At 39.1% G+C, this 72,089-nt stretch overlaps 2 protein-coding genes and 1 non-coding gene across 3 annotated transcripts; all 3 read right to left on the reverse strand.

The window, feature by feature from the left end:
• Window positions 1-40,653: 40,653 nt before the first annotated feature.
• LOC147493318 (uncharacterized) lies at window positions 40,654-44,176 on the reverse strand. Its single transcript, XM_086567823.1, has 3 exons — window positions 43,925-44,176; window positions 41,561-42,344; window positions 40,654-41,462 (listed from the first exon to the last, which is right to left on the reverse strand). The coding sequence occupies exons 1-3, from the start codon at window positions 44,174-44,176 to the stop codon at window positions 40,654-40,656; spliced, it is 1,845 nt and encodes a 614-aa protein (XP_086423949.1).
• A 216-nt stretch (window positions 44,177-44,392) lies between these two features.
• On the reverse strand, window positions 44,393-44,965 carry LOC147493319 (uncharacterized). The gene has a single exon (XM_086567824.1). It carries the CDS (start codon window positions 44,963-44,965, stop codon window positions 44,393-44,395), a length of 573 nt encoding a protein of 190 aa, XP_086423950.1.
• A 10,261-nt stretch (window positions 44,966-55,226) lies between these two features.
• Window positions 55,227-55,330, reverse strand: LOC147493320 (small nucleolar RNA R71). Its single transcript, XR_015200464.1, has one exon. It is a non-coding gene; the product is annotated as a small nucleolar RNA R71 (small nucleolar RNA).
• Window positions 55,331-72,089: the final 16,759 nt, after the last annotated feature.

A 72,089-nucleotide genomic window follows, 5' to 3' on the forward strand; every position in this document is an offset into this window, starting at 1 on the left:
GAATCTAACTTTAAAAGACCCAAGTTTTTGTAAGATACCACCTTTCTGGAGTATATGCCACAAAAATTTTCAAACTTAAAAAGAGTTTTCAAATTTTGTTTGGGGGTGGCATGTTTTGGTATTTCATTTCAAATATTTTTTCCACCCTTTTCCTGTCATGTTTACTCTAGTAGAGTCCATGTTAGTTAGTACATAACAATTTAATTGTGTTTCATGTTATCATATCTTCTTTATAATATTTATGTTACAGGTACTGCCAATTTTTGCCACATTTTTATGGTAAATTCTTTCCTTATCTCTTTAGACTTTGAGGACAAAGCATTCGATTGTTTGGGGGTGTGATAGAAACATTTGCAAAAATTAGGCACGTTTAAGATGTAAATTATTTCATGAACACCATTCCCCCAAATTGTTTGGGGGTGGTATATTTAATTTTAGCACATTATACGTTCACGTATTAAAATTGCATGTATAAATATCGTAATATAAAATACATAGGCCTTGTTGATTTTATTGGGATTCATAATGTAATTATGTGCCTTAATTTTGTGAAAATCACTATTTCACGAAATTTCGGAAGCTAATCCTATAGGAGCCATGATAAGCGCATGCTTGATTTGTGAACATATGATATTATTTTATTTCGGTTAGAGTCCGCTTATGTCCCAAGCGCTATTTATTATTTCATGTTATCCCCATAACGGGTGGAACTCATATAGGAGTTGTGTATATTGTTATTTCTTTATATTAGTATAAATTAACATTTTTTTCAGGTGCTCCCATTTACAAGTATGTTTCTATGGTACTCTTTATCTTCTATTTTTATTCCATACTTTGGGGACAAAGCACGATTCTATTTGACGGTGGTATATGACACTCGCTCCTTTTTTTTGTGTTTGAGATGGTATATGGATGATGTAGATAGATGATGGTCGTTGAACAAAATAGAAGCGTATCAAAACCTAATTATCCCTCAATAAATAAAGGATGAGTAGAGTATCGTTCCACTTTTAAGTGTATGTTTATATAAAGGACAAGACTGGAGAGGGGGTTTGAGGGATTAAAAGCTATGATTATAGATATTGTAGATTCTAATGCTAAACTAAACTAAACTAACAAAACTATTAAGAATTTATAAGAGAGGGAATTCAAGAGATTAGAATCCACCAATACTTTTGATTCAATGACTTTTTGCTTCATGGTTGTTCTCACAAGTAGACTACAATTAGGCAGTCGAGCGAGTGTGATGCCTTCTTGGATGAAACATCGTTAACAATTAACTCTACTTAAGATTGTTCCTATGTTCATTTTACTACTATCTTCTTTCCTTTTATGTGAGCTTGGGCAACTATTCAATGAATCACCATCTAAGGCAAACACAAGGAATATTTCCCATACTTTAAAACACTACACAACTAGAAGAAAAGTAGAGAATAATAGTATAATATTCAATTACAATAAATAAACCCCTATTCTAGCATTATATTCAATTGCAATAAATAAAAGCATGTCACTAGCAAATATTCAATTGCAATAAATAAAACCCTAAACTAGCATGATATTCGATTGCAATAAATAAAAACCTTAATCTATACTTCCATCCCCTGGTCTGGGCAATGGAACTAATAACTAAAAACATAAAGAACTAACCTGATTGGAGAATACCATGAACTAGATGAATCATTACACCCTAAGCACCGACTTCATCTTCTCCCTTGAAGGAGAAGATTAGCCTTCCATAAAGAAGGAAGAACACGAAGAACGAGAAAAAGATGAGTCGAAGAACATAAGACTAGAAAGACTAACTTATTAAGACTCGGCTAGTTAAAACCGAATCTTTTATTATTAATCTCTCTCTGCCTCAAGTTCTGGAGACAAGAGTATAAGTGAATTGGCAAATTACATGAGGCACTTAGGTCCTATATTTATATGGGTTACAATGAGTTCTAAAAGCATTCCAAATCGCCATTTGTTTCCTAATACAAATCAACTTCTTTCAGACTCCAACTTCATCTCTAAAATTGAGAAGTAATTGGCTACAGTGTCGTTTCATGCGTCTAGACGCACGATCCATGCGTCCCAGACGCGAGCAATGGGTCTGGATGCGCGATCCATGCGTCCCAGAGGCGGAAGTCTATTTTGTCTCTTCTGCTCTATCCTCTTTTGTGGGCTTTGGTCCAAGCAATGAATCTTTTGGCCTTGGGCTTCCAAATAGTCTTTAAAATAGGTCCAAGTCGCATCTTTAATAGTTTTAATTCCTTGGCCTTCTCCATGATTCTCCACGGGCTTCCCATGTGATCTTTAATGCTCCGAATTGCTCCGTTTTACCCTTTTTTCTCTAATATTCCACAAAACTCTCTCTTTCACCTGTAGAATCATAAAACATGATAAGCACCCAAAACTGTAATATTAAACCCCGAGAGACATAACATTTTGATCGATTATGTGTTTAATAATCATATAATAATTATATTTTCGTACTTTTACAGGTTTTTGTAGATAACATGAATATAATGATAAACATGCATCGAAGTACGGGAATACTGGAATATTTAAAGTTCCCCACTCAACCCCAGTGAAGCCCAACAAAGCCTGACTAGAGCCAAAGTTTCCAAAAGAACAAAACCAGTGCAGAACGGGTCCACATATAAACAAGCAACAAACTTCCGGAGCTCACATCTGATAAATATGGATGCTGACGTTGGCTAGTGAACTGCCAGAGCGACTAGGGTGATGAACTCTATGCAAAGACAAAAAATTGTAAAAATACCAAAATCAGCCAATTAATGGGACTAAGTGGACTAAGTGGACTCCACTGGGCCCAAAAGGCATGACTAGTCAACATAGGCAGGTGGCAAGTGATGGTCACAATTTTGTGCCACCTCGCAATATGGAAGACATGTACCAATTCAAAGCAGGTGGTTTGAATTGAAATTAGCTAAAAGACAAAACCTTAATACGGAAAAGACAAGGCAAATTAAACAAGGCAAAGACAAAACTTTGATTTTCAAAGTTTTGAATGTCTAAATTTACTAAAAGACAAAACCAAATAAAATCCCTTCACGATGGTCTCCAGCCTATATATATGAGGAGGGGGTCTTCAGATATTCTCCTTCAGCATTTTATACTTTAGCTTATGCATTAGTTAGTTTTCATTCAAGCACTTACATTCCGTCCTTTTCATTTCAGCAGCTTAAATACTGTAAGTCATTTCTTCTTAATAAAAGTCATTTCTTTTCAAGTTTAGTTCTGTCTTGCATTTATTTATTTAATGTATACATCAAGTTTAATTATTCCTTCAATGACCATGAGCTAATCCCCCCCCCCTCAGGGGGAGGGTTATGCTGCTCGTGAGAATCCGGATTGACTCTTTAATATTCTAGAATCACTGCTTAGGAATTAGGTGTAGATTAGACATCCGGTCCCAAAATGACTGAGACTATACAAATTTGGAGTGCTGATGCTCCAGAACAGTCTCGCGTGCGGCTCTCTGGTGTCAGACAACTCTTCAATTTGTCCAGCTGATGTGGAATCGAGCCAGGAGCTGAAATGATATTCCAGAGATGAAATATTAGTTCAACTTCTTATGCTAGTGCGATACGACTCAGAGATGTGCGCGTTTCGCTAGGGATCAATACTCGACGTCGTCTTAGGTTTATCTATGAACTCGAGACAAATTAGAGCTATAGTGATGTGGTAATATAAACTGTTAAAAAATAATTCTTGCATGACTATGATTAACCCTCTCTCTGTTTCTCTATCTTTGTTTATTCACACCGAAATCATCGATAGTAATTTACATTATTTATATTACCGTTAATTTAATTAAACCAACTAAAAAACCTAAAATCCTACTCACTAAAAGTTGTAATTCCAGTTGTGAACCTTGCCAAGCCCAAAGGTTTGGACGATCCCTTACTCGACCTATCCTACCAAACCCACGTGAGTAAGGTAACTTGACTAAACGAACGACTATATGGACTTTGGACTTTGGTCTTCGGACTTCGGACTACGGACTGTGGACTTCGGACTTAAGTAAAAGAATAAAAACCAATAAACGTATAAATTAACGTTTTATCAAATGGCGCCACTGCCGGGGAAGGACTCTGGACATTTAACGTAATAACTGGAATACATCAAACATAAACCCCCTCCCCTACCCCATCATCTTTTTGATTTCCATTTCTTTTGCAATACTAACATTGATACGCACTGTTTGCCCCAACTTTTTCTACTAAAAGATATCGTGGAACCAAATCTTGTTTATTTTTATTAGCACATGTAAGTATTCAGTAGGAACTTGAAGTCTTGAATCGACAAAAGAGTCTCTCGACGAGACTAAATTAGTAGAAGCCATGAGACTAACCTGGAGTATCAACACTCCGGTTTTCAGGTACAGACCACTTTCCTTTTAGTACTCTTTTGGACTCTCTAGTCCAGTTTATCCAGTAAGTTCACGAGCTCGGGAGGTAGTTCGATCGTTGTACGAGGAATCGCGGGACGCCAGGTTTCAAATTCTTAAACACCTCAAACATTGTCGAGCATATTATTTGGTTGTTTGCTATATCCTATTTTACCTTGCATATTTGTGTGTTGTCATGAAAACTCTTTGCATGTAAATGTGGTTCATCATTACATCTTCACGTTAACGCGATTAATATGATTCGAATATATTTAGATGTATGCATAAGTTCAAACCACCTGCTTAGAATATTTTTGTATGTGTATGTTACATCAATTCACGTATGCGGTATTCATTTGCATGAGTTCGTTCTCGACATTCCCTTAGCTCACATATAGTTGCAATCATCGATAGCTATAGATGATTGCATGCGTAGGACACATTTCTATTCATATATAAGTAATATAGATTTGCATGTGTAGATTTCCTGTGTAAAACTAGTATATGTTAATTAGTTTCTATTTTGGCATCTATCGTTTTTAATTGCATGTTTCGTAATCACGTCTCCAAAATACATTAATTACGTAAACACAAAATAAAAATAAATAAATAACAATAAAAAAAATAAAAAATCTTAATAATTAAAACTTCATCATAATCATCTTAATAATACCCCGCATAATACACCATCATAAATCATTATCCTATTCCATCAGTGTCTAGGAAAACTCGAAAGATTAAGGTTGCCTAATTAAGGAACGTGTTAGCATGAACAACCTCCCTCAATTCTCTCAGGTGACCTGGCTGTTGGAATATTCACAAGTCATCCTAGCTTACTTGCTCAAGTCAGCAACAGCTCAAGAAGACGTGCTTCACCTCCCTCCTTTTTTAATTCTAAAACCTCCAGTCATAATTCGTTCCTTATGAGCCTTGAATTAAAATTTGTATTTTTATGAGATTACGGTCTGGTAAACATAAGGAATTAGAACTTACATATCGTTGTTGGAAATACAATAAATAACTGCTTATGCTATCTCCTAGATATAGTTCCTCCTCCATAAACCAACCTTGTCAAACATCTTTGTTGCCATTATCTCCCTTAATTATGGCCCAGGAAAATCCCACAGTTGAGAAACCCCTTTCTGATTTCTATACTGCCTTACAAGAAGGACCTGCTTCCTGTATTAAACTCTATTCGATTGTAGGTGATTTTCGTAATCCGCCAAACATATTCGGTTTGTTACCTGTTTACCATGGTTTCGACCATGAAAAACCGTACAATCATCTTCGTCGGATGCAACAAGTAGTTACCACTTTCCGCCATCCGACCGTTACCAATGAACAAGTCTTGGTTCGGTTGTTCCCCTTCACCTTAGCTGATAAAGCTTCAGTTTGGCTCGCCGGGCAAGCGCCGCAATCCATTGACACATGGGCCAAACTCGTACAAGCATTCATGATAAAGTTCTATACTCAGAAGAAAACTACAGAAATGCTCCAGAAGATTCAATTCTTTCGCCAACACGCCCAGGAATCCTTTTCGGAAGCATGGAGCAGATTTACTGATCTGTTTCTCGAATGTCCCCATCATCAACTCGACAGCATTATATTAGTCCATTCAGTCTTTAATGGTCTCTCTGACCATCAAAAGGAAACACTCTTGAAGCATACACTTTCCTTGAGAAACAGACTTCACGAAGCACCCATTGGGGAAACACTGATTCTTCCAGATCTTCTAAAGACACTCCTACCAAAGTTACATCTATGTTCGAGGTTAAACTCGATCTAGAATTAAAAACTCTGATCGAGTCCCAAAACAAAAAGGTCGATGCTCTTTCGGTTCAAGTAAATGATCAGAAACCCAAACAGGTCATGGCTGCCAACGCTTCCCTATGTCCTCTTTGCTTAAGTCCTGAGCACGCCGATTCTTATTGTCCTTTGGTATACGAGTGCCATCCCTAATCTTCTAAAGAGGCTTGTGCTTTTAACATCCCTAATGCACCTTGGCGACAACATCCGAATTTGGCTTGGGCACCCCCTGCCCAATAACAAGCTCCTCTGGGTGTCAATAACGCTTCTGTACGACCACCCGCGAACTACAATTCATACCATCAAAGAAATCCTCTACAATTCCAGCAAGGGCAAAATAATTTTCCCAACAACGCAAATATAGGGTACCAAAACAACAGCAATCTTGTTCCCGCTAATCAAGGATATGACTACCAAAATCAACATGTAAACAATAACCGTGAACTTGTTCCTACTGCTCCACTGGTACAATCCGCTACCGATAAAACAGCTGAAACTTTTCTGACTTACATGAATCAACAGAATAAAATCTTAGCATCTATCCAATAGTCTCTTCAGCTGTTAGCACAAGATAAAAGTCAAAATGGCGTGTTCCCTGGCCAAGCAGTTCCAAACCCTAAGCCTACAAACACTGCCTTTGAACTCAACAATGCACCAGGATCTAGTAATCCAAGCCAGGGTGAGGAAAATGCCATTACCACTCTTCATTCTAGCCGAACCATCGACAATAACATCATTATGCGGGAAGAAGAATCGACGGGCTTCGGTGGCGTCCTTCTAACTCCAACCTCAAGAACCTATAGCGGACGAAGTTGTTCCTTCTAAATCTACACCCCGCCCCTAGGGAAAGAGCGCCAGCGATCCTTATGCTCAATTCGCCCAAAAGCTCACATTTCCTACCCGTTTGGCAAAGAACAAACGTGACGAACATTTCGATGAGATCCGTGAAACCTTCAAAAATTTGACCATAAACTTACCCTTTCTAGATGCGCTTAAGCATTTGCCCAAATGATAGCCGTAAAAAAGATAGCCTTACTCACAAATAAAGCGATGAATCTTTAAACGCAAGTAAAACTATAAACTGGATTGTTACTAGACTTATCAAAGATATTTGTTTTCTACTCTCGAATCTATTGACGTAGAGTTGGAATAGAAGATTCGTTCCACTCCTAGTCTTTTAGCATTCAAGTTTTCTATAATTGATGGTCTATCCAAAGTCAATGAGAGATTTACGAGGGAATTTATACTATGATGTGAATTAAAATAACAAGATACGAATAACGAAATGACAGGATGCTAAGGGTTTAAATCTAGATAAAGAATTAAAAGGAATTGAATCCACCTCAACTCTACTTAATCAACTTACAAAGACTCGTCGTGATCCAAATTGCAATGCTTTGCATCTCAAAATGGTAATTCTAATCTCTAATTATGCATGACATCTCTACCAATTAATAACTAGCATGTGAGGTCGTCCACCCATTCTCATGGCGAATCAACGACCTTCTAGAGTGGAATAAACTCTAACGACGATTTCTAAGTTAACAAAGATCAAGTTTCATCAAGGCTTCTTCAACCCCTCTAATGGAGGTTTAGCCTTGATTCATCAAGCTATCATTTCCCATTGAATTAACACTAGACATCATATAAATATTTGAACTTTACTAATTTTGATTAAACAATACTTCAAATCTAATTAATAACTAAGAATTGAATAACAACAAGAATTGAAATTAGATCTACAAATTTAAATGACAAATTCGAAATGAACAAAAATAAACTATTTTATTTATCTAATCAATGAAGAACAATGATTCAAAGAATAATCTAAAACAAGGAATGAAACTAATTAATTTAACTAATTGAATTCAAAAACTAGATCTACAAGCTATTTTAATGGCTACTTTCTATTCTAAGCTATCTAACTATCTCTTTCTTTAGAGCTAAGTCTTGTTTTATGTAAAGAAGGAGACCAGATCCACAATTTCGTGCATGGGCTGAGGTCTCATGTTTTGGGCCGGAAAATCGAGCCCAAAGCCCAATTTCTTCAGTCCACAGAGCCCGTTTCAGCTGACTTTGACTTCAGTAAACTTTTCGTCCACTTCTACTCCTATTATTGGGTCAAGGCTTGGACAATTGGAAAGCTCTTTCCGTGACGATCGTTTCAACATAAGGTAGGCCCAATTCTGAGGCCTGAGTCCAAAAATATGGTCTTCGGAGTTCTGCTGACTTGTGCACTGTTTTTGCCAGTGTTGACTTTTCAGCTTTTGACTGGGCTTCATAAAGGTTTTGTCTCCTTGAATCTTGGCCTTTATCACAGAACTTCTTAGCAACCAACCATTTGCTCCTTTATATCGCTAAAGTGGCACATTTCTACACATAATTGAGTTCCATGCCTGAAATACATAAAAGCACGTAATTAGCATTAACTCTTCTTTATTACTCACATAATTGGTCTAAAAGTAGTATTATTAAGGGGTTAAAACTACATTTTTGGGCTCTTATCAAACCACCCCCAAACAGCATTTTGCTTGTCCTCAAGCAAATATGAGAAATTAGCATAAGTGACCAAAAATGGAGTTCTAACTAATCTCGTTTCGCCGAGTGCGATTGCATTGACCATATGCAACAAGACCTTAAGCCGCTAGGATTTCCCTAGTGGATGAGCTATAGCCTCGTGAGAGTTTTCCAGTGAAGGTACTCACAAACTTCATCTATACTACAACGACTCAGAAATAAAACTATTATTTCCTTATCTATGTCTCAATTATCTATACATCTCACTTAGCAAATGAATACAGAATAATCAAGTCAAAACCTACGCTAATATATGCATAATAATCTATCATCTATGAATAAACATATTTACAATGAGTAATACTATGAGATGAACTAGCAGGTCCGTTTCTGAAAACTCAGAACAACGTCCTTAAGTAGGTCCTCACATAAATGTCCAGAAAAAAACCACTCTGATTTTTCCGCTCAAGTTTCGCTACTCCAGTGTGTAGTGGGCACACTTTACCTTACAAACTCAATGACACACAAAGGAAGCCAGAGTCGATCAAACACATGCTACTTACTATCACACTAACCTATTCCTAATTGAGCTAGAGGTCTTTATTAGGTGTTGCGGGGATTAGGAGATAGTTTAAGAAGGAAGAATGGATATTCAAAGAGAATAAGTCTGAGATAATAGAGTCTTCATATTATGTAACTAGAGAAAACGTTATTCTTTACTTTTGCTTCTACACTTTGTTTTCATCCTTAGCCATATTTTTTTTCTTTTTCTTTGGCTTTTGACTCCTTGATTATATTTTTGGAGTTCTAACTCTTTATTTCCTTTTATATATATTTTTTTTTATTTTATTTTTTTATTTGGATGGACACTTAGTTTTCTCTTCTGAAGGGACTAACGAATTCTTGATTTCAAAGGTTTTTCTTTTCCCTATTCTTCATCTCTATTCTCAAACTTATTCAAAGAATTGGGTAGGTTGATTTTTTTTTTGTTTTGTTTTGTTTTCAAATAGGGTAAAGGATTTGTGGTTTGTGAAAGGCTGAAGAAAGGCTCAGAGGGGCGCCTAGAGGAAAATAATTCATAGGTTTGAATTTCTGGCTATATCCATCCAAAGAGGGCCTAAATTCTCGCTTAGGATATGGTATAGTAATCAAGCAAGTGGACGTGTGATTTCTCTATCCGGAATTTACTTCTCCCTTGTGTCATTTCTCAAATGTTCACTCATATAAGGCTTTAGGCTACATTCTCACAGGATTTGTAGAATATGTACTCTAGCCTAGATTTCAGAAACTTACTGCCAACAATCATAGATACTCATGTAACATATTTATAGATAGATGCAAGGATTATTACCTACATATTAGCCTAAGTTTCTAAAAACTATTCTAATGCAAAAGCTATATGAGACTTCTAGATTATTGAGAGCATAGAGAAAGAAAATAATACCAATATTCCTAAATGTATAACATAACTTTTATTTATTTATTTTTTTAAAATTTTTGAATTTTTAAGTAGACAACAAGTGCACATTATACATATCTATATCCTAACAGATGTCTTAATTACACGTGTTTCTATGCCCCCCAAACAAGAAGCATGCTTTGTCCTCAAAGTATTTAAATAAATAGGGTAGAGAAATACCATTAAAATGTGTGAAATTCTAGAATATCTACAAAACAAGGTTATAACATACTAATATAGCAAATAAAACTGACGCAACTCGATATGAGTTCCACCCGTTATGGGGTTAACAAGAATCAAATTGCTTAGGACATAAGCAGACACTAACTAAAATAAAAACTAACCTTAACTCCAGTGTTTAAGCATTTTCAACCTCTTCTATAAAGAAATGAGGTTCCTTCGCATCCTGCCTCTCCAAAGAGATGAGGTTCCCTCGCATCCTAACTGCAAGATCCTTTCGCGGAACCAATGTCCATAAGTCTCGCTTCCCAACAAGTGTTCGAAAGACTACTCCAGTATCACTATAGGAGAAGTCATCACAAAAGTACTCTCTAGAACAGTTGCAACGATCCTGGAACAACCCACAAAATTTTGGAATTTTTAGGTTTAACGGGGTCGTCAGGCCGCGGGGGTGCGCTCAACCTATGCAGGTAGAGGGGGGGGTGCTTTGGGTGAATTTCTAGTTCCAAGCACTTGGGAGCAGGGCGCGCTCACTTTTTGCCTGGGATGGGCGCGGGTTGCGTTCAGGTTCAATTTTGACAGACAATGCCTAGGGCGCAGGCGCCTCCCAGCATGTAATGCGCTCAGAGGTCTTGAAAATCTGAGAAGTGAAAAGGAAAAAGAAAGAAAATTTGGGAGTGAAAAGTGAGAGTTGAATGTGAGAGATGTGAGTTTTGTGTGGAGAATGAATGAAGTTTATATAGTTTTGAGTTTCCAAAACGAATTAGGAAGTTTCCAAAATGTTTTAAGGCAATTGTCGGAAACAGAATTTTCCAAAATCGGAAATGAAAACTACCCATATTCTTGATTCTAATACAAACCTAATATCTCTTAGACTGAATTTAGAATAGTAACTTCTAAACTCTTATAGATTTCATCCTACCACCACATCTAATCCTAGGCATGCCCATATCGGCAATATTCTCAACCATCACTCCAAAACAACTTCTAAAATAGAGGATCATATAACAAATCATGCTAGAGTAAATAATACCACCCCCAAACAATTCGGGAATGTGGGATTAACAATTAAAACAATACACAATTTGAAAAGAATCATATTATATTAAAATTGAAATTCAAACAACATTTAACAACCAAATTCAAATTTAACTACGGAATTCAAAATTAACATCCGAACTAATAAAAACAATAATGCAATACATGCATAATTCACACCATAGAGAAACATGACTCAAAAACTGAGAAAACATACAAGAGTGGAAGACGTGAATTATGTTAACCGTAGACTTAGGATCCGGTACTTACAGCCGCACACTACCTAGGGAGGGTCCGGTTACCTGAATGGTGCACTTATTAATATATAGAAGTGAAAGGAAGTACACCGAAGAATAAAATGAGTCTTTTATATTCAAATACTCAAGACTTTATCTAACACATATGTATATAATGAATATGTAGTTTACCATATATCAAAACAACTTATCCGAAATAGTTGTGGATCGTTCCATAAATAATTACCTTGGAATGCACCCCCATTAAACAGAATTAAGCACCAAGATTTCCTATGGTATGTCTTCGTATAATGGGAGTGAATTCTAATGGATCTAGAACCTAATCGAGCATAAAATTTCTTCTTTTTCTTTGAACGAAAAGATGTCCAAGTGAATGATCGTGAGAAAATGGATGGTTATAGAAGATACTTGGAATGTGGATAAGTGTTAGAAGAAATGGGTGGGAAGAATGATTGGATTCTATGAGGGATTAGTTCAGGTAGTTGGTGGTAGGGTGGTGCTCTAGGCAGTGCTTGAGAGGGTGGATCATCACAGGCTCTTAGAAACTCGTCGAATTCCTCATCTAGGTTGTTCGCATCCATATAATTATGGTATTCATCTCCATCTTTGAGGAATTCATCTATCTCGTCTATTGTGAGGTTTACTCCATCTCTTGTAGTGTCGGAAGGCATGGTGGAAAATTCTTTCGCTAGTTCAGTTATGTTCAAGGAGTCAAAATTATGATCTTTGTCTTCTTCCATAAGAGGGGTATTTACTAGTGTAGGGACGAGACTATCGGAAGCACTAATGTGATATATAAAACTCTCAATAGACTTACCTTCCCCTTCTACAGTAAAACCTAGTTATCTCTGCTTTTGTCTAAACATGTTAACTTCCATAGAAAGATTTCCAAAAGAAAAAGTCATTGAGCCATCCTGGCAATTGATTTGGGCATTAGCAGTTGCCGAGAAAGGACGCCCTAAGATGATGGGAATAGAATCATGAGCAACTTCTGTGTCAAGAATAACAAAGTCGTCTGGATAGTAAAAATTATGCACTTTAACGAGAATGTTTTCAACTACACCTTTGGGATACTTAATAGAACGATCGGCTAACTGTAAAGTCATTTTGGTTGGTTGAAGTTTTGTTAGACCCAGTTGTTTATATAAATAAAAAGGGAGTAAGTTAACACTCGCTCCCAGGTCTAATAAAGCAGTTGTTATGAAGGTATCACCTACGGTGCATTGTATAGTAGGACGACCAGGGTCCTTGTACTTCACAATTCCATTATGTTCAGATAAAGAGGGATATTGTTTAGTTAAGAAGGCTTCATTGGGTATGTTGGTTTTTCTATTATTGGTGCACAAGTCTTTTAGAAACTTAGCGTGTCCAGGTAAACTTTTTATAACATCTAGAAAAGGTAGGTTTATAGTCAGATTTTTAAACACTTCCCTAATCTCATCAAAATTTTCATCCGTTTTAGACATAACTAGTCTCTGGGGATATGGTGGTTTATCTCTATATTTAGCAATATTATTAGTCTCTGCTTTATCTCTATCCATTTTCCATCTAGGTGTCCATATTGGAACCTCTACAGGTGTAGGGTCTTCAATTTCTATTATTGGGTCTTGTAAGGTTTTCCCTTTTAGTTGTGGTTTAACTAGTACTTCTACAGTTATAGGGTCTTCAGTTTCTATTATAGTATTTGGTATGGTTTCATTTTCAGCTTCTGTTTGCCGGTGGTCTTCAGGCATAGTTACTTTGTTATCAACTACTCTCCCTGAACGAAGGGTAATGATTGCCTGTAGGTCCCCTTGGTTTATATTACCATTAGAGTGAATACTGTTTATTTAAAAGGCGGTGTTTGTTGACTTAGGATTAGGCACTGCTTGACCTGGAAACACGCCTGTTTGGTTATTATTTTGGTTAGGAGACATGTCAATAACCTTTTGGCACAAAGACTGTATCATTTGCATCATTTGTTTCATCATATTAGAGTTTTGATCATGCTGATCTTTCATCAAGTTGGAGTTTTGTTGCATAATTTGATTTTGTTTTTCCAACAAGGTCACTACTAATTTGTCTGTAGATGGTTGAACTGGAATTAAGGCTTGTTGAACGTTCATGTCTTGTTGTTGATAGTTCTGGGTCATGGGCACTAAACCTTTATTATGGTCAACTAAGTTTCCTTGTCCTTGAGGTTGAGTTAACTGGTGGAAGTTTGATGGTTGTGGTGGTGGTTGTGCATAGACAAGAAGACAATAGAAGTCAGAATGCTCAAGACTAAAACAGACATTACAACGAGTAGATTTAATGTTCATGACAAGAGTGGGTTGTTGTTTAATAGAGATGGCATCTACCTTTTAGTGAGGGCATCAATAAGAGTTTTAAGCTTCGAATCGGGTTTAACCTCAAAAGAAGAAGGAGGAGCGGGAAGATTCATTACCTCCCCCAATTGTTGTTCCTCTTAGATTGATCCTCTAAGAATTAATAAGCCCTCTAAGGCTCCTTTACTAAGAAAACTACTACCAGTCATGATATATAGAACCTCCTTATGATGATGTAAAAGCCTATTGAAGAAGGCACGAACAAGCGTGTCTTTCACAAGATTATGATGCGTGCATTCAATTAGAAGATCAGTGAAATGATTCCAGGCCTCTTAAAAGGATTCATGAGGATTCTGGTGGAAGAAATGAATCTTTTGAAGCATTTCATCTGTCTTCAGTGGTTGGTAAAACTGTTCCATGATTAATTGAACAATATTAGCCCATGAGTCCCACGAGTTTGGCTTTTGGGCGGAGTTAACCAAAAGCGCCTTTGTCGGCTAGGGTGAAACACCCACCCTAAGTTTAACTTGATCCGGACTTACCCTAGGATGATGGAATGTAGTGAGAACTTGGTCTATCCTACAGCGTATCTTTGGTATGGCTTCTCGTGGTCTAAATCATGAAAAATTGGTAACAAGTTAAATATATTAGGGGAATTTGAAAAATCCCCACTAGGTCTGCAAGAACGATGCGACTTAGGGCCATCGTTTAGGGCTTTATAAAACCAAAAGAGGAGCCTCTTGTTCTTTAGCCATTGATTCAGGTGTAGTGTGTGAAATTCTAGATAGGAGTGTGATATTTATGTCTACGAAAAACAAGCCTGATTATACTATAATTAAAACTCCTCTAACAGAAGAGGCGAGGAGTGGAAAAAGGAGTACCTGAATGCCTCTTTTCTACTTGTTTGAATAGCGTCTTGTATACGCGATCTCAGTGTATGTATGATGTTAGAAACACTTAATTACTTGAAGAAATGAAAATTTGGACTGACCTGTGAAAATCGGGCTGCTCCAAAAAAGGGCGCCGGTCGCGCTCCTGTCTTACTCAAGTTCCAGCTGGTTGAGCTGGGGAGCGCTTGGAAATAGGCTACCTAGGGTATGGGTCGCGCTCTTGCTTGACACAATGTCCAGGCGGTTGAGCACAGGGCGCGCTTGGAAATAGGCTATCTAGGGCGCGGGTCGCGCTCAGGTGAAATTTGGAATTCCAGTGTTTTGGGCGGGGTCGCGCTCAGGTTTGGCCTTGTATAGGCGCAGGTAGTGCTCTCCAAAAAATTTGAAATTTTTACAGTATATTGCTAAGACGTCTATCAAGTAGCCTGTAAAATTTCAGATCAATCGGAGCTACGAAAGTCCTTCTATTGCCCTTCAAAGTTTGTGAAATAGTTTTCGGACAGAATACAAACAACCGAATGGTTAACCAATCAAAACAGAGATAAAAATCGCCAAAATTTTAGTGGAGACTCCTGACAGATTATGGGTATTCCTGTAAACATTTTAGAGTAATTGGAGTTCTACAAACCTTCTTTATCGGCTGTTGTTCCAAATATTAAGTGTTTGTAAAACTGCAGAGACACACTCAAAACACTCCACTAGTTAGGAGGTCAAAACAAATCAAAAAATCGTCAAATATTTAGTGAAAGCTCCTGACTTAGGATAAATACGCCTGTAAAAAATTTAGAATTTTTAAAACTTCCTAAGTAACCTTACTTGTCTGTTTTTCAAAAACTTACAGTTTGAAAAATGAAATTCAGCACTGTAAAGATCGCATTAGTTCACTAGGTAAAACAACTAGGAAAAATCTGAAAATATTACAGTAAATCAATAACACATTAAGGATTACGTCTGTAAATTTTTAGAATTTTTCGAAATTTAAAAACACCTTTACTGCAGTGTTTTCCTCTATGAATCCGTAGCCCCTATGCCTAAAACAGTGAACAGTTCCGAAAATTCAAGAAAGAAGAATGAAAAATTAAAAGGGTAGGTGGGTAGAGAATGGGGGATTGCCCCTTGAATTTAAGCAATTGAATTCTTGTCTTGAATGAGATTAAGATGGCAGCGGCGCCATTTGACAACCCGTACAAACTCAACTAGATTACTCTAACCTCATTCTTACGGTATCAATCATTTTATTTCCTACTCTCACATATAGAATCATGCAATATATATATATATATATATATAGAGTACGGATTCGTTCCACTCTAAACTCTCAAGACTTAAAGAAATTCAATTAAACAAACACAAGGAACAATGGTGAGAGTAATGAGATGTGAAATTTCTATTCTGAATAACAACTATTCTAACAAGCAATCATCCTCACATGGCTTCCTTAACCTCCTCTAATAGAGGTTTTAGCCTAATATCATTATACTATCATTCCTAACACAAGAACAATAAAACAAGTCATAATTTAATAACTAATTTAAACTTTATAAATCTAATTTTAACAATAGTCTAAGAATCAAAATGAAGACAACCTAATTTATGAATTTAAAACAACTAAAACTAAATAAGAATTTAATCAATAACTAAATTGAAATGAAAACAAATACTTTATTATAAAACTAATAGTGATTCTAAATAATAATCTACTTTGTTCTAACACTAATTAATTGAAGGTAAAAACTAGATCTAAAACAAGCTATTCTAACTAATTAATGGAGTCTAACCTAATTTTCTAATCTAGATCTAAGTAATCTTAAGAGTTAAGTCTTCTCCATACAAATGGAGGAGACCAGATCCACTTTTTCATGCATGGGTTGAGGAGCCATGTTTTAGGCCGGAAAATCGAGCCCAAAACCCAATCTCTTTAGTCCACAGGGCCCTTTTCAGCTGGATCTGACTTCAATAGGCTTTTTGTCCACTTTTGCTCCTCTGATTGGGTCAAGGCTTGAACCATTGGAAAGCTCTTTCCGATCCGGTTGTTTTGACAAAAGGTAAGCCCAATTCCGAGGCTTGAGTGCAAAAATACAGTCTTTGAAATTTCTGCTAACTTTTATGTGTTGTTTCTGCCCGCATTGACTCTGACTTCTCAGCTTCTAACCGGGCTTTACAAAGGCTTTTTCTCCTTGAATCTTGGCATTTATTCACAAAACTTCTTAGCAACCAACCCTTACTCCTTTATATCACCAAAGTGGCACATTTCTGTACAAAATAGACTTCAATGCCTGAAATACATAGAAACACATAATCAACATTAACTTTTATTTGTTACTCGCATAATTGGTCTAAAAGTATTATTGTTAAGGGGTTAAAACTACAGTTTTGGGCTCTTATCACCAAGCATGCCAAGTTTTTGAAGGACATGTGCGCAACCAAACAACGTACGAATGTTCCTCAACAAGTGTTCATGGCGGTTTCCCTCAATTACTACTACCAATGGTGTGGTTAAATACAAAGACCAATTCGACCAATTTGTACCACCATGCGTTGGGCGACAAATTATCTTGCTACCGCGACTCTTAGACCTAGGAGCCGGTGTTAACCTACTTCCCTACTATTTATTTAAGCAATTAGGTCTTCATGAATTAAAACCTAGGCAATATAACTCTACAACTCGCGGATCGCTCCATCAAGTACTCAAAGGGCATAGTAGAAAATGTTATAGTCAAGGTCCAAGATTTTTACTACCCCGTTGATTTTGTCATTCTAGATACCAAAGTAGCCTGTGATTCCATTCATATCATCTTGGGACGTCCATTTCTTGCAACTGCTAACGTTCTCATAAATTGTCGGGACGGTTTAATGACATTGTCTTTCTGGAACCTTTCTGTCGAACTCAACGTATTCAAATTAATGAAACAATTTCCCGACCCTATAATGGAGGGTGAGATTAGCTTGGTTGATAGTCTGGCACACGATTATTTCACAAACTCTTTTCCCAAAGATGAGGTACACCAATTTCTTTCTTTTGATAATCCTGAGTTTGATGATGACTCATACATTAAGGATGTCCACGCATTATTAGAGTCAGTACCACTATTTGATCCTACTACAGCGGTGCAAACTGATTCAGAAGAACTGGACTCGATCTTTTCCATTAAAGAGACGGTCGCTCATGAATCCTTAATCCCCAATCCTCCAACTCCATATTTAAAACCTCTACCCTCTGATTTGAAATACGTGCATCTCGATCCCGATGGTAGTCACCCGATAATAATTTCTGCTCACTTAACTACCAACGAAGAAGCACGTTTGATTCGTGTCATTCGTGAACACCGCTCTGCTATCGGTTGGTCCTTAGATGATATCAAGGGAATAGACCCTAGCGTATGCACGCATCATATACATCTCGATGATGGCTTAAAGACATCGCGAGAACCGCAACGTCGCCTTAACCCCGCCATGAAAGAGGTGGTGAGAGAGGAAGTTTTACATTTACTTGATTGCGGGTATCATATACCCTATCTCGATAGATTTGGGTTAGTCCTGTCCATGTTGTTCCTAAAAAGTCGGCATTCAAGTTGTACAAAATGAAAATGGTGAATGCATCTCCACTAGCATTCCTATGAAATGGAGAATTTGCATTGACTATCGCCAAACTTAATGCGAACACGTAAAGATCACTTCCTTCTCCCATTGATTGACCAAATGCTTGAATGTTTAGCGGTCATGTTTACTACTATTTTCTTGATGGCTATTCTGGCTATTTCCAAATTGTCATCAATCCCGCGATCAAGAAAAGACAACTTTCACATGCCCCTTTGGAACCTTTGCATACAAGCGGATGGCTTTTGGTCTTTGCAATTCCACGAGGGCACCTTCAATTGCTGCATGCTTCACATTTTCAGTGATATGGTGGAACGTTATATGGAAGTCTTCATGGACGACTTTTTCATTTGAGGAAATTCCTTTGACGACTGCCTATCCAACCTTTCTAAAGTGTTAACGCGTTGTAAAGAGAAAAATCTGGTACTTAATTGGGAGAAGTACCATTTCATGGTCACCAAAGGACTTGTTCTAGGTCATATTGTTTCGGAAGACAGGATAGAGGTTGATAAAGCTAAAATTGTTAAAATTGCTTTGCTACCTTTCCCACGTACAGTTCGTGATATCCGTGCCTTTTTAGGCCACGTTGGGTTTTACAGACGATTCATTCAGGATTTTTCTAAAGTTGACCAATCTCCTGCTTAAGGATTTGGTATTCGACTTCAATTTCAATTGCAAACAAGCTTTTGAAACTCTAAAAACCGCCCTAACTACCGCTCCTATCATTCAACCCCTTGATTGGTCTCAACCATTCGAATTGATGTGTGACGCTAACGACTTTGCTATAAGTGCCATACTAGGCCAACGACGTGATGACAAACCCATTGTCATTTACTACGCTAGTAAAACTCTTAATGATGCTCAACGTAATTACACAACAACTGAGAAAGAGTTTCTAGCTGTTGTCTATACTTTGGATAAGTTTCGCCCTTACCTAGTTGGATTATCCACCATCATATATTACGACCATGCCTCGCCCGGTACTTACTACCGCTAAAAAGGGCGAAAGCGGTGATTGTTCCATTGGATCCTTCTCTTGCAAGAATTCACCCTGGAAATCAAAGACAAGAAAGGAACCGAAAATGTCGTGGCCGACCATTTATCAAGGCTAGTTGGTGACATTGAAAGTGATTCTGAAGCCATCTGTGATTCCTTCCTAGACGAATATTTGTACTCTATTTTCTCGTTTCCATGGTACAGGGATATCGTTAACTACCTAGTTATTGAGGACGTTCCTTCCTCTTGGTCACGTCCCGATCATAAAAAGTTCTTATCCATTGTAAAATATTATTTATGGGATGACCCCTACCTCTTCAAGTATTGTTCCGACCAACTCATTCGTCGCTGCATTCCCGACTGGGAGCATACCGACATATTATCCTTTTGCCATGAACAATCTTGCGGAGGTCATTTCAGTGGAAAGAAAATTACGGCCAAAGTGTTATAATATGGTTTTTACTGGCCTACTCTTTTTCGCGATGCACATGAACATTGCATAGCTTGCATTCGTTGTCAACACCTAGGTCGAATTACAAAATGCAATATGATGCCCCTAAATCCTATTTTGATTGTGGAAATTTTTTATGTTTGGGGCATTGATTTTATGGAACCCTTTCCTAATTTGTAAGGTTTTCTCTACATTCTAGTCGTTGTGGACTATGTGTCCAAATGGATTGAGGCACTCGCATGTCGCTCAAATGACCATAAAACTGTAGTGAAATTTATAAAAGAAAACATTTTCTCTCATTTTGGTGTCCCCAAGGCTATCATCAGTGATGGGGGTACATATTTTTGTTATAAAATTTTTGGGTTTTTAATGAAGAAATATGAAGTTACTCACAAAGTTGCTACTCCATATCACCCACAAACGAGTGGCCAAGTGGAAGTCTCCAACAGAGAGATAAAGTCCATTCTGAAGAAAACTGTCAATCCATCAAGAAAAGACTGGTCTCTCCACTTATCGGATACCTTGTGGGCATACCAAACAGCATTTAAGACACCTATATGGATGTCTCCTTACCGCATTATTTTTGGAAAACCTTGTCATCTGCTAGTTGAACTTGAGCATCGTGCCCTTTGGGCCATCAAAAGCCTCAATTACAATATCAACGAGGCAGGCAAGAAGCGAAAACTACAATTAAATGAGCTGGAGGAGATTCGGAGTGATGCTTATGATCTTTCGAAATCCTACAAAGCTAATATGAAAAGAGTCCACGACAAGCACATTTTGTGTAAGGATTTTAAAATTGGCCAAAAGGTTTTCTTTGTCTGACTCAGTTACACATTTTTTCCTAGTAAATTGAAAACACGATGGTGCGGTCCTTTCATTGTGTGGGTTGTGACACATTATGGGGCAATCTCTTTGCTTAATCCACAAGATAACAGCGAATTTCAAGTCAATGGACAACACCTAAAACATTACCATGAATTATGCTTCCCAGATGTTGAACAGACTCTTCTTCAGGATCCGGTCTACATAGACTAGATGTTTCATTTGGTGTACTCAATCTTGTTTCTATAGAGGGTACGCCATTTTGGTAGCCAGGCCCTCTTCTATTTTATGATCTCAAAAGTTCTTTGAAGTGTGTGGTTGCAAGCGCCAGAACCTTAGTCCACGAAAACTCTATTTCATAACTGAGTATAAATATCTTCTGCAACACGAGCAAACGTGCCTATCGGAAAATGATGGGTACCTAAAATTTCACTTCCTTCTTTCCCCTTCCCTTTCTACTCTCTGCGCAACTTGAACTTCAGCTAATCATTTGGTGTAAGTCTCACTCATCACGAATAAGGAATGGTCGTAGTACGTTTGCTCGTAAACGACGCGCGTGAAGAAAAGGGTGGTGTTTGCATTGCCAAACACCCTTCTGTCAAGATCATGACTTCCTATCTGATACTAGCCAGTTTAAGGTATACTTTTGTCTGACACCAGCTGCGCAGGATAATCTTCATCGCCACACCGTTCCTCCCACGGGTTGGGAATCATCTTGAGAATCTGACGTTGAAAGACTCACAAACGTCTTGAGAATCTGACAATAAAAGACTCGATTCGTCTTGAGGATCTAACGTTAAAAGACTCACCTTGTAGATATGTATATATTGTTGACAAATTCCCCATGCTTTAAGTTGTACACATAGAGATTTGTGTTTAACCTCGGATGTTGCATACTTGGAACACAAATGGGAAATGGATTCCAGCAGACCAACCCCTAGAATTGGCTTTGAGTTCCCTTTGGGGCGGTTTGAGGATAGCCGTATGTAATAAGGGAAATATTATTAGACCGTAGCGCGCACGGTCCAGGATGGTTCTGTCCTACCCCTAACCCCATAATACATAAAGGTAAATCCACAGTCTGGCTGGATTGGGTTCACTCGAGCCGACATGCAACAGTTGCCTATGAATTTCGATGTTGACTCTTCTGGACATCCAATGTGTTTCACGAAATCTCCCTTATATATAAATAAAATATTTGATTATAAATAAAACAACCCTCCTTTCTTTTCAAAAACTCTTGTGACCTTTGAGAATGACTCATATAATTGGATGACATTTTTCATGCCGATCATTTTGATATCTCATTCATCCAATTCGGAGTCCGAACGAGTCGTGGGTGAGCGTTTAGATTTTTTAGGCTTAAATCGAGCTTTAGGCTTGATTGGGCTTGGGAAATTTTTTTGGCCCAACCAAATCTTGAATTCTCGAGCCATTTAAACCCAACCACATGCGTCACCATCACACACTTCGTCTTCCCCAATATCCGGATCTTGTCCCCTCTCGATTCAGTCTCGCACGAGATAGGCCCATATCCAGGTCTCGCGCGCGACTCTTACAACTCCGATTCCAATTCCCTTGCATCAGCAAGTCCCATTTCTCCCCCTCATCATAAATCAATAGCCAGCCTCTCCCTAAAAGTAGTAATGCCCGAAAACAGGCGAATTTGTGTGGTGAATTTTTTTGGAAATTTATTCGAAAATGGGATGTTTGCTCCATTCTTTGATAATGAAATTCACTCTAGAGGATGGGAGTACTTGTTATATGCTAATGGCGGGCTTTATTCTAAGGATTTGGTGATGAAATTTTACGACAATGGGAGCTTTTATGGAGACTATTTTTGGATTACCGTCGAGGGTGTGCGCCACGAAGTCACACCCATTTTGATCTCCGGGATCACGGGCATTCCTCTGGTCGACCACGTGCTGACTCAGCAGCAGTCCATGTACCCACAGACTTACGACCTAATTCTCGACACGCTAATCGAATGCGAGTACAATATAGATGGGAAATGCGTGTATCAGCGCTTGGTGCGACGGAACCAGCTGGCTGTGACTCAATGGATGGGACTGAACGTCATTGGCACCTCGAAGCCCTCGGACAGCAACAAGACCTTCCTCCACCTTCTCCGGATTCTCCAGGAGTGCAAGGGTAACTTTTGCATAGTTACCTTTCTTTTTGATATTATTACACATGCCACTCTTAGGTCAGCCCCTCTTGTCGTTCTTGTAACGCAAGTTATGATTAATTTGGGTTTTCTATTTGCCACCCCGCTACTCCCTATACCACTATATGAGAATATGCTTGTCTTCAAGAAATGCATACTGACCCCTTGGGAACCCACAGCACCAATGGCTGCTGAGCACGCTAACGTAGGCTCATCTCACCCACCCTACTTTGATGAGACTGCTGAGTAAGATGAGTCACCCTATGGATGCCATACATGCTATGAACAATGGCATGAAAGACATGTACACTTGCTAGGTATCGATGAAACATGCCTTGGGCGAGTTAAGGACGGATATGACCACTCGCCACGGGGCACTGACAGACAACATGGGCGAATTTCAGCAGGAAATGCGAGCTTCCATGGATACATTTCAGGACCAAATGAATACTTACCAGAACAAGTTCCAGCGAATGTTCATGGCAAACCAGCATCAGTTTCAGGCCCAGGTGTTGGATACTCTGGGAGATATCTAGGAGCAGTTAGCCTCCACAGGAGCTCGTCATGCACGACGTCGCAGGACTCCTGGTTCTTCTTCTGCAGCCCCTGAGGATTCTCCTATAGCCCCAGAGGATTCTCAGTCCTTTCATCTTCTCACTTCTCATAAACAAGTTCAACACATTATTCACATTTCACTCCTTTCATCTTCTCCCCTCTCCACTTCTTATTTTAAAAATCATTTTTTGATCGCTCCAAGTTTCAAGTTTTATGGATGCACTAGAAAAGTTTGAGCAGCAGTAGATTGAATATACTACTCAAGTCTTCATGCTCGGTTGTTTTATTATAGTAATATTGTTAATGTGGCATATAGTTATATCTAATATTTAGGTTTGTATTTTATTTCATGTATCATGATAAGAGCCCAAAACTGTAGTTTTAACCCCTTAATAATACTACTTTTAGACCAATTATGCGAGTAATAAATAAGAATTAATGCTAATTACGTGCTTTTATGTATTTCAGGCATAGGACTCAATTATGTGCCACTTTGGCGATATAAAGGAGCAAAAGGTTGGTTGCTAAGAAGTTCTGTGATAAAAGCCAAGATTCAAGGAGACAAAGCCTTTATGAAGCCCGGTCAAAAGCTGAAAAAACAAGACGGGCAGAAATAGTGTACAAGTTAGCAGAACTTCTGAAGACCATATCTTTGGACTCATGCCTCGGATTTGGGTCTACCTTACGTCAAAATGATCGGCTCAGAAAGAGCTTTCCAATAGTCCAAGCTTTGACCCAATCAGAGGAGCAAAAGTAGACAAAAAGTCTACTGAAGTCAAAGCCAACTGAAACGGGCTCGTGGATTTGAATAAATTGGGCTTTAGGCTCGATTTTCCGACCCAAAACATGAGACCTCAGCCCATGCACGAAATTGTGGATCTGGTCCCCTCCTTTACATAAAAGAAGACTTAGCTCTTAAGAAAGATACAGTTAGATAGCTTAGAATAGAAAGTAGCCATTAAAATAGCTTGTAGATCTAGTTTTTGAATTCAATTAGTTAAATTAATTAGTTTCATACATTGTTTTAGATTAATTCTTTGAATCATAGTTCTTCATTGATTAGATAAATAAAATAGTTATTTTTTGTTCATTTCGATTTTGTCATTTAAAATTGTTAGATCTAATTTCAGTTGTTGTTATTCAATTCTTAGTTATTAATTTAGAATTCAATTATTGTTTAGTTAAATTTAATAAAGTTATAATCTTTATATTATGTTTAGTTTTAATTCACATCGTAGTATAATTCCCACCATTGCTCTCATTAGACTTTGAATAGATTAGTCAATCTAGGAAACTTGAATGCTAAAGAACTAAGAGTGGAACGAACTTTTTACTCCACTCTATTTCGATAGAATTGAGAGTATAGAAATCATTGATATCAATGAGTAATTAAGTTTAGTTTCACTTGCATTTTGAGTTTCATCGTTCATTTTGTAATTAAATTAAAACAATTTTACATTTATCAAATGGCATCGCTTCCATCTTAGTACTCTTTAGTATTGTTTTCTGTAGACTTGATAGTTTTCAAAGTCCCATAACCCACCCACCCTTGTTGGGATTCTCACCGTGGGTTTCATTCGTTTCAGACTTTGCAAGTTTCCACGAAAAATTACTTCGGGGCGCTTTTGCACCCTAGGCAAGCCAAAGTGGAGTGCACCCTGCGCCCACACGCCTGGAATCCCACCCTTTAGTTGAGCACCACCTGCACCCTACCAAGGCCAACTTGGAGCGCCACCTACGTCCACATGCGGCATCTACCTTTTGCTCGGCGGGACTGCGCCTACCCTAGGCATATTCGAAAGCACCAGCGCCTGCTGAAACTGCCCGATTTCCACAGGTTTATTTCAAACTTCCATTTCTTCAAAGTTTTCAGTGTTCAAACTTGTTATATACACTGAGCACGCGTAAACAAGACGCTATTCATAAGCGAAGCAAGGAGGCTTTCATGTACTCTTCTCTTCTACACCTCGCATCTTCTGTTAGAGGTTCATACTAGCATATCAGGATTTTTTGGAGTGTTGTTGTGTTTCATTAATATTGGTCTTAGCCTTGCATGAGATTAAGGTCGGGCCGAAGAAAAACACCTAACGTAATTAACCCACACGGCAACAAACAAGTCTTTCTAGTATACCACTCACTACACCTCTAGCTAGCATACCACACACACCACTCGAAGTAATGGCTGAAGAAAGAGAGTCTCCTATCTCTGACTTTTACAAAGCCTTGAACGATAGCCTTAAATCTTGCATCGTTCTATCAGACCCAGTGGGGTATTTCCGAATCCCCTCAAATATATTTAATTTGTTACCCATTTTTCATGGGTTAGACCATGAAAAGCCCTATCAGCGCATGCGTAGGATGGACCAAGTCCTTACTACATTCCACCATCTTACGGTAGGTGCTGAACAAATTAAACTAAGGGTATTTCCCTTCACCTTAGCCGATAAGGCGACGTCTTGGTTAACTGCCCAAGCGCCTAATTCTGTGGACTCGTAGGCTAAACTTGTTTAACTATTCATGAAACATTTTTACCCACCACTGAAGACCGATGAAATGCTTTCCTAGATTCATTTCTTTCAACAAAATCCTCATGAATTATTTTCAGAGGCTTGGAATCACTTCACCGATCTACTTATAGAGTGTCCACATCATAACCTCGCGAAAGACATGTTAGTTCGTGCCTTTTTCAAGGGACTTCTACACCACCATAAAGAAGTCCTTGACATAATGAATGGGGGTAGTTTCTTAAGTAAAGGAGCCTCAGAAGCTTATAAATTTTTAGAAGATCAGACTAAATGTAATAATAACTGGGAGGGGGGGAGGGGTAGTGACGATATCTCCCGCAACGCTAGTTCTTCTACAACAGTAAAGGCCGCCGGTATGTTTGAGATGAAACCCGATCCGGAACTTAAAAATGTAATTGAATCTCTAACTAAAAAGGTAGAGGCTATTTCTGTTCAACAAACGCCTATCCCCATCATGAATGTCAACTCCAATCCATGTAATTTCTGTTTAAGTCTAGAGCATCCCGACTCTTCTATTGTCCTTTCGCTTATGAGCAACAACAATCAGAACAAGATAACGTTTGTTCCATTAATAGTGAACCTAACGTAGTTTAGCGACAAAACCCCAACTTCGGTTGGCGGAATAATCAACAACCTCCAAGGTTGTTTAACCCAAATGTTAGGCAAACAAACAATTATAACCAAGCTCAACCACGACAAGGTCAAGCACAAGGTCACGATAATTATAATAATTATAACAATAATAATTATAATGTTAATAGAGGTATCGTTCCGATAAATAATAACTACCAAAATCCATTCATTAATAATCAACGTGACATAGTTCCTGTCACACAACCTGTAACAAATACTACTCCACAACCGGATCGTTTCGATACCTTTATGCAATCTCAACAATAGATTTTGCAAGCCATCCAACTTTCCTTACAGTAGCTAGCTCAAGAGAAAGTACAACCGAAAGGTGTGTTTCCAGGACAAGCAATACCTAATCCTAAAACACCAAACATAGCCTTTGAAGTAAATGGTAATACTAGTAACGAAATTGCAAACGTAGGAGAGATAAATTCCATCACCGCTCTCCGTTCAGGCAGAGGGGTGGATAACAAAGTTACTATGTCTATAGTTACCCCACAAGGAGTTCCTACACCAGATATTATACTAGATACCGAAACAGAAACTAAATATCCACAACCTAAGAAGCAAAAGCAAAGGTTAGATATCCAATAGAACCATACGCTAAATATAGTAAGAAACCACCATTTCCCCAGAAATTAGCTCTGTTAAAAAGAGATACAAACTTTGACGAGATTAGAGACGTTTTCAAAAATCTAACGATTAACCTACCCTTTTTCGTTGAATTAAAAAATTACCTCACCACGCTAAGTTTCTTAAGGAGTTGTGCATTACTAGGAGTAGGACAAATATTCCAAAAGACTTTTTCTTAACGGGTTCCAACTTTATCGAACATAATGGAATAGTTAAGTACAAGGACCCCGGTTAGATCCTCTTGTACAATACACCTTAGGAGATACTTACGACCTAGCTGCTTTATTAGACACGGGGCGAAGTGTTAACTTACTCCCTTATTATTTATATAAACAAATAGGTCTACAAGAAATGCAACCTACAAGAATGACGTTGCAATTAGCTGATATGTCTATCAAGTATCCTAAGGGTGTAGTGGAAAACGCGCTGGTTAAGGTTCAAGATTTCTACTATCCTACAGATTTTGTTATCCTCGATACGGAAATTAAGCTAATGACGATTTGTCCGATCATTTTAGGGCGCCCCTTCTTGGCAACTGCCAACGCGCTTATAAATTGCCGTAATGGTTCGATGTCCTTATCTTTTGGCCATCTTTCCGCTGAGGTCAATCTATTTAAACCAATCACATAGATTTCTGATACCAATATCGTTCGAGAGTTTAGCTCATGATTATGTCAAAACCACGTTTCCAAATAATCAGATGCACAAATTCTTTTCCGTTGGACGTTCCAACTTTAATAAGGACTCCTTGGACGTGGAAGGAATTGAGGAAGATTTCCTTCAATTCTTTTGCAACTCTTCTCCGCCACCTCGAGAGTCCTCTCCTATTGATAACCATTCACCAACCTCACATCATTCCTCTTCCATCAATATACCCCATCCTACACCTTTTCAAAAAAACCTGGAGTTTGCACTTGACCTTCTTATTTCTTCTGTGCTTAATGATTTTCTAAATCCGCCTAATACGGATATAATTCCTGAAGAAAATGCACATGACACCTACATTTTTAGAATGGAAACAGTTCCTACCTACACCATGAATGAGTTTTGTGCTAAACCCACATTCTCATTCTTTCCATTCTTTCCTTCTAATACTTATCCTTATCCACCATATCTTCCCAAACCACCCATTTTTTCACACTCATTCACTTGGACAACCTCTCGTTCAAAGATGAATAAGAAGGTGCATGCTCGATTACGTTCTAGGTCTATCAGACTTCGTTTTCATTCTACTAGGTTACCGTAGGAAATCTTGGTGCCTGATTATGTTTGGGGGTGCATTCCATGTTATTTATTTTTGGAAAGACCCACAACTCTTTAGGTTGTTGATATATGGAAACTGCAGGGTATTAATATATATATTTAGTTATTTATTAAAGTCTCGCGTATCTGACTATAAATGACTCATTTGGTTGTCTGATGTACTTCCTATCACTTATGTATACTGATAAGTGCACCATTCAGGTAACCAGGCCCTCCCTATGGAGTGTGTGGCTGTAAGTACCGGATCCTAAGTCCACGGTCAACATAATTCACATTTTCCACTCTTGCATGTTTTCTCAGTTTTTGAGTCATGTTCTTCTATGGTGTGAATTATGCATTTATTGCTTTCTTGTTTTTCTTATATTAACTTTTATTCATAAACAATTAAAAATCGTTAAAATTCACAACCATAGTAAGTTGAGAAGTCTCAAGAATCTGACTTTAAAGACCCACTTAAAAAAAATAAAAAAACAAATTTTCTCAACTCTGTGTCTAAAATTTGTTTGGGGGTGGGGTGTTCGTTCCATCCTGGATTGTTCAACTCTCCAGTTGTGTTGGTTAGACCGTTTAATGGTATTACGATTCGGATTGACATTTTCTATTAAGTTAGATTTCATTCATTCGCATAACTTACATCATGCACAAACTTTGAGGCATTTTTCATCTTCTTATATGGTCGGAATAGAGTGTTTTATGGATCATTAGATTGGAAATTCTCTCCTGATCATTTTCATATCTCATTTGCATAAATCGGACCGGTAATGAAGCGGAAATTTTAGTTTAAAGTTGTGCGAAAAATCAACAAAAATCAGAAAATCAATTTGGGCTTGGGCCCAACGCACGCGCGTGTGTCTCCTTCCTCCAAAACAAACTAAATCATGATTTTTTCCAATTTTGCCATTTCCAAATTTAAAAACCTAACAAAAAATAACAATAAAAATAAATTTCAATACACCCATGCCCACAATACAATTCTAACTTCAATTCTTCTCTAAAACACTCTTCCACCAATCCCAAAAATTTCCACCACCGAAAATCACCCAAAACCAAACGAAATTTGAACTACCGCGCCACCACTACTATTTTGTTAGTAAGGGAGCTTCAAACTCCATTCCCACAGTCCTTTTAAACCCCAAATCGTTCTAAGATATCAATGGCTCAAAGACGAAGGTTGTTGCTGGAACAAGCGTTTACGGCCGACCGCTTCGCACCGTTTTACGGTGATGAGATGATTAGCAGGGGTTGGAATTGGTTGTGGTACTCGACAGATGATTTCTATCACTCCGATTTGGTCGAATAGTTCTATAAGAAGAGAGAGTTGGCCGGTCACAAAATTTTCATGAAAGTGGCTGGGACTCGGAGAGAATTATCGAAAGAGAAGTTGGCTGATATTTTAAGCATTACGCCTGGACGCCACATAGAAGCCACCGTGCAGGAATCCTAGTATACTGGTGTTCCTGCATTAATGAACGACACCCTTATGGAGGGTCAATATAATACGACTTCTCATTGTGCTCGACAGTCATCTCTGCGCACCAACCAACTGGTTGTAGCTCAATGGATTGGTAAGAACGTCATTAGGAATGAGAAAGTGAGCGACATCGGGTTCACATGTCTGCACGTTCTTTGGATATTGCAAGAAAGGAGGTATGAATTCTGTATCCTCGAGTTTTTGTTAAATATGATTAGAGGAGTTGGGAAGAGTATCACACCATTTCCTGTTTTAATTACGAAGATAATGTTGTCTTGGGGGAATAAACCAAGAACTGAGTGGATAATGTTGAAATTGCATGCAAATGAAAGTAGTTATAAGGAGTGTATCCAAAAGACTTGGATGTTGCCGGAGGATAGGGTAGTGGATTCGGCTGAGGAAGGGGAGGGGAGGACATGACATGGTTGGATGAAGATGCTTTGGAGAGGTGTACGTTTGATTTAGAACGCATGTCAGTGTTGCATACTAGCGTGCATTGCATTTACGCTATTTGTGAAGATATACGAGATATACAGATTATAATTTGAAATAAACAAACGAACCTTAACACGAGTTTTGGAATACTCAAAAAGGGCCAAGAAGATATCTTGATTAACATGGAGAATATCCACCAGCATCACCAGATTCTACGACGCATGCCACCCTTGGAGGGTTCTGTTTCAGATGAGTTTGAGAGGCATGAGCGTCGTCGCCAAAGAACGAATGGATCGGGCCCTTCTTCATCACATGGCTAGGTGTTCAAATAATTTTGTGTTTCGTTGCTATTTAGTTGTTTTTATTGTTTTATTAATCGGATATTAGTTAGGTAATTAAATTTGAATTTGGTTGTTTTATGTTGTTTGAATTAAAATTTAATATAATTTGGCTATTTTCGAATTGTGCGTGGTTGTTATCATTAATCCCACCTTCCCAAATTGTTTGGGGGTGGTATTAAATAGCTTAGCATAATTCGTTTATATGTTCGTCTATTTTAGAATTTGTTTTCGATTGAGGGTTGAGAATATGACCTATATGGCCATCGCTATGAATAGATATTATGGTAGGACACAATCTCGTTGAGTTAGGCAGTTTCTATCCTCAATTCAACCTAAAAGATATTAGGGTTGTCTTAGAATCAAGAATATGAGTTATTTTCGTTTTCGGGTTTGGAAATTTTATTATTTCCGGCAATTGCCTTAAAGCCTTTTGGAAACTTTCCGATTCGTTCTAGCAATTTAAAACCTATAAAAACTGCATTCATTCTACACTCACAACCCCAACTACATCTCACATTCATCTTTTACGTTTTGCTCCCACTTTACCTTATTTTTCCTTCGCGACTTCAAAAGCCTATCGGCTCCCGGCGACACTTTTCTGAGAGGAGTTTCACCTGCGCCTCTAAGCCTGTCGAGAAATCCTACCCCCGAGCGACACTGCCTTACTTTCTCACCAAACAGAAGCGCTTACCTGCGCCCACAACATTGGAATTCCAGTTTTCATCTGGAGTGCCACCCGCGCCCATCCCAGGCTAACAGTGAGCGCACCCTGTGCCCAAGTGCCTGGACCTCAAATATCACCAGAGCACCACCCGCGCCCATCCCAGGCATAACTTGAGCGCACCCTGCGCCCTTACCCCTGTGGGCACCAAAAATTTCCAATTTTCTGAGGGTTGTTTCAGGATCCTTCGCATCTTTTCCTGCAAGTTTATTGGGGATGACATTCCCTTGTATCATACCAGAACAGTCATTTGAAGATTTATTCCAAAGTGACACCTATGGTGTGTGGTTTCGCGAAGTGATCATTCTAGCAGGATGGGAGCCACTATTGGTAAATCCTGATGAACTTTATTCTCCCGCACTTACATCTTATTTTTATGATAATTGTAAGTTCTTTGATAGACCAGATGGAGAACAAGTGTGTTCTCCATCCCCATCGGGGATGAACCAATGGAAATTTCCAGGTTCTTGATAGCCTTTGTGCTTGGACTTGCTATGCCGGCCGAAATACAAGACTCATAGGCCTATTTGGTAGATAATATGTACATGTATAACTATGATGATTTGCATGAGTATTACGGGGCAAGAATCTTTAGGATAGAGGACCAAGGGGATTATAACGTCGCCCTTGGTAGCCTGTCTATGAACGTCGGCACTATTTTGTTTTGGATTATGCTCAACATTAGAGGGGAATGGCGTTATTCTTCTATGAATGACGAAACTTGTGATATTTTCCTTGCTTTAGTTGGGGGACGTACACTCTATGATATTCCCCAGACCTTAATGTCTAGTTTAGCCCGAGCCCATGGCAAGAGGCATGAATACCTTTTTATGCCTGTTTTAATTTGCCGTATAATGCTATATTTCTTCCCTATTTTCTGTGACCGTTTCACGTTGGGGTCGACATTGTGTGACCCACCAATTGTATTATTTAATCGTTCCGTATAATGACTTGGCAAGGGTGGAGGATACAACCTTATCAGGTTGCGCCTTACACCCCATCCGACCAAGTGGCGCTTGACAGGTTAGCCATAGTAGATGATAAGTGACATGAAGCCTAGCAAATTATAATGGCATGGCAGGATGCGAAGGAACCTCATTTCTTTATTAAGGATGAAGAGGGAAATGAGGAGGAAAATGTTTAAACGGGAGTGCTGGTAAGTTTTTATTTCAGTTAGTGTCTGCTTATGTCCCAAGCAATCTATTTCTTATTAACCCCATAACGGGTGGAACTCTTATAGAGTTGCGTCAGTTTTCTTTTCTATATTAGTATGTTATAACCTTGTTTTGCAGATGTTCTGGAATTTCACGCGTCTCAATGGTATTTTCCTACCCTCTTTATTTAAAATACTTTGAGGACAAAGCATGCTTCTTGTTTGGGGGGGGCATAGAAACACGTGTAATTAAGACATCTGTTAGGATGTAGATATGTATAATATACATTTGTTTTCTAGCTAAAAATTTCAAAAATTTTAAAAATAAATAAAAAGTATGCTATAATAGGAACATTGGTATTGTTGCTCAATAATCTAGAACCTAATATTAGGTAATAATCCTTACATCTATCTATAAATGTTACACATTTGAGAATATAGCCTAAAGCCTTATATGAGTGACACATTTGAGAAATGACACAAGGGAGAAGTAAAATCCGGATAGAGAAATCACACGTCCACTTGGTAGATCACAATACCATATCCTAAGCGAGAATTTAGGCCCTCTTTGGATCTATATAGCCAGAAATTCCAACCTATGAATTATTTTCCGCTAGTCGCCCCTCTGAGCCTTTCTTTAGCCTTTCATAAACCAGAAATCCTTTACCCTGTTACAAAACAAAACAAAATAAAAAATTAACCTACCCAATTCTTTGAATAAGTTTGAGAATAGAGATGAAGAATAGAAAAGAGAATAACCTTTGAAATCAAGAATTCGTTAGTCACTTCAGAAGAGAAAAGTAAGTTTCCATCCAAATAAAAGAAAAATAAAATAAAATAAAGGGTTAGAACTCCAAAAATAGAATCAAGGAGTCAAAAGCCAAAGAAAAAGGAAAAAAAATATATATGGCTAAGGATGGAAACAAAGTGTAGAAGCAAAAGTAAAGAATAAGGTTTTCTCTAGTTACATAATATGAAGACTCTATTATCTCATACTTGTTCTTTTGAATATCCATTTCCTTCCTTCTTAAAACCATCTCCTAATCCCCGCAACACCTAATAAAGACCTTTAGCTCAATTAGGAATAGGTCAGTGTGATAGTAAGTGGCAGATGTGTTTGATCGACTCCAACTTCTTTGTGTGTCATTGAGTTTATAAGGTAAAGTATGCCCACTGCACACTGGAGTAGCAAAACTTGAGCGGAAAAATCAGAGTGGTTTTTGTCTTGACATTTATGTGAGGACCTACTTAAGGACGCTATTCCAAGTTTTCAGAAACGGACCTGCTAGTTCATCTCATAGTATTACTCATTGCAAATATGTTTATTCGTAGATCATAGATTATTATGCATATATTAGCTTAGGTTTCGACTTGATTATTCTGTATTCATTGCTAGTGAGATGTACAGATAATTGAAACATAGATAAGGAAACAATAGTTTTATTTCTGAGTCGTTGTAGTATAGATGAAGTTTGTGAGTACCTTCACTGGAAAACTCTCACGAGCTTATAACTCGCCCACTAGGAAATTTCTAGTGGTTTAAGGCCTTGTTGCATATGGTAAATGCAATCGCACTTGGCGAAACGAGATTAGTTAGAACTCCATTTTGGTTCACTTATGCTAATTTCTCATATTTGCTTGAGGACAAGCAAAATATTGTTTGAGGGTGGTTTGATAAGAGCCCAAAACTGTAGTTTTAACAACTTAATAATACTACTTTTAGACCAATTATACGAGGAATAAATAATAGTTAATGCTAATTACGTGTTTTTATGTATTTCAGGCATGGAACTCAATTATGTGCATAAATGTGCCACTTTGGCGATATAAAGGAGCAAAGGGTTGGTTGCTAAGAAGTTCTATGATAAAGGCCAAGATTCAAGGAGACAAAGCCTTTATGAAGCTCGGTCAAAAGCTGAAAAGTCAACACGGGCAGAAATAATGCACAAGTCAGTAGAACTTCCGAAGACCATATCTTTCGACTTAGGCATTGGATTTGGGCCTGCCTTACTTCAAAACGACCGGCTCAAAAGGAGCTTTCCAATGGTCTAAGCCTTGACCCAATCAGAAGAGCAGAAGTGGATGAAAAGTCTGCTGAAGACAAAACCAGTTGAAACAGGCTCTGTGGACTGAAGAAATTAGGCTTTGGGCTTGATTTTCCGGCCCAAAATATGAGACCTCAGCCCATGCACGAAATTGTGGATCTGGTGTCCTCCTTTACATAAAAGAAGACTTAGCTCTTAAGAAAGATATAGTTAGATAGCTTAGAATTGAAAGTAGCCATTAAAATAGTTTGTAGATCTAGTTTTTGAATCCAATTAGTTAAATTAGTTAGTTTCACACATTGTTTTAGATTAATTCTTTGAATCATAGTTCTACATTGATTAGATAAATAAAATAATTATTTCTTGTTCATTTCGATTTTGTCATTAAAAATTGTTAGATCTAATTTCAGTTGTTGTTATTCAATTCTTAGTTATTAATTTAGAATTCAATTATTATTTAGTTAAATTTAATAAAGTTATAATCTTTATATTACGTCTAGTTTTAATTCACATCATAATATAATTCCCACCATTGCTCTCATTAAACTTTGAATAGATTAGTCAATCTAGGAAACTTGAATGTTAAAGAACTAAGAGTGGAACGGACTTTTTACTCTATTCTATTTCGATAGAATTGAGAGTATAGAAATCTTTGATAGAAACACGTAATTAAGTTTAGTTTCACTTGCGTTTTGAGTTTTATCGTTTATTTCGTAGGTAAATTAAAACAATTTTACGTTTATCATATCATTATGATGTGTTTCCACTCCTCTGTACGTTCATACATCTTATTGTAATATTATATTTACATCTTTCTTTGCCTTCTACTTACGCTATTTGTTTAAAAAAAAAAAAAATGGGCACTCCTTGTTGTCACATGGCCCATTCTTCTCATCCACACTACAACTTTTGCGCCATATTTTAGAAACAAGGATTGGTGCCTATTTATAACAAGGATAGACACCCCTAAATACCAACTTCCCTTTTTCCACTAAAAATTTTCTTTACCACTCCATCTTTAATGGCCCTCACTAGAATTTTAGTGCCTGAGCAAAATTTTATGGAAAATTTCCAAAACGGTCTTTTTCATCCATTTTTTTACACAGAAATTTTACGTCGAGGATGGTACCCTCTTTTACATCTTAAGCAGGCATTTTTTCCAGAGAATTGGTCCTGTTGTTCTATAAACATGGTTATTTCCAAAACGGGCAATTCTTTGTCCGTGCAAACGGATGCGAGCGTGAATTGACTATGGAAATTATCTCTGAGGTACTTGTATGCTCCACTATTACAACCTATGTGATTACTTGTCCTGTTCCTTACTCTTCTCTCTGTATTTTTTCTTTTCTTTTCTCCTCCTCATTCTCTCTCCTGGACCCTTTTATATCTCTTCTCTTCTCCCCCCTTTTTCTCTGTGGTCCCTCGATCCTCTTTCATCCATTCTCCCTTCTCTCTCCACGTATCACGGCAGTTATCTTGCAATTATGATTCCGCTCTCCCTCTTTCCAAGTCTCGCAACAATTCCGGAGCAGTTAGGATACCGCGGATCTGATCCCATGCAACCTATTTCCCCATACTATACTGCATCCCATTTTCACCACTAACCTCCTAGGTCATGAATACGACCCATACAGATGCCCTCTCTCGGTCTTATTGATGGTCTGTGAACAACTATGGGGCCGAGAACTAACATTTCTCATCTCATACACCTTTCACGGTATACTTCTCTTTCCTGACACTGCCACTTTGTCCCCCTATCTTTTTTCTCCCAGCACGTGTTCCACATGCTTCCTCTGTATTGCCACCTGGAAATACGGTGCACGCACCTCGTACTTTGCCTCTTCGAAAATCGAGACTCCACTTGTCACCCTTTCCTTGGTTCCTTTGTCGGTTAATACCTTTTTGCCCCTGCCCATTCAAATCCAGCTCAAACCTCTCTCTTCTCTCAAAACCCCCAAAACCCCAAACCCTCACCATCTTTTCAACTTCCTTCCCTTCAACCCTTTCCCCTTTCTTCCCACTGTTCTTCCCTCCGGTAGCTCTCCAAAGATCGTTAGGTGTTCTCGACCTCCATCGCCTTGGCTCCCTCTCGTCGCAGGTTTGTCTTTCCCTTTTTTATTTGTTTTCCTTTCCTTTCATTATTTGTTTTATTCATTTTTGGGGGTGTTGCTTCTTCGCTTTCTTCCTTTCTGGAATTGCATACCTCTCTTTTTGTAAACTCCACTCTTAGTACTGGTTCCATCATGTCTGTATCGGAATCGGAGGCTACCTCCGCCACCCAATTCTCTGCCACCAAATCCGCTAGATCTGAATCCTCTACCCCTAGATCTAGCCATCACTCCACCGGACGATCCAATCCCCAATCCGACGATTCTATCGAGCCCATTTGTTCCATCTACTTCTGGGGGGAAATCTTCTCTGCATCCCCCGCCATCCTACTACCACAGGCCCAACTTAGATGCCGTTAAAGCCACTTATGGCATACCTAGTGACGTTATTCTAGAACACGTGTCTGGCATCACCCACTTTCCTCAGTTGGTAACACCGCGCCCAGGTTATCACGTCACTACTGTAGGACAGATAGCGGCCGGTCTGCGTTTTCCCTTAACCCTTCTTGACGTCGAGGTCTGTAACCATTTCAACATTCCTCCGTGCCAAGGCATAGATAACTTTTGGCGTGTTATGTACGCCGCCAACTATTACAATGAGACCCACTCCCCCAAAATTCAACTCCGCGATATCCTTGCTCACTTCTATATAAAGAAAAGCACTAAACTTGGGAGTGTGGGATATCAATCGTTCTGCACTCGTCCACAAAAGAAGTCTTTTATTCTTCACATCACCACTTCTGACAAGGTGTGGCACCACTATCCGTTGTATGTGTCCGGGAGTTTTTTATCCGCGGACCTCCCATCGGAAGTTTCTCTGAGGCATCTCCATTTCGTAACAAATGGTAAGTAAGCTGTTTCGAGTCGCAGTATTTATGTCTCACTTGTTTGTAATTTGTCTTTACTCTTGGTGATATAGGTTGGACACCCGATTCGTGATCACAGATATACAATGGCGTTTATTCAAAAATCTTCCAATCCCTTCGCAAACTTGGGAGTGCACAGTGTGAAGTCCTCGGCATTGATCCGGAAAAAGTCACTCCTCTCTTACTTGACCCTTCTCTAAAAGACATTGGCAAATACCAAGGACCCCTCTATCGCCTGCCGCCCCCCAAAGAAAGAAAGCCCAAGCCATCCCCACCTCAAAAAAGAAAACGTCCAGCTCACAAGCCCTTCAACTATACCACTAAAATCTCTTATTCACGAGCTGTTGCCCAACGTGCCGCTGCTGCTAAAGCTAAGATTACTACTACTGACACCCTTCCTCTTTCGTACTCTCGTGTGGCTGAGTGGGAAGACGATTTTGCCCATACTTCCCCTCTCCCTTCTGCTACCGCTATGGATGTGAACAAGTATAAGCTTTGGGACAGTGACTCCGATGGCGATGCGCCTGTCGAAGTTTCAAACAAGAGTCCTCCCACCAAAAAGGCCAAAACTACTTCTACTTCTCAACCTCATACTAGTAACCGCACTAAACCATCGCGGTCTGCTATATCTTTGCGCCACCCCAGATAGGATTCCTTTTCAGCTGGTCCCTTAACATTAGGCCCAGTCGAGGTCTGCCATCCCAAGTTCAAGGCCAGGGATCGCGATGTTACTACCTGAGACTCAGCTTTGGAAAATCTAGCTATTACCGCCTCTTTGTTTTTCAGCTCTCATCTCCTTCGGGATCAAGCCTATGGAGATTCTGGCACTGTCGCTTCCCATAGGTCCTCCATTTACACTGGATGGGAAAAGGTGTGTGTTATTAACGTTACTTGCTCATTATCCTTTGTACTACCCTTTATACCCAATATGTCTCTGCAACTGAGTCTAGACATTGGCTATGTGATGCACGACCTTACCAGCACCGTGGAGAATCTGGAGGCGGCGAAGTAGGAGATACATGGCCCTGATGGCTGGAAAGCAAAGTATGCTAAGCTGGAGAAGGAAAGGGACGATTTGCGGATCGCGGCAGTCAAGGCTTACAGGGAGCTCCAGGTAGCCGAGGATAAGCACCGTGACTACGTAGCAGGGGTCAATTCTAAACTGGAAAGCCTCAAAGAGATGGAGAAACTTGCCACTCAAGCTGCTGTAGACAAGGCCATAAAAGAAGCCGCAGAGCGATTTCGGAGTCTCGCTGCAAAGAAGATTGCTCATAAATTGCAACAACAACTCGCTCAGCTTAGCGCTGCAAGCCGTCTTCTTCCATCGCCTCCTCCAGTAGCGGATACACCATCCTTGGTATCATCGACCACGCATCCTGAGGCTGCTGAGACCACTACCCCTGATGTGACTACTCCCATTACTAATGTTGACCCTTCTCCAGTGGAAATGAATGAAGACACCAGCACCGTTGTCAGTGAAGAGGAGAATATTTCTCAGGAAGAATTGAATACTGATCCTCAGCAGTAACACATATCGGATTTCTTTCTTTGCAGATTTCTTTCTGATTTGTAAATTAGGTGTTGAACAATTATCTTTTGTATGTGTTTGGACAAATGCTTCATCGACACACTACATTTGTGTAGTAGGTGTTAATCAACTTGCGTTGTACTCTATTTGCACTGTAATTTACCACCTGTCATACTTTTCGATTTCACCTTTCTTCTGATTCGTTATGTATTGAAGCCATTGATCTATATGAAACTTTAATTTGAATATATTTTTCATAATCTTTGAAGGAGCTACCTTGATTTTAACCAAGTTGTTTGCAGCCTTTTCATTTGCAGCCTTAGTTAGCTGTGACACTAGCAAGGGTTGCCCCCATGTTGATTCGGACGTTTTGCCTGCGAAGGGCTCCTCCCCACTCTTTTGAACAGCTGTAAAGCTAGTCAGGGTTGCCCCCAGTTTAATTTAGACATACAGTCTGCGAAGGGCTCTTCCCCCCTACTCTTATATAGCTGTGAAACTAGTCAGGGTTGCCCCCATGTTGTTTCAGACATTTAGTCCGCGAAGGGCCCTTCCCCCCCGCTCTCTTTGAACAACTGTGAAGCTAGTCAGGGTTGCCCCCAGTTTGATTCCGACATACAGTCCACGAAAGGCTCTTCCCTCCCCCGCTCTTATATAGCTGTGAAACTAGTCAGGGTTGCCCCATGTTGATTCGGACGTTTAGTCCGCGAAGGGCTCTCCCCCCCGCTCTCTTTGAACAGCTATGAAGCTAGTCAGGGTTGCCCCCAGTTTGATTCGGACATACAGTCTGCGAAGGGCTCTTCCCCCCCGCTCTCTTTGAACAACTGTGAAGCTTGGCGGGGCCACTATGGTCGCCCCCGATTTGATTTCTATTATCTACTACTCATTTGATTTGGAAGAAGTGCATGTTTATTTCATAGACATAATAATAAACAACACAAGAGTGCACTATCAAATATGAAAAGACTAAGCAAAGATCCTAAACATGGAACTTTTTCAACATTCTGACATTCCACGGCCTCTCTATCTTCTCCCCAGTCATAGTTTGTAATCCATAAGTTCTATAGGTACCCTTTTTACTAATGACATAGGGACCTTCCTAGTTTGGCCCCAACTTTCCATCGTTTTCTTTCTTGGTGGCTGGAGTAACTCGTCGCAGCACATAGTCACCCACTTTGAAACTCCGTGGCTTAACTCGTTTATCATACTGTCTCTGTAGAGTCCGATGGTACTCCTCCAACCGAATACGGGCTATCTCTCTTTTCTCTTCAACAAGATTCAAATCCGCGACTAATATTTTCTCATTTAGTCCACTTTCCACAGCCTGCATTCTGGTCGTGGATTCTATCATTTCTTTGGAATAACGACCTCTACTCCGTACACCGTTGCGAATGGTGATTCATTAGTGGATGTTCTCGGTGTGGTTCGATATGCCCATAACACATGACTTAACTCGTCTGCCCATGCACCCTTCCTCTCGTCCAACTTTCACTTTAAATTATCCATTATTATTTTGTTAGATGCTTCTGCCTGTCCATTTCCTTCAGGGTTGTACGGGGCTGAAAACCCTTGCTTGACCTTAAATGCCTGAAGAAACTTTCGCACCTTTCCCCCTGTAAACTGAGTTCCGTTGTCTGCGATGACAGTATGCGGTAGCCCGAACCTGCAGATGATATTCTCCCACAAAAACTTCTTCACGTTCTCTTCTTTATCTTGTTGAAAAGCTATGCCTTCCACCCATTTGGTAAAGTAGTCAGTAGCGGCTAACATAAATCTCCTTTTTCCGTTTGCCATGGGTAGAGGTCCTACAATATCCAGTCCCCACATGGCGAACGGCCATGGGCTGAACACATTATGCAATGGCTCAGCTGGTGAGTGTATGAATGAAGCAAATCGTTGGCATTTCTCACATTTCTTGGCGTACTCTGTGGCGTCTCTTTTCATATGGGGCCAAAAATACCCTTGTGATATCAATCTATGAGCTGTAGTTTGCCCCGCGGAATGACTCCCGCAATCTCCTTCATGAACCTCAGCAAGAACTTCATGAGACTGCCGCAGACCTATGCATTTAAGCAATGGGCTGCAGAAGTTTCTCCTGTATAGGTCACCTTCCAGCAATGTGTACTGCTGACTCAGTTGTTCCATCCTTCGCCTGTCCTGTTTATTCTCTACCTCTACTCCCTTCAAGAAAGTCTTTATCGGTTCTATCCAACCCTGATCCCCTTCGGTAGTGAGCCAAATACCATCCTCATCTGATGTACTTGGCTTCTTAACACTCTTACTTCGATTGACCGACCCTCTGATCCAGGAAGAACTGCAACCACATAAGCCAAAGCATCGACATGTCTATTCTCTCCGCGGCCCAGATGGGCAAACTGTATTTTTTCGAACTTACTTGCCTTTCGCTGTAGGACCTCCAGGTATCTTGCCATCCGGGGATAGCGAGCCGCAAACCCTCCATTCACCTGACTCACTACCAAGTTGGAATCTGAGAAAACTGACAACTCATTCACCCCTAGATCTCTGGCCAAATCTAACCCAGCTATCACCGCTTCATATTCAAACTCATTATTTGATGCAGCAAACCCAAGTTTCATGGATATCTCAAGGCGATTGTTCTCCGGAGTCACTAACACGACCCCTATGCCATTTCCTGTATCTGCAGCAGAGCCATCCGCGAAAACTCTCCACCCATTTTGCATATCCCAAGGATCCAATAGATCGCGGCCAACCTCCCCTTCAGATTCCATCACCATTTCTTCTCCCCAAGTGGGATCCTCTGCAGGAAATTCGGCCAGAAACTCTGCCATGGCTTGTGCCTTTTCTGCTGTTCTGACTTGATATGTAATCTCATAAGAACTGAGTAATACCGCCCACTTAAGCATCCTACCTGATTTCTCGGCCTTCAACGCTTGTCTGAGAGGCAAATTTGTTACTACCACCACAGAATGAGCTTCGAAGTAAGGCTTTAATTTAAAGACTGAAAATATCAACTCCAAAGCATACTTCTCAATCCTACTGTACTGGGTCTCTGCCTCCAGTAGGGTTTTGCTTTGAAAGTAGACTAGCTTTTCTATCTTGTCAATTACCCTCACCAGAACTGAACTTATCGCATACTCGCTAACACCCAGATACAAATGCAACTTTTCTCCCTGTTCTGGCCGTGATAGCAAGGGTGCCTGCCCAAGGTACCTTTTCAACTCTTGGAAGGCTACTTTGCATTCCGCGGTCCAATGGAAATCATGAGTTTTTCTCAGCAAGCAGTATAGAGGCTGGCATTTGTCCGACGATTTGGAAATGAATCTGTTCAGTGCAGTGACTCTCCCGCCAGTCTTTGTACTTCTTCACATTCTGCGGAGATGGCATCTCAATCAACGGTCAAATCTGATCTGGATTTGCTTCTATTCCGCGGTGGGTGACTATGTAGCCCAGAAACTTCCCTGAAGTTACTCCGAATGGGCATTTCTCGGTATTGAGTTTCAGATTATGCTTGCACAGTATGGCAAAAGTTTCATGAACACCCTTTAAGTGTTCCTTTTCCGACATGCTTTTTTCCACCATGTCGTCAATATATATTTCTATCACCTTTCGAATCTTGCCTTCAAACATCTTTTCTCCCAACCGCTGAAAGGTAGCACCCGCATTCTTTAAGCCAAAAGGCATCCTGGTGTAACAATAAGTACCACCCTCCACACAAAGGTGGTTTTCTCCTGATGCGGCCCGAACATCGCGACCTGATTGTATCCCATCGATGCATCCATGAAGGAGAACACCTTGTATCCTGCCGTTCTATCAACTAACTCATGCACCCGGGGCATTGGGTAACAGTCTTTCGGGCATTCTTTGTTTACGTCTGTGAAGTCGACACACATTCTAACCTTGCCGTTCTTTTTCGGTGCCGTGACCACATTAGATAACCACTCTATAAATTCCACTTCCCTTATTATCCCTACCCCTTTCAGCCATATAACCTCTTCGCGGATCCCTTCAGCGTATTTGGGCCTTATACTTCTCATCTTTTGTCGCATTGGCTTAGCATCTTCATTCATATGTAAATAATGACAAGCATAATCTGGATCCAAACCTGTGATGTCCTCGATTACCCATGCAAATTTATCAGTGTTAACTGTGAGAAACTGTACCAACTTATATTTCCATTCCTCCGGCAAGTCAGCTCCAATCAAGGTAAACTTTTCCTCACCTCCCACCCCAAGGTTCACTACCTCCAACTTATCCAACGTTTTCGGTCCTAGTGGAGGCTCGTACCCCCCTGTTTCCGCTGTCTCCTGTAATTGCTATGTTGACCCTATTTCGTGTGATGCCTCTCTCCTTTTGTTTCGTTGTCTTCTGCGCTGCTACTTGATCCCCCCTTATTTCATATGTCCCCCCATTAGTAGGAAAGCGGATCACTTGGTAAAATGTCGATGGGATGGCCTTCATTTTGTGGATCCATTTTCTCCCCAGGATAGCATTATACTGGGAACTTGAATCCACCACCATAAATTTGGTGAACACCGTTGTCGGACCGGCTGTAACCGGTAGCATCAATTCCCCCATGGGCTCTGTCATGCTGTCGTTGAACCCGTAAAGATTAGTTTGAGGCGCTTGTAGCTGATATTTTCCAATATTCATCTTTTCCATCGCCCCCTTAAATAACAAGTCCACAGAACTGCCGCAGTCTACCAACACCCTCTTTACCAGATAATTGCCCATCGCTATAGTGATCACCAACGCATCCTCATGCGGAGAAATTACTGACTCTGTCTTTCGGGGTGAACCTTATGCTTTCATCACCCTTTGCGATTCCACGCACTAGCCGCGGTATGCTGACCACCTCATTCACTTGTTGTAAACTTGCTGTCTTTCTCATCTTTTCTCGGTGTGCATTTCTTCCCAGGGTTTCCCCACTAAAGATGACATTGATGGTACCTAAAATTCTAGCCGTAGCTGGCACTCTCTTGGCTTGGTGAACCTCTGCGACAAACTCCCTGAGCATCCCTTTTTCAATCATTCTCTCCACCAACCATTTCAAAGCGTAACATTCATTAGTGGCGTGATTCCTGATTTTATGATAGGCACAGAATGGCTTCCCTTCTATCTCCACTGGCGTACTCTGCGGACCCTCAAATTACTGTTGTCCCTTAATCAACGGCAAGATTTCCTCTAGGGGCCTGTTGAGCGGAGTCTGCTCGATTTCCCTGTACGACTTCCTCTCTCTGATCTCCCTTCAGCCGCGGTCTCCCGTCCTATCCGGACCTCGGCTCTCTCCTCTGTACGTTCCTTTCTCTCTTTCCTCTACTCTACTATTTCCCTTGCGGTCATCGCGGTCAACGGCATGCACTGCCTTACCTGCTCTATTATGCTCCTTTGCATTTCTCTGCATTATATCCTCGTAGCATATGTATTTTTCTACTTTGGGATACAGAGCTTGTAGAGAAGTGATTTCGATTTTGGAAACCGACTCATGAACTCTAGTTCCCGCCCTCAAGTCGTGCTGGAAAGCTATGACAGCGGCATGTTCCTCCAAATTCTCCACCCTCAATGTCTCCTCCTTCAACCTACATAGAAACTCTCTCAAGGACTCCTCCGATCTTTGTTTTATGTTGAATAGAGCTGCGATGTCAACCACCCTTCTTTTCTGGTGTATGAAGTGGTCAACAAACGCGCGCTCCAGTTCTTCAAATCTTTTGATGCTCCGCGAAGCCAACCTGTAATACCAATCTGAGGCTCCCCCCTTTAGACTAGCGGGGAACATCATGCAATGAAGCCCATCATATTTATTCTCCTGCCATAACGGCATCTGTTATTGGAAATGGTGCAGGTGATCCATCGGGTCTCCCCTTCTATCATACCTCTCAAACCTGGGCTGGGAGAATCTCTTAGGCACTTCCGAATTCCATATCGAATCTGCTAGTGGATTTTTGTTGAGGCTTGCAACCTCCTTCTGCGTAGCGCTTTGGTTCACTTTTTCTGCGATGCGATTCCTCTCCCTATCTTTCTCAATCATAGCCTATACTACCTCCAAGGTGATATCCACCGTTGGTTCAGCTTCCTGTGGCAGGTATTCCTCATTCTCTCCCTCTAATTCGCTGCTCCGATGATCACCCCGACCCTTTCCAACCTGCGTAACCTCTCTCTCCTTCCTTAACTCGTCATTCTCCATCCGTAGCCTAACTATCTCTTCCGGAAGAAGTCTGGTAGCGTCCCCGCCATGTTAGATACTTCTTCCTCTCCTACCCCTTCTTCCTCTCGTACCCTTTCTTCCTCTCCTATCATTTCCTCTTCAGTACTCTCTGTTTCCTTGATAGTTTCTCTCACCATTGCTTTCTTAGGTCTCCCTACTCCTATCTTCACTACTGTAGCCATTTTCTCTTCATGTCCCCACAGACGGCGCCAAATGTATGCTCCACTATTACGACCTATGTGATTACTTGTCCTCTTCTTTACTCTTCTCTCTGTATTTTTTTCTTTTCTTTTCTCCTCTTCATTCTCTCTCCTGGCCCCTTTTATCTCTCTTCTCTTCTCCCCCCTTTTCCTCTGGTCCCTCGATCCTCTTTCATCCATTCTCCCTTCTCTCTCCACGTATCGCGGCAGTTATCTTGCAGTTATGATTCTGCTCTCCCTCTCTCCACGTCTCGCAGCAGTTCCAGAGCAGTTAGGATACCGCGGATCTGATCCCATGCAACCTGTTCCCCCATACTATACTGCATCCGGTCCCATTGTCACCACTAACCTCCTAGGTCATGAATATGACCCATACAGTACTTCAAATTCCTATTACAAACCAAGGGGTACACCTTCAGGATTCACCATTCGACAATATCTAGCATCTGATGTTTGCAACTATCCTTCATGGTGAATATAACCGGAAAAACCATGTTGTTTATCAGCGATCCTTGCAAAAGAACCAATTATCTGTGATCTAATGGCTGGCTCATAATGTGCTCATCACGTCTAAGACTTCCGAAATAACAAAACCCCTCCTCCATCTACTATGGGTCTTGCAGACTAACTGCAATGATTTTTGCATTATTAAATTTATCTGGAACGCTATCGCACGTTCCAGGAAAAAGGCAGCTCCTTTGCCTACCATTGTGACACTTATCATGATGCGTTGGGGTTTTTCTAGTACTTCTTCTAATACACCTCTCATAACAATTAACATTCTTACCATTCACTCAGTTTGTAGGAACAGTTTCTGGAATCCCGACGCTGCAAAGAACCATGTCAGTACAGAAACCGAAGAAGCTTATTCCGTTAACAACATCTTCACTGAAAATGAATTAAGCAATGTATTTAATCCTATGGAAGGCCTTCGTTTAATTCAACAAGGACTGATGACATTATACAAACGTCAGAACATTATCATCACCAATCTCCTTGAATTTTCGACTGCGGACAATACGGGAAGAGGAACAAGCACAATTCTTGCACAGTCACAACCTGTTCTCGGCAAATCACACTCTCATAATGGAGAACCACGCCGAGATTTACCGGACACAGAGTGAAATTATGCAATGAGTTGTTGCCAGGATTGACGGCATTGAAGATCTTATAAATGGATTCCTTTCACAAAAGGATCCTCGCCGTTCCTTGGGCCCATGACACAATTTGAATTTTAAAATTTTATGTTCTTTGTCATTTTCTTTTTAGTTTTTTTAAATATAGTGCAATTTCCCTATGGTAATTTGTTTTTACGTAATTATTCTCATCATATTCTAATATTTGTTTATCTTTGTCTAACAGGTAGCATCTTTCTTCACACATCTTCTACAATGGAAGCTCCAAAGATGATACCAGAACAATATTTCCATTCATTGCTGAATTCTCCTACATATGGACATCTTTTCAGAGACTACATCACTCGAGTAGGTTGGAACTCTCTTATTCTACACCCGGAGCAGACATACTCCCCAGGTTTGGAAGATCTACCCTCTGCTGTACGGGGTTTCCCTTTGAACGGATTTACAATCCGTATTGGTAACACCAGACACTCTTTTTACGAGCCAACAGTTGCTATGGCTCTAGACCTTCCTCATTTTCAGCCAGACATCCCCATCCAATACATAGTAGAAAACAACTTTAACGACTATTCTTGGGAAAAATTTGCCGCCCGTTATGGCGATGGCCTTGCCCAGGTCAATGAACGTGTTGTAGCTGGCCGATGGTCAGACTTTATTATTCCACATGAAAGTATGACCATGAATGTTGGAACTGCCATGTTATTTATTTTTCTGAACATCATGGGGGATTGGCATTTTTCCACTGCATCAAAGTCAGCTTGTAAGACGTTCCATGCACTAGCCCAACAACATACCACTTTCGACATCACAGACCTAGTAATTAAGATCCTAAAGAGGGCTCGGTCTTTTCGGCAACACTATATCACCTTGCCAGTCACAGCATGCAGGATAGTGAGGACGTACTTCCCACAGTTTGCGGCCACTTTTCAGGACTGGGTTAAGGTCGACTCTATGTGTCCAACCAACAAGATCATTCGTTCTTTGCGATTTCGGACATGGTGACGCCCTGCAAGGTATCTAAAGAAAGTGCGTTCCTTCCCTAATGATGATAAAATGATAGCTCATCTGAACACTGCAAAGAAGAGGAAATGGAGCGAAGTCTGGAAAGCTATGATAGATTGTCGTAACGAAAAGGAATGGCATTTCTATAAAGACAAAGCAAGGATGGACCATCCCCCAGTTCTTGGTTGGGGGCAATGTGAGTTGATGCATGTACATATTTGTTTTACGTTTTGATGTGAGATAAAAAAATAACCTAATAGTGTGCCAATCTAACAGTGTGCTTTCACTTTTATGATGTATAATATATCGTGTATTACAATAAATTTCTGTGGAAGATGTCAACTATATTTTTGCTCAAAGCCTCTCAGGTATACTCTTTCTTCCTCTTAACACTTTGAAGGCACAACGTCCGACTGTTTGGGGGTGGTGAGAACCTTTCGCAAAAATTAAGCATGCATAGTTGTATATAGTTTACTATATGTCTAAATAAACGTATTTAGTGACAAATTCTCGTTTTCTTTTCTGTGATGAAAAATATTTAGAAATCTCACCCTAGCATCAGAATTAGGACTTGTTCTTAGAAACTTAATTTACTACGTATGCAATAGTTTTTACATCTTTTCATGAGCATTCATGCACTGACTATCATTAAATGTACACAGGAGTAAGTTTCTGGGACCCACGGTTAGACAACTTAGTTTCCATATCCTGTAAGAATCTAAACAAAAAAAGCCTCAAAATGTGTGATATGTGAGTAATGACACAGAGGAGTAGTTTTTTCCTAATAGAGAAGTTCACACGTCTACTTACTTGATCACTACCCAAATCCTAGGCGATAATTTAGGCCTTCTTTGGATCGATATAGCCAAAAATTCACACCTGTAAAAAATTTTACCGCTAGTCGCCCCACTGAACATTTCATTAACCCTTTCTATTTCACCAAAAATTCATTACCCATCTATGAACCATAAATAAATAAGCCTACCTAGATGATGAATATGAGAAATAGGATGAAGTGTAAAAAAATGAAGAGAAAAACCTTGTCACAAATCAAAATCAGTTACCTGTTTCAGAAGAAAAGAAAAAGAAAAATAGAAATATGTTTCTAAAAATCAAAAGAAATATCAAAGTTAGAATTCCCCCCCAAAATGTTAGAAGCATGAAAGAAAAAGGATTTCTCTAGTATAAATATCTCGAAGACCTTATTCTCTCATACTTATCAATTTTTTGAATTTTCTATTCCATTTTCTTCTACACTACCTCATAAGCTCTATAACACCTAATAAAGACATCTAGCTCAATTAAGAGTAGGCTAGTATGTGATAAATGATAAAAAGATAATAGTTTACCTACGAAATGAACGATAAAACTCAAAACGTAAGTAAACTAAAACTTGGTTATGTGCCTAATTTTATCAAAGATTTCTACTCTCAATCCTATGAGATATAGTGGAGTAGATGATTCGTTCCACTCCTAGTCCTTCCACAAGGTAACGTTCTCTACGTATAAATAATCTTAACTAAAGTCTAATGAGAGATTTATGAAATGATAACTAGACTACGATGCAACTACCCACAAGATGCAACTAGTCGACTATTTAAACAACTATGGGAATACTACGTCGATTCTATGATAAGGAGTTAGAGGGGGATTGATTCCACCTTAGCTCAACTTGATCCACTAACGACGAATCATCGTAATCCGAATTGAACTGCTTCGCAGAACAATCTGGTTACTCCTAATCCCTAATTACAAATGGCATTTCTACCAATTCATAACTAGCATGTGAACGATTACACCCACTCTCATGGTGAACTAATCATTTCTAGAGTGGAAAGGAAATTATGACGATTCTACGATAATTGGAATCAAGCTTTCATCAAGGTTTCTCAATCCCCTCTAATGGAGGTTTAGCCGAGAATCATCACGCTATCATTCCCAATCAAATTCGAATAAGACATGATATAAAGATTTGAACTTTACTTGTTTAAACTCAATTCAAAACTACTCATGCAATAATTAAATTAAACTAATAATGACAATTAAGTAAATCTAAGGATTTAAGCTAATAAATAAATGAAAATAAAACTAGATTATGGAGAACTAATTAACTTTATTTATCTAATGAATAGCAATAACAATAATTTAATACTGAATTTAAGGCAAGAATAAAAACTAATTAATTAATTTAAAACTAGATCTAGAACTAAGGTTTAATGGCTACTTTTCTTATCCTAACCTAATTTATTTTCTAACCTAACTATCTACCATTAACAAAGAGTCAAGCTCTTGTTTTTATACTTTCAGATCCAAAAATCGTGCATGTGCTTGGAGCCATGTTTTGGGCCAGAGAATCAGGCCCAAAACCCAATTCTTTCAGTCCAAAAAGGCCTCTTCAGCTGCAGTTGGCTTCAACAGAATTTTCGTCCACTTATGCTCTTCTGATTGGGTCAAGGCTTAGACCATTGGAAAGCTCTTTCCGAGACGGTCATTTTGAAATAAGGTAGGCCCAATTCCAAGGTCTGAGTCCAAAGATACGGCCTTCGGAAGTTCTGCTGACTTTGTGTGTTGTTTCTGCCCGCGTTGACTTTTCAGCTTTTGAACAGGCTTAGAAAGGCTTTGTCTTCTTGAATCTTGGCCTTTAATCACAGAACTCCTTAGCAACCAACCACTGCTCCTTTATCTCATCAAAGTGGCACATTTCTGCACATAATTGACTTTGAAGCCTAAAACGCATAAAAACATGTAATCAGTATTAACTCTTAATTATTACTCACATAATTGGTCTAAAAGTATGACTGTTATAGGGTTAAAACTACAGTTTTGGGCTCTTATCAAACCACCCCCAAACAGCATTTTGCTTGTCCTCAAGCAAAGATGAGAAATTAGAATAAGTGACCAAAAATGGAGTTCTATCTACTCGTTTTCGAGTGCGATTGCATTGACCATATGACAAGCAAGGCTTAAAACCACTAGGAATTCCCTAGTGGACGAGTTATAGCCTCGTGAGATTTTTCCAGTGAACGTACTCACAAACTTCATCTATACTACAACGACTAAGAAATAAAACTATTGTTTCCTTATTCATGCTCTAAATTAACTATACCTCTCACTAGCAATGCATATAGAGTAATTAAGTCGAAACCTAAGCTAATATATGCATAATAATCAATCATCTACAATAAACATATATACAATGAGTAATACTATAAAATGCCTAGTAGGTTCATTTCTGAAACTCGGAATAGCGTCCTTAAGTAGGTTCTCACAATAATAGTCAAGATACAACACTCTGATTTTTCCACTCAAGTTTCGCTACTCCAGTGTACAGTGAGCACACTTTATATTACAATCTCAATGACAACAAGGAAGCTGGTGTCGATCAAACACATCTGCCACTTACTATCACCCTAACCTATTCCTAATTGAGCTAGAGGTCTTTATTAGGTGTTGCGGGGATTAGAAGATGGTTTAAGAAGGAAGGAAATGGATATTCAAAAAGGACAAGTCTGAGATAATAGAGTCTTCATATTATGTAACTAGAGAAAACCTTGTTATTTACTTTTGCTTCTACACTTTGTTTCCATCCTTAGCCATATTTTTTTTTTTTCTTTTTCTTTGGCTTTTGACTCCTTTTATTCTATTTTTTTTTGGAGTTTTTATTTTATTTCTATTTTTATCTTTCTTTTCTTTGGATGGAAACTTCTTTTCTTTATTTTCTGAATCAATTAACTAACTTTTGTTTACACAGGTTTTTCTCTTCTTCTTTCTTCCTCATTCTATTCTCAGACTTATCTAAATTGGGTAGGTTGAATTTTTTATTTTGTTTTGTTTTGTAATAGGGTAAAGGATTTGTGGTTTATGAAAGGCTAAAGAAAGGCTTAGAGGGGCTACTAGCAGAAAATAATTCATAGGTTTGAATTTCTGGCTATATCGATCCAAAGAGGGCCTAAATTCTCGCTTAGGATATGTCATAGTGATCAAGCAAGTGGACGTGTGATTTCTCTATCCGGATTTTACTTCTCCCTTGTGTCATTTCTCAAATGTTTCGCTCATATAAGGCTTTAGGCTATATTCTCATAGGATTTGTAGAATAAGTACTCTAGCCTAGATTTCAGAAACTTACTGCTAACAATCATAGATACTCATGTAATATATTTATAGATAGATGCAAAGATTATTACCTACATATTAACCTAAGTTTCTAAAAATTATTATAATGCAAAAGCTACGTGAGACTTCAAGATTATTAAGAGCATAGAGAAGGAAAACAATACCAATATTCCTAAGTGTATAGCATAAACTTATTTATTTATATTTTTTGAATTTTTGAAATTTTAACTAGAAAACAAATGCATATTATACCTATCTATATCCTAATAAATGCCTTAATTACACGTGTTTCTATGCCCCCCCCCCAAACAAGAAGCATGCTTTGTCCTCAAATCATTTAAATAAAGAGGGTAGAAAAATATCATGGAAACGCGTGAAATTCTGGAACATCTGCAAAACAAGGTTAAAACATACTAATATAAAAACTGATGCAACTCTATAAGAGTTCCACCCATTATGGGGTTAACAAGAATCAAATTGCTTGGGACATAAGCAAACACTAACTAGAATTAAAACTTACCTTATCTCCCGCTTTATTCATCATCCTCCTCATCCTCTTCTTCTATAAAGAAGTGAGGTTCCTTCGCGTCCTGCCATGCCATGATAATTTGCCAGGCTTCCCGCCATTTATCATCTATTATTGCTAACCTATTAAGAGCCACTTGGTCTGACGGGGTGTAGGGTGCAACCTGATGAGGTTGTATCCTCCACCCTTGCCAAGTCATTACACGAAAAGATCGAATAATGTTATTGGTGGGTTGCACATTGTCGACCGTAATCCAATCCATGAATCGTGTACAAAAAACAGGAAAGAAACATAGCATAATACGGGAAATTAGAATAGGCATAAGAAGGTACTTATGCCTCATGCTATGGGCTCGAGCTAAACTAGAGATCAAGGTTCTGGGAAGGTCATGGCACATACGTCCCATGGCTAAAGCAAGGAAGACGCTGCAAGTGGCATCATTCACAGAAGAGAAACGCCATTCCCTGATAAGAGCCCAAAACTGTAGTTTTAACCCCTTAATAATCATACTTTTAGACCAATTATGTGAGTAATAATTAAGAGTTAACACTGATTACGTGTTTTTATGTATTTCAGGCTTCAAAGTCCATTATGTGCAGAAATGTGCCACTTTAGCAAGATAAAGAGCAAAAGTTCAGCAGAACTTCCGAAGGCCATATCTTTGGACTCAGACCTCGGAATGGGGCCTACCTTATGTCAAAATGACCAGCTCGGAAAGATCTTTCCAATGGTCTAAGCTTTGATCTAATCAGAGGAGCAGAAGTGGACGAAAAGTCTGTTGAAGCCAACTGCAGTTGAAGAGGCCTTTTAGGACTGAAAGAATTGGGTTTTGGGCCTGATTCTCTGGCCCAAAACATGGCTCCAAGCCCATGCACGATTTTTGGATCTGGATGTATAAAAACAAAAGCTTAGCTCTTTGTTAATGGTAGATTGCTAATGGTAGATAGGTTAGAGTAAAAAGTAGCCATTAAAATAGCTTATAGATCTAGTTTTTATTTAATTGTTTTTAATTAAGTTTAATTTCAAATCTAACTCTTGTTTTAGATTAAATTCTTAGAATCATTGTTCTTAATTAGTTTGATAAATAAAATAGCTAGTTTGTCAATTTCGATTCTTGTCATTTACATTTGTGTTAGATCTAATTTCATTTATTACTTGTTATTCAATTCTTAGTTATTAATTAGATTTTAATTATTGTTTAATTTAGATTAGTAAATTTCAATTCTTTATATCATGTTTAGTTTAAATGTAATCGAAATGATTAGTAATGATTCTCGGCTAAACCTCCATTAGAGGGGGTTGAGAAGCCTTGATAAATCTTGATTCCGACTATCGTAGAATCGTCATAATTTCCTTTCCACTCTAGAAATGATTAGTTCACCATGAGAATGGGTTTAATCGTTCACATGCTAGTTATGAATTGGTAGGAATGCCATGTGTAATTAGGGATTAGGAAGAACCAATTCTTTCGCGAAGCAGATTCAATTCGGATTACTGACGATTAATTCGATTAATAGGATTAAGTCGAGTTGAGGTGGAATCAATCCCCCTCAAACTCCTTATCATCGAATCAACGTAGCATTCCCTTAGTTATTTTGATAACCGACTAGTTGCATTTTTTGTGGGTAGTTGCATCGTAATCTAGTTGCCTCATTCGTAAATCTCTCATTGACTTTAAGTAGAGTACTTACACGTGAGAACATAGCATGCGGAAGGACTAGGAGTGGAACGAATTCGTTACTCCACTCTATTTCGATAGACTTGAGAGTAGAAACTTTGATAAACGAATAGCATCCTAAATAGTTTAGTTTTACTTACGTTTTGAGTTCATCGTTCATTTCGTAGGTAAGACTAATCATTTTAACCGTTTATCAAATGGCACCGCTGCCATCTTAGTTTCACTTTCGTATTGTTTTCGTAGTATTAGTACTGTTCTTAAAGTCCCATTTCACCCACCCACCCTTGTTTGATTCATACTGTGGTTGTCCATTTCAGAGTTGAAAAATTCCGGGTAAAATTATACATCGAAGCATCTTCCTTGGCTAGCGACCAGCCCTAACTCATCGCATTTGGACATAGAGCGCGACCCGCCCCCTTGTGGAGCGCGACCCGCGCTAAAAACACTGTAATTTGAAAATTACTCGGAGCGCGACCGCGCCCTGTGTTAAATTTTTCGGATTTCGACAGTTTTGACTCAAACTTTGCTCTTTCATATTTTTCAGTGTTCTAACCTGCTATATACACTGAACAAGCGTAAACAATACGCTATTCATAAGCGAAGCAAGGACGCAATCAGGTACTCCTTTCTTCCACACCTCGTATCTCATGTTAGAGGTTTATACTAGTATATCAGAATTGTTTGGAGTGTTGACGTGTTTAGCTAAGTTTGGTCTTAGCCTTATATGAGGTTAAGGTCTAGCCGAACAAAAACACCGAACGTAAATACACAACAACATCAACAATCAAGTCTATCTAGTATACCACACACTACACCTCTAGCTACTATTTCAAATACACCACCTGGTATAATGGCGGAAGAAAGAGAGACTCCTCTCTCTGACTTCTACAAAGCCTTGAGCGATAGCCCCAAATCTTGCATCGTTCTAGCAGACCCAGCGGGGGATTTCCGAATCCCTCCAAATATTTTTAATTTGTTACCCGTTTTTCATGGATTAGACCATGAAAAACCTTATCAGCACATGCGTAGGATTGAACAAGTCCTAACAACATTCCACCATCCTACGGTTGGTACGGAACAAATTAAATTAAGGGTATTCCCTTTCACCTTAGCCGATAAAGGCGTCTTGGTTAATCGCCAAACGCCTAATTCGTGGACTCGTGGGCTAAACTTGTTCACTCTTTATGGAACATTTTACCCACCCCTAAAGACGGATGAAATGCTTTCCAAGATTCATTTTTTTCGACAAAATCCTCATGAATCATTTTCAGAGGCTTGGAATCGTTTCACCGATCTCCTTATAGAGTGTCCACATCATAACTTAGCTTAAAGACACGTTAGTTCGCGGCCTTTTTCAAAGGACTTCTACACCACCATAAAGAAGTCCTTGACATAATGAATGGGGTAGTTTCTTAAGCAAAGGAGCTTCGGATGCTTATAAATTTTAGAGGACCAAACTAAAGTTTAAATAACACTGGGGGGTAGTGATGATTACTCCCGCTTTGCTAGTTCTTCTTCCACAGTTAAGGCTACCAGTATGTTTGAGGTTAAATCAGATCCTGAGCTTAAAACTCTAATTGAATCCCTCACAAAAAAGGTAGAGGCCATTTTTGTACAACAAAAAGCCAATCCCCGTCATGAATGTAAATTCAAATTCATGTAGTTTCATTGAGCCCCCGAAAGCATCCCGACTCACACTGTCCTATTGCCTATGAACAAGCTTGTTCCATTAATAGTGAACCTAACGCCCCTTGGAGACAAAATCCCAACTTCGGTTGGAGAAATAACCAAAACGTCACACCTTAAGGGTACAATAATCAATATGTTAGGCTACACGACGGCTTTTAACCAAACCCCACTACGACAAGGACAGGGTCAGGGGAATTTTAATAATTATAACAACCAAGTGCAACCTCGACAAGGTCAAGCACAAGGTCAAAGTAGTTATAATAATTTTAATGCTAATAGAGGTATCGTTCCGGTAAATAATAACTACCAAAATCCACCCATAAATAATTCACGTGAAATAGTTCCAGTCACACCACCCGTGACCACTACACCCACACAACCGGATCGTCTTGACACCTTCATACAAGTGAGCCAAAAACTTTTCCAAACCATGGCTCAATCTAACCAACAACTTCTACAATCCGTTAATAATTTAACCAAACAATTGGCTCAAGATAAAGCCCAACCCAAAGGTGTGTTTCCGTGTAACTAAATACCTAATCCTAAAACAACAAATACATACCTTTGAGGTAACCGATAATACTAGTAATGAGTATGAAAATGTAGGTGAGCTAAAGGCCATCACCACCCTCCGTTCTGGTAGAGTGGTTGATAACAAAGTAACTATGCATATAGTTACCCCACCAGTAGCCCCTACACCTGCTATATTACTAGATACCGAAATAGAAACCCAAGAGCCTACCACCGTGTAGAGGTACCCGCCATAACAACACAACCTAAGAAACAGGACACCACGGTTAAACACCCGTGTAATACCATTGCTAAATATAGACGTAAACCACCGTTTTCCACAAAAATTAGCCATGTTAACTAGGGATACAAATTACGAGGAGATTAGGGATGTTTTCAAGAATCTAACTATAAACCTTCCCTTCCTCGAAGCTATAAAAAAGCTACCACACCATGCTAAGTTTCTTAAGGAATTGTGTACTACTAGGCGTAAGACCAATATACCAAAAGACGCCTTTTTAACAGAACAATTCCCAACTCTATCGGAACATAATGGAATTGTTAAGTACAAGGACCCTGGTCGTCCTACTGTACAATGCACCTTAGGAGATTCCTATACGACGACCGCGTTATTAGACTTGGGGGCTAGTGTCAACTTACTCCCATTTTATTTGAATAGACAAATAGGTCTAGACGAGATGCAACCCACTAGAATGACGTTGCAATTAGCTGATCGGTCTATTAAGTATCCTAAGGGTGTCGTCGAAAATGTTCTGGTTAAAATTCAGGATTTTTACTATCCGGGCTGATTTTGTCATCCCGATTACGTAAGTCATTAATGACTGTCCCGATCATCTTAGGGCATCCTTTTCTAGCAACCGCCAATGTGCTCATTAATTGCCGCGGATGGTTCAATGTCCATGTCTTTTGGCCATCTTGCTGTTGAAGTCAATGTTTTTAAAACAAAGACACAGTTACCCGATTCGTCTATGGATGGAGAGGTTAGCATGTTCGAGAGCTTTGCTCGAGATTATTTCAACAACACATTCCATGATAATCATATGCCCAAATTTCTTTCCTTTGGAAGATCATACTCCAACAATTCCATCCCTACACTAGCCGATACACATATTACGGATGAGGAGGAGATAGATGACTTTCTCAAAGATATAAAGAACTATCATAGTAACGAGGATATGACCAATCTAGATGAGCAATTTGAGGAGTTTCTTCGAGCAGGTGATGAATCACCCTATCAAGAACTACTTTGCACAACATCCACCTCGATTCCCCTCCTTCCACCCTTTCAAAGGAATCTCGAGTTTGCACTCGATCCTGTTGTTTCTTCTGTGCTTCATAATTTTTTAAATCCACCGAGTGAACAACTACTACAGAAGGACAAACCATTTGACACCTTCATTTTCAGAATTGAGACAGTCCCTACACACACAATGAATGAGTTTTGCGCTAAAACCACATCCTCATTGCTTACAGGCTGTCTTTCTACAACTTATCCATATCCACCATATTCTCCACAACCATTCACTTTTCCACACTTATTTACTAGAACACCCACTCATTCAAAAATGAAAAAGAAGGGGCATGCTAGGTTACGTAATAAGGTTATCCGACTTCGCTTTCATTTCACTAGGTTGAGTCATAGGAAATCTTGGTGCTTGATTGTGTTTGGATATGTTTTCTGGGTTATTTATTTATGGAATGATCTACAACTATTTCGGTTGTTGATATATGATAAACTGCATGTTCATACATACGTCTAGATAAAGTCTCGAAAGTATCGACTATAAACGACTCAACTTTTGTGTTTGGTGCATTTCCTTTCATTTCCATATATTGGTGAGTGCACCATTAAGGTAACCGGGCCCTCCCTATGGAGTGTGTGGCTGTAAGTACCGGATCCTAAGTCCACGGTTAAACATAATTCACGTTTTCCACTCTTGCATGTTTTCTCGGATTTTTTGAGTTATGTTTCTCTATGGGGTGAATTATATCTTTATTGTTTATAGTTTTTCTTTTAAAAATAAAAATATATATATATATATATATATATATATATAGGAAGTCGAATCGACTTTAAAAGACCCATCGCCAAAACAAATTTTCTAAGCTTCGTTGTAAAAATTTGTTTGGGGGTGGGGTGTTCGTGTTTCCGTACTAAATATTTATGTCCCATTAGAGTTGCTTAGGCCGTTTTATTGTATTACGATTCGGGTTGACATAATCCATGAATTTGGATTTCAATTGTTCGCATAACGTACGTCATGCACGCACTTCGAGGCGTTTTCCACTATCTTATATGTCATCCACGGTCGGAATGGAGTGTTTTATGGATCATTGGATTGGAAATTCTCTCCTGATCATTTCCATATCTCATTCGCAAAAATCGGACCGGTAACAAAGCGCCAATTTTGATTTGAAGTTCGCAAAAAATCGGAAAAAAATACACAAAAATTCGATTTTGGGCTTGGGCCCAACCGCTACACCGGATTTTACCTCCACCAAGCCGCGCCTTACCTCCACCAACAGTCGCGTTTCTTCTTCCTCCATTCCGCCATTAACGCCCAAAAGCTTGAAACAAATAAAAAAAATATAATAAAAAGAAAACCTAAATTAACCCACGCCCCCAAATCAAAATCCCACCACCACATCACATTCAAACCCCCACTACATTCCAAACTTCCAATGGCTCAACAACGCCAAATTTTGCGAACAAGCTTTTACCGCCGACCACTTTCGCCGCTTTTACGGTGTGAGATGATCACTTTCGAGACTGGAGTAGCTTGTGGTACTTTCGACCGAGGCCTATTACCACGAGGACTTAGTCCGACGGTTCTACGATACGAGGGAGTTGGAAGGGACTAGGATTTTTGTAGTTGTGGCGAAGAAGAGGAAGGAAGTGACGACTGGGTTGTTGGCTGAGATTCTAGGCATTCCGCCTAGAATCCATCCGATGTCACCCTGCGGGAGGGTCCCAAAGATAATGGGGTAGAACCATTGATGCACGAGACAGTTATTGGAGGGGACTACAATGCGAGATCGCATTGTGTTCGACAGGCTTCCCTGAGGACCAACCAACTGGCTACAGCTCAGTGGATTGGTCGGAACGTCCAGGGGAAGGGGAAGGTCAGCGATATCGGCCTGAACTGCCTCCATATCTTATGGATACTCTAGGAGTGGAAGTATGACTTCTGCATCTTAGAGTTTTTACTGAGCATGATTAGGGGAGTAGGGAGGACTGTTGCCCCTCTCCCTGTGTTGATAACAAAGATCATGCTCAAGTTGAGAGCAGTTCAGGCGACTGATCGGACATACATCACTCTCCACCGTAACCCCGTGATCTATAAGGAGTGTGTCCAACGGGTTTGGAGATTGGCTGAGGATAGAGAAGAAGAAGAAGAGGATGGAGGAGCTGAGAATGCCGAGGAGGCTGGGGGACATCAGGATGCCTCCGAGGACGAGGAGGACTTGACCTATTTTGACGCGGATGCCTTGGAGAGGTGCTGGACAGATGCAGAACGCATGGCTGTGATCCATCGAGGCATGCGTTCGCTGAACACTATCTGTGAAGACCTCCGGACTCGACAGGCAACGATGCATCACAACTTCGAGCTCCGTACCCAGAGAGAGGACGAGAGGTGGGAACAGATGAGCGCCGAGCTAGAAGCTCAGTGCCAGTTCCGGGACGAGATGCTGACTCGATTCCCACCTCACGGGGACTCTCCTTCTGAGGACACACCATCCAGGCACGAGCGACGTCCGAAGAAGGGCTAATGGTGTCTTTGGTTTCTTCAGAGCTCGGGAGCAGCCGATCTCGGAGCATGTTCCCTCCGCCACCAGTTCCGGAGTAGCTAGGGATAGTATAGTTTGATATTATTTGTTATTTGTAATTTCATTATTGTTATTTATTTTAATGCAAGTTTATTTCCATAATTTGAATTTTGTAGTGTAATGTACTCCGAATGAAAATTTTAATATAAGAGGTTATTTTCAGTATGAGTGGTTGTTTCATATTGATCCCACCTTCCCAACTTGTTTGGGGGTGGTTTTATCAATTCAAGCATTATTTGAATAACCCTCGTGTTAGAATTTATTGCGGAGTCAAGGTGAAAATATGGCCGTGTAGGCATATCTATGATTGAATATCATTGTAGGATGAAATCTAGATTAAATAGGTACATTCTATCATAAAATCAACCTAAAAGATACTGGGTTTGAATTAGAATCAAGGATATGAGTTGTTTCCGTTTTCGGGTTTTGAAATTTTAGGATTTCTAAAACTGCCGTAATTAGTTTTGGCAACTTCCCGATCCATTTTAGCAACTTTAAACCTATATAAACTTGATACAATCTATCCTCACAACTCACACTACACATAAACTCCATCACTCACCTTTCACTCCCGCGATTCCCTCGTTTTGGCTCATTTTCCAAGTTTCTGCAACTCCGAAGCTTTTCGCTTTCTAGGAGAGCGACTCAAGGCTTCAGATATTTTTCTGAGTTTTTGTCGGGCTTTCATTCTATCAAAAGCGCGCGCGCGCCTAACTTCCGTGGACCAGAAAATTTCCAATTTTTCGCGCGTAGTATCCGGATCATTCGCAGCTATTCCAAAGCGTAATTTTGAGATGACATCTCCAACATTGATACCGGAACAGTCTTTCAAAGATTTGTTCCAAAGCACTACTTATGGTGCTTGGTTTTCGGGTTTATCACATTCGTTGGCTGGGAGCCGCTTTTATGGTAAGACCCGGATGCACTTTATTCTCCAACACTAGCATCTTATTTTTAGGATAACTGCATTTTCTTTGAAAGACCAGATGGAGAACAAGTGTTCTCCATCAACATTGATAATGAACCAATGGAAATTACCAGGTTCTTGCTAGCATTTGTTCTTGGACTTGCTATGCCCGCTAAAATACAAGACCCATGGTGCTATTGGGTCGATAATATGTATGTCTACACTTACGAAGTTTTTGCATGAGTCTTATGGGCGGGCATTTTCATTGATTGAGGACCAAGGGGAATATAACGTAGCCTTTGGTAGCCTGTCCATTAACATAGGAACTGTTATGTTTTGGATCATGCTAAACATTTTAGGGGAATGGCGTTTTTCTTCTGTGAATGATGCCACTTGCAGCGTCTTCCTTGCTTTAGCCACGGGACGTATGTGTCATGACCTTCCCCGAACCTTGATGTCTAGTTTAGCTCGATCCCATAGCATGAGGCATAAGTACCTTCTTATGCCCGTTCTAGTTTCTCGTATTATGCTATGTTTCTTTCCTATTTTTGTACACGCTTCACGGATTGGATTATGTCGACTATTAATCGCACCGACCCACCAATAGTATTATTCGATCTTTTCGCGCAATGACTTGGCAAGGGTGGAGGATACAACCTCATCTGGTTGCACCCTACACCCCGTCAGACCAAGTGGCTCTTAATAGGTTAGCAATCATAGATGATAAATGGCGGGAAGCCTGGCAAATTATCATGGCATGGCAGGACGCGAAGGAACCTCACTTCTTTATGGAAGAAGAGGATGAGTAAGATGATGAGTAATGCGGGGGATAAGGTAAGTTTTCATTCTAGTTAGTGTCTGCTTATGTCCCAAGCAATTTCATTCTTGTTAACCCCATAATGGGTAGAACTCGTATAGAGTTGTGTCAGTTTTTATTTCCTATATTAGTACGTTCTAACTTTGTTTTGCAGATATTATTGAATTTCACGTTTCAATGGTATTTTTCCTACCCTCTTTATTTAAATGCTTTGAGGACAAAGCATGCTTTTTGTTTGGGGGGGGCATAGAAACACGTGTAATTAAGGCATCTGTTAGGATATAGATAGGTATAATATGCATTTGTTTTCTAGTTAAAATTTCAAAATTTCAAAAATATAAATAAATAAGTTATGCTATACACTTAGGAATATTGGTATTATTTTCTTTCTCCATGCTCTTAACAATCTAGAAGTCTCACGTAGCTTTTGCATCAGAATAATTGTTAGACACTTAGGTTAATATATAGGTAATAATCTTTGCATCTATCTATAAATATATTACATGAGTATCTATGATTGTTAGTAGTAAGTTTCTAAAATCTAGGCTAGAGTACTTTCTACAAATCCTGTGAGAATATAGCCTAAAAGCCTTATATATGAAAACATTTGAGAAATGACACAAGGGAAGTAAAATCCGGATAGAGATATCACACGCCCACTTGCTTGATCACTATGCCATATCCTAAGCGAGAATTTAGGCCCTCTTTGGATCGATATAGCCAGAAATTCAAACCTAAGAATTATTTTCCGCTAGTAAGCCTCTCGAGCCTTTCTTTAGCCTTTCATAAACCACAATCCCTTTACCTGTTACAAAACAAAACATAAAAAAAAATATATATATATATATATATATATATATATATATATATATATATATATATATATATATATATATAAATCAACCTACCCAATTTAGAATAAGTCCGAGAATAGAATGAGGGAAGAAAGAAGAAGAGAAAAACCTGTGTAAACAAAAGTTAGTTAATTGCTTCAAAATAAAAGAAAAGAAGTTTCCATCCCAAGAAAAGAAAAATAAAAACTCCAAAAAATAGAATAAAAGGGAGTCAAAAGCCAAAGAAAAAAAATATATATGGCTAAGGATGGAAACAAAGTGTAGAAGCAAAAGTAAATAACAAGGTTTTCTAAGTTACATAATATGAAGACTCTATTATCTCAGACTTGTCCTTTTTGAATATCCATTTCCTTCCTTCTTAAACCATCTCCTAATCCCGTAACACCTAATAAAGACCTCCAGCTCAATTAGGAATAGGTTAGTGTGATAGTAAAGGGGCAGATGTGTTTGATCGACTTCGCTTCCTTGTTGTCGTTGAGATTGTAAGGTAAAGTGTGCCCACTGCATTACCGGAGTATGTATGGAACTTGAGTGGAAAAATCAGAGTGTTGTATCTTGACTATTATTGTGAGAACCTACTTAAGGACGCTTATTCGAAGTTTTAAACGGACCTGCTAGACATTTCATAGTATTACTCATTGTATATATGTTTATTAAGTAGATGATTGATTATTATGCATATATTAGCTTAGGTTTCAACTTGATTACTCTATATGCATTGCTAAATGAGAGGTATAGTTAATTTAAAGCATGAATAAGGAAACAATAGTTTTATTTCTTAGTCGATTTGTAGTATAGATGAAGTTTGTGAGTACCTTCACTGGAAAAACTCTCACGAGGTTATAACTTCGTCCACTAGGGAATTCCTAGTGGTTTAAGGCCTTGTTGCATATGGTCAATGCAATCGCACTCGGCGAAACGAGAAGTAGATAGAACTCCATTTTTGGTCACTTATGTTAATTTCTCATCTTTGCTTGAGGACAAGCAAAATGCTGTTTGGGGGTGGTTTGATAAGAGCCCAAAACTGTAGTTTTAACCCCTTAATAATCATACTTTTAGACCAATTATGTGAGTAATAATTAAGAGTTAACACTGATTACGTGTTTTTATGCATTTCGGGCTTCAAAGTCTATTATGTGCGTAAATGTGCCACTTTTAGCAAGATAAAGGAGCAAAAGTTCAGAGAACTTCGAAGGGCGTTATCTTTGGACTCAGACCTCTCGGAACCTACCTTATTCAAAACTACCGGCTTGGAAAGAGCTTTCCAATGGTCTAAGCCTTGATCCAATCAGAGGAGCAGAAGTGGACGAAAAGTCTGTTGAAGCCAACTGTAGCTGAAGAGGCCTTTTGGATCGAAGAATTGGTTTTGGCCGATTCTCCGCCCAAAACATGGCTCCAAGCCCATGCACGATTTTTGGATCTAGATGTATAAAAACAAAAGCTTAGCTCTTTGTTAATGGTAGATTGCTAATGGTAGATAGGTTAGAGTAAAAAGTAGCCATTAAAATAGCTTCTAGATCTAGTTTTTATTTAATTGTTTTTAATTAAGTTTAATTTCAAATCCAACTCTTGTTTTAGATTAAATTCTTAGAATAATTGTTCTTAATTAGTTTGATAAATAAAATAGCTAGTTTGTCAATTTCGATTCTTGTCATTTACATTTGTGTTAGATCTAATTTCATTTATTACTTGTTATTCAATTCTTAGTTATTAATTAGATTTTAATTATTGTTTAATTTAGATTAGTAAATTTCAATTCTTTATATCATGTTTAGTTTAAATGTAATCGAAATGATTTGCGTAATGATTCTCGGCTAAACCTCCATTAGAGGGGGTTGAGAAGCCTTGATGAAAGCTTGATTCCGACTATCGTAGAATCGTCATAATTTCCTTTCCACTCTAGAAACGATTAGTTCACCATGAGAATGGGTTTAATCGTTCACATGCTAGTTATGAATTGGTAGGAATGCCATGTGTAATTAGGGATTAGGAAGAACCAATTGTTCTGCGAAGCAGTTCAATTCGGATTATGACGATTCGTCGTTAATAGGATTAAGTCGAGTTGAGGTGGAATCAATCCCCCTCTAACTCCTTATCATCGAATCAACATAGCATTCCCTTAGTTATTTTGATAACCGACTAGTTGCATTTTTTGTTTGTAATTGCATCGTAGTCTAGTTGCCTCATTCGTAAATCTCTCATTGACTTTAAGTAGAGTACTTACACGTGAGAACATAGCATGCGGAAGGACTAGGAGTGGAACGAATTCGTTACTCCACTCTATTTCGATAGACTTGAGAGTAGAAATTTTGATAAACGAATAGCATCCTAAATAGTTTAGTTTTACTTACGTTTTGAGTTCATCGTTCATTTCGTAGGTAAGACTATTCATTTTAATCGTTTATCATTCCCCTAAAATATTTAACATAATCTAAAACATAACAGTTCCTATGTTCATGGACAGGCTACCAAAAGCGACGTTATAGTCCCCTTGGTCCTCGATATGGAAAATGCCTGCCCCATACGACTCATGCAAAAACTCATAAGTGTAAACATACATATTATCTACCGAATAGCACCATGGGTCTTGTATTTCAGCGGGCATAGCAAGTCCAAGAACAAATGCTAGCAAGAACCTGGTAATTTCCATTGGTTCATCATCAATGTTGATGGAGAACAAGCCATCTGGTCTCTCAAAAAAAATGCAGTTATTGTAAAAATAAGATGCTAGTGTTGGAGAATAAAGTTCAGCAGGTCTTACCATAAGCGATTTCCCTACATTATGTGATTGCCTCATGAAACCAAGCACCATAAGTAGTGCTTTGGAACAAATATTCGAAAGACTGTTCGTATTATTGTAGGAGATGTCATCTCAAACGATGCTCTGGAACAGCTGCAAATGATCGGGAACAACCCGGCAGAAAACCGGAAATTTTTGTGTTTTACGAGGTGAGTATTAGTGCGCTTCCACAAGCGCCTTGAGTGCGCCTCTCTCGATGATTTTCGAGCTCCAGTGTTTGGGCGCGAGTCGATAATTGATAATTGATAATTGATAAAAGATAAAATGAATAGCTTACCTACGAAATGAACGATGAAATCAAAACGTAAGTAAACTAAACTATTTATGTTGCTATGTTATCAAAGTTTCCTACTCTCAAGTCTATCGAAATAGAGTGGAGTAACAAATTCGTTCCACTCCTAGTGCTCTAGCATGGAATTGTTTTCTAATCTAATTAATTAGTCTTAAGTCAATGAGAGCTTTACGAAGGTGATATACTACGATACTTACTGAATTTGATTACTTGAATTTAACTACGAATGCTATGGAATTATGATTGTGCTTGAATCTAGATAAAGGATTAGAGGGGAATTGAATCCACCTCGAATCCAACTTAAAAGCCTAACATAGATTCTTGTATCTCAATTCTTACGTTCTTACGGCAAGAAATTCGAGTTCTAATCCCTAGTGTTCATGGCATTTCTACCGAAAGTACTAACTAGCATGTGAGGTCGCCCACCCATTCTCATGGCTTAATCACGACCTTCTAGATTGGAATAGATTCTACAATATTTCTACACTATACCACTAAGTTTTCATCAAGGCTTCATCAACCCCTCTAATGGAGGTTTTAGCCTTGAGTCATCAAACCATCATTTCCCATTTCATTATAACTACACATCATATTAAAATTTAACTTAACTAAATTAACTAACAATGGTTCAATCTATTTAAACTACGGAATGATAATCAACAAGAATTAAAATCAGATCTATAAATTGAAATAACACAAATCAAATTGAGAAAACAACTATTTTATTTATCTAATCAATCAAGAACAATGATTCAAAGACTTAATCTAAAACAAGAATTGAAAATGGAACTAAAGCTTAATTTAATTAATGAAAACAGATCTAGAATTATCTATATTATTTTAGGTCTAACTAGCTACCATTAACAAAGAGCTAAACTTTTGTTTTTATACTTTCAGATCCAAAAATCGTGCATGGGCTTGGAGCCATGTTTTGGGCCAGAGAATCAGGCCCAAAACCCAATTCTTTCAGTCCAAAAAGGCCTCTTCAGTTGCAGTTGGCTTCCACAGACTTTTTGTCCACTTCTGCTCCTCTGATTTGGTCAAGGCTTAGACCATTGGAAAGCTCTTTCCGAGCCGGTCGTTTTGACATAAGGTAGGCCCAATTCCGAGGTCTGAGTCCAAAGATACGGCTTTCGGAAGTTCTGCTGACTTGTGTGCTGTTTCAGCCCGTGTCGACTTTTCAGCTTTTGACCGGGCTTTAGGAAGGCTTTATCTTCTTAAATCTTGGCCTTTAATCATGGAACTCCTTAGTAACCGACCTTTTCTCCTTTATCTCACTAAAGTGGCACATTTCTGCACATAATGGACTTTGAAGCCTGAAATGCATAAAAACACATAATCAGTGTTAACTCTTAATTATTACTCACATAATTGGTCCAAAAGTATGACTGTTAAAGGGTTAAAACTACAGTTTTGGGCTCTTATCAAACCACCCCCAAACAGCATTTTGCTTGTCCTCAAGCAAAGATGAGAAATTAAAATAAGTGACCAAAAATGGAGTTCTATCTACTCGTTTTACTGTTTGAGCGATTGCATTGACCATATGCAACAAGGCCTTAAACCACTAGGAATTCCCTAGTGGACGAGTTATAGCCTCGTGAGAGTTTTCCAGTGAAGGTACTCACAAACTTCAACTATACTACAACGACTAAGAAATAAAACTATTGTTTTCCTCATTCATGTCCCAACTATCTATACATCTCACTAGCAAATGAATAAGAATAACCAAGTCAAAAACCTAAACTAATATATGCATAATAATCAATCATCTATGATACAAATATATATACTATGAGTAATACTATGAAATGCCTAGTAGGTTCGTTTCTGAAAACTCGGAATAGCGCCCTTAAGTAGGTCCTCACATAAATGTCAAGACAAAACCACTGATTTTTCCACTCAAGTTTTCTACTCCATCCAGCAGGAAAGTGGGCACACTTTACCTTACAATCTCAATGACAACAAGGAAGCCGGGTGGATCAAACACATCTGCCACTTACTATCACACTAACCTATTCCTAATTGAGCTAGAGGTCTTTATTAGGTGTCAAGGGGATTAGGAGATGGTTTAAGAAGGAAGGAAATGGATATTCAAAAGGACAAGTCCGAGATAATAGAGTCTTCATATTATGTAACTTAGAGAAAACCTTGTTATTTTCTTTTGCTTCTATACTTTGTTTCCATCCTTAGCCATATTTTTCTTTTTCTTTTCTTTGGCTTTTGACTCCCTTTTATTCTATTTTTGGAGTTTTTATTTATTTCTATATTATTTTTTTTTCTTTTCCTTGGATGGAAACTTCTTTTCTTTTTCTGAAGCAACTAACTAATTTTTGTTTACACAGGTTTTTCTCTTCTTCTTTCTTCACTCATTCTATTCTCAGACTTATTCTAAATTGGGTAGGTTGATTTATTTTTTTTTATTTTGTTTTTGTTTTTGTAACAGGGTAAAGGAATTGTGGTTTATGGAAGGCTAAAGAAAGGCTCAGAGGGGCGACTAGCGGAAAATAATTCATAGGTTTGAATTTCTGGCTATATCGATCCAAAAAGGGCCTAAATTCTCTTTAGGATATGGCATAGTGATCAAGCAAGTGGACGGTGATATCTCTATCCGATTTTACTTCTCCCTTGTGTCATTTCTCAATTGTTTTCGCTTCATATAAGGCTTTAGGCTATATTCTCACAGATTTGTAGAATAAGTACTCTAGCCTAGATTTTAAACTTATCGCTAACAATCATAGATACTCATGTAATATATTTATAGATAGATGCAAAGATTATTACCTATATATTAACCTAAGTTTCTAACAATTATTCTGATGCAAAAAGCTACTGAGACTTCTAGATTGTTAAGAGCATGGAGAAAGAAAACAATACCAATATTCCTAAGTGTATAGCATAACTTATTTATTTATATTTTTTTTTTAAAAAAAAATTTTAACTAGAAAACAAATGCATATTATACATATCTATATCCTAACAGATGCCTTCAATTACACGTGTTTCTATGCCCCCCCCCCAAACAAGAATCATGCTTTGTCCTCAAAGTATTGTAAATAAAAAGGGTAGGAAAAATACCATTGAAACGCAGGAAATTCAGAACATCCGCAAAACAAAGTTAGAACGCACTACTATAGGAAATAAACCGACGCTAACTCTATAACGAAGTTCCACCCATTATGGGGTTAACAAAATGAAATTGCTTGGGACATAAGCGCATTACTAAAAAAACTAAAAACTTACCTTATCTCCCCGCTTTAAACATCCTCCTCCTCATTAAAGATATGAGGTTCCTTCAGATCCCCGCAGTCCATTATAACTTGCCAAGCTTGCCGCCATTTATCATCTACTAATGCTAACCTGTTAAGTTGTTATTATGTCCGATGGGATGTACGGGGCTAACCAAATGAGGTCGCGACCGCCATCCCAGCCTAAGTCATTATTCATGAATGAGCTTAACCACCCTATTGGTGGGTCTCATGACTTCAACCCTTTTCCAATCTGTGAATTGTGCACATAATACAGGTAAACAACTACGCATGATGCGGCTTTTACCAAACGGGCATAAGAAGATACTTATGCCTCATGGTTTGGGCTCTCTTAAGACTAGTGACCAAAACTCGGGAATGTCATAGCGGGCGACGCCCCTCGCCTAAAGCGAGGAAAATGTCACCAGCAGATCGCTTTTGCGAAATGAACCGCCATTCCCCAAAATATTCATCGATGAATAACATGGTGGTGCCTACGTTTAAGGAAAGGCTACCAAGGGCAATGCTATATCGCCTCGGTCCATTACTCAAAATACCCTCCCCCATAATAATCATGGAAATATGTATAATCATAAAGATATGCATTATCAGTCATATATGCCCATGTGTGAACATGATCGTATTGGTATTCCTAAAACTAAAGGCTTACCAAATTTTTATTGAATTCATGTGTCGTGGTCATCGACTACGACGGAGAATTCTTGATCTCCATCCCGATTACAATAGAATTTAACGTGGTCATAGAAATAAGCAAGTAAGTTGTGGTGAATATGACTCGTCATCACTTACCGATAGATGACGCCATCCTAATCGGGTAGGATCCCGTGGTCGGAACCGGTGTCCATAGGTCTCGGTGCCCAACACATCTTCGAAAAGACTGTTCAGGTATGACTATAGGAGATGTCATCTTAACTACTCTTTGAACAGTTCCACAAAAATCTTGAATGACCCCGTGAAAATTGGAAATTTCCCGTTCACAGAAAAGCGTATGGCGCGGTGTATGGCCAGATGGTGGCGGTCATTATAGGCCTTATGTAAATGCGACATAAGTTGTTTGGCGCTGGTCGCGCCAAATTAGGTCCTTTTAGGTCCAAGAGTTGAGGGCTGGTCATGCTGCTCAGTATGAGGGCGGTCGGCCTCGACAAAATTCTTCAAAATGTAAAGTAAAGCGCTCGACATGTATTAAGCGCCGACAAGCAGCGCTACTCGTAGTTACCAAAACCGGAGTTTAGAGCAAAAAGAAGGTAAAACTTGGAGTGGATGGTGCGGGATGATGGTGGATGTATTGTGGTTTGTTAGTGTAGAAAGGATGGAGTTTAAATAGGTTAGAGCTTCCAAAACGAATCGGGAAGTTCCCTATTTATTTGAAGGCAATTTCCGAAATAGGAAAATTCCAAAACCAAAAACGGAAACAAGCCATTTTCATGATTTCCTAAAAATCCTGGTATCTTTCATACTGGATTTAGAATAGGAACTTCTAAACTCTCCTAGATTTCATGCTACCACCACACAAGTCATAGATATGCCGAGATATCGGCCAAATTATCAACCTTTCCTCCAAGACAACTTAACATATATATGATCATATAACTAACTTATGCTCGGTCTAAATATTTCCACCCCCAAACAAGTCGGAAGGTGGGATAAATGATAAAACAAGCAAGACTCAAAAATAACCAATTATATTAAAAATAAAATAAAATATAAATCCAAACAACATTAAATAAACACATTACTATTTAAATTTAACTACTCAATTAAAATCCTTCTAATAAAACGAAATTATGAAATAACAAATAACTCCAACCGGGTGAACACCTAGTTTTGTGATGATGATGGACCCCGAGATGGAGATGGAGATTGGCTTGAAACCTCGTCTTTGGCGACGATTTCATGCCCGTCGGACTCGGCTGAAACAAAGTCCTCCACGGGTGGTGGCATGCGTCGAAGCATCTCTATTCGAACAAGCGCCATTTCCATCTCAAGCATCGAAGTAATCGTGATACCGGGTTTGTTGTTTGTTGCCTGGTGGATAGTCTCCATGTTAGACAAGATATCGCCCGTAACCCCTTCGAAAGCATTTCAAATCTCCTCCTCAAGGTTCCCTTGCTTCTTTTGAACTACTATCCGCCTATTTCGGATATCTCCACAAATACCATAAACGCACCGCGCAAGGCGCTTTGCAACACTTGCATGCGCTCTACATTAGAATTACACTTTCTAATGCATCTTCATCCATCCATGTCATATCTTCCCTTTCATCCTCCGACTCATCCATTTTTCTTCAGACAACGCCAAGTCTCTTTGATGCAATCCAGATAGATACTTGCATTAGAATGCAATTTGATCTTAATAGGAGCAGATCTTGCGACAGCTCTAAAGGAGAGCATGATCTTAGTGATCAATACGGGAAGAGGCGCTAAACTCTTCCCCACTCCTCTAATCACATTAAACATTAAATCAAGGATGCAGAAATTATACTTTTTGTTTGCAAAAAATCCAGAGAACGCGACATTGCAGCCGATATCATCGACTTTGTCTTTCCCCGAGGGCGTTCCTACCAATCCACCGAAGCTACTGACCCGGTTGATTGGTTCTCGTGGTGGTCGGGCGGACGAATGGGATGTCGGATTGTATTCACCCTCCACGACAAGATCCTTCATCAAAGCAGGAACTCCAAGATATTTGGGATTCCCGAATTGTAAATTACTAGGTTGCTTTCTGCCGTAATTCCTAAAGTTCAGCCTAACAACCGCCGTAAGCATTTCTCTCCGCTGCTCCTCCTAACTTTATGAAAATCCTATCCCTTCCAATTCTCGCTTTTATAAAACTGTTCTACCAAATCATAGTGATAGAACTCCTCAGTTGAGTACCACAAGTCCGCTCCAATGTCTCTTGAACATCTCCGCCATAAAATGGCTTAAACCGCCTGAAGCAAACGCTGTTCCGCAAAATTCTACGTCGAAGCGCCATTGAAATTTCTTAGACTACTAATGGTTTGTAGACTGTGGGGAGGCGAAGTTTTGAAGAAAACTACTAAAAACGTTGGTGGCGGTGGTGGTGGTGGTGGAAACTATAATTGTTGGCTGTTTTTCAAG

The sequence above is a fragment of the Coptis chinensis genome, chromosome 6 (genome assembly GCF_015680905.1).
Source record: "Coptis chinensis isolate HL-2020 chromosome 6, ASM1568090v1, whole genome shotgun sequence".
Classification (NCBI taxonomy): domain Eukaryota; kingdom Viridiplantae; phylum Streptophyta; class Magnoliopsida; order Ranunculales; family Ranunculaceae; genus Coptis; species Coptis chinensis.

What these genes read in the sequence shown, in the direction of transcription:
- LOC147493319 (XM_086567824.1), bottom strand. Translation starts at nt 44,965, where the DNA reads ATGCCGTTATGGCAGGAGAATAAATATGATGGGCTTCATTGCATGATG.
- LOC147493318 (XM_086567823.1), bottom strand. Translation starts at nt 44,176, where the DNA reads ATGATTGAAAAAGGGATGCTCAGGGAGTTTGTCGCAGAGGTTCACCAA. An exon ending in GGTTCACCCCGAAAGACAGA is followed by an intron (nt 42,345 to 43,924) that starts GTCAGTAATTTC and finishes TACCTTGGGCAG; the next exon opens with GCACCCTTGCTATCACGGCC. An exon ending in GGTCCTACAGCGAAAGGCAA is followed by an intron (nt 41,463 to 41,560) that starts GTAAGTTCGAAA and finishes CCTGGATCAGAG; the next exon opens with GGTCGGTCAATCGAAGTAAG.